This window comes from Hibiscus syriacus, unplaced genomic scaffold, assembly GCF_006381635.1.
Source record: "Hibiscus syriacus cultivar Baekdansim isolate YM2019G1 unplaced genomic scaffold, ASM638163v2 tig00111105_pilon, whole genome shotgun sequence".
NCBI classification, from domain to species: domain Eukaryota; kingdom Viridiplantae; phylum Streptophyta; class Magnoliopsida; order Malvales; family Malvaceae; genus Hibiscus; species Hibiscus syriacus.
In genome coordinates this window covers 1974156-2046244 of record NW_024062987.1, presented here as the reverse complement: position 1 = coordinate 2046244, position 72089 = coordinate 1974156, and the positions used below count along the sequence as shown (strand labels likewise).

General features: G+C 34.6%; 3 protein-coding genes, 1 non-coding gene and 1 pseudogene across 6 annotated transcripts; 3 read left to right on the top strand and 2 right to left on the bottom strand.

Moving 5' to 3' along the window:
* Window positions 1-22320: 22320 nt before the first annotated feature.
* Window positions 22321-26377, top strand: LOC120154197. 3 transcript variants are annotated; one of them, XM_039166017.1, is made up of 2 exons: window positions 22321-22704; window positions 23912-26377. In XM_039166017.1, the coding sequence occupies exon 2, from the start codon at window positions 23979-23981 to the stop codon at window positions 26196-26198; it is 2220 nt and encodes a 739-aa protein (XP_039021948.1). In that variant the 5' UTR covers window positions 22321-22704; window positions 23912-23978; the 3' UTR covers window positions 26199-26377. The 3 variants fall into 3 exon arrangements, with proteins under 3 accessions (XP_039021948.1, XP_039021946.1, XP_039021947.1); XM_039166015.1 differs by having other exon boundaries at window positions 23898-26377; XM_039166016.1 differs by lacking the exon at window positions 22321-22704 and adding an exon at window positions 22956-23009 and having other exon boundaries at window positions 23900-26377.
* Window positions 26378-27135: 758 nt separating this feature from the next.
* On the top strand, window positions 27136-28011 carry LOC120153895 (annotated as a pseudogene).
* A 417-nt stretch (window positions 28012-28428) lies between these two features.
* LOC120154114 (rubisco accumulation factor 1.1, chloroplastic-like) lies at window positions 28429-32968 on the bottom strand. Its single transcript, XM_039165938.1, has 3 exons — window positions 32864-32968; window positions 32734-32804; window positions 28429-29814 (listed from the first exon to the last, which is right to left on the bottom strand). The coding sequence occupies exons 1-3, from the start codon at window positions 32966-32968 to the stop codon at window positions 28620-28622; spliced, it is 1371 nt and encodes a 456-aa protein (XP_039021869.1). The 3' UTR covers window positions 28429-28619.
* A 13304-nt stretch (window positions 32969-46272) lies between these two features.
* On the top strand, window positions 46273-50471 carry LOC120153961 (ricin B-like lectin R40G2). The gene is made up of 11 exons (XM_039165820.1): window positions 46273-46405; window positions 46507-46629; window positions 46732-47004; window positions 47129-47251; window positions 47953-48270; window positions 48397-48519; window positions 48623-48913; window positions 49460-49561; window positions 49666-49788; window positions 49890-50109; window positions 50219-50471. Coding segments are annotated over exons 1-11 (1806 nt in total). The 5' UTR covers window positions 46273-46297; the 3' UTR covers window positions 50221-50471.
* A 20398-nt stretch (window positions 50472-70869) lies between these two features.
* Window positions 70870-71067, bottom strand: LOC120154245. The gene has a single exon (XR_005518871.1). It is a non-coding gene; the product is annotated as a U2 spliceosomal RNA (small nuclear RNA).
* Window positions 71068-72089: the final 1022 nt, after the last annotated feature.

The window sequence follows — 72089 nt, the reverse complement described above, 5'->3', positions numbered from 1 at the left end:
CTGATTCAAAAAATTCGAATCTGTCTGACCGGATGGAAAGGCAGCGTTTTGTCGTTTGCTGGAAGAATTATGTTGGTAAAAGCGGTATTAATGGCTATTCCCTCATATACCATGCAAACTACCTGTCTCCCAAAGAATATTTGTGAGTCCATTGAGTGTTTGATTCGAAATTTCATTTGGGGTGGGACATAAGAGAAGAGAGTTATGCACCTTGTGAATGGGGAGGAGATTTACAAACCGGTTGATATTGGTGGCCTTGGTTTGAATTGGATTCACACTTAAAACGAAGCTTTTTTTTTTGATGAAAATGTCGTATAATCTTGTTCATGACCATGGACGCTCAAAGTACAAAATTCAAGATTTGATTCCGGAGACTATTCAACGAGTGGGCTATTCAAGGCTTTGGAAGAGGATGTCGGTAGTGTGTTCGGACATTAAACAAAACATTGTATCGAATTTACGGAACGGGGAGATGATCGACTTTTGGTATGATGATTGGCTTAGCAATTTGGGGCCTTTGATTAATTATTACATTCTGCATGACGAGCAGCCGGCTAAGGGGTGCAATATAAGCGCGAAGGTTACTGAGAACGGAGAATGGGATTGGGACTTGTTACGGTCTTGTGTCCCTGATGTTGTTCGCCTGTCCCTCCTTGCTGTCCAACCACCATTAACCAATAGAGGGCATGATACGGTGGGTAGGAAGTATGGGAGATGGAGAGAATCCACGGTGTCTTCGGCGTATAAAGGAAGAGTGCAATACGATTCAGTTGCTCCGTCGATCCCTTAGACCATAGTTGGGAAATATCGGGGGTTGCCTCGGATTAAAATGATCCTTTGGAAGCTGTGTAAAGGGAGGTTACTTACTAATGAAGAGAGGGTTTGAAGGCACATTTCAGGGGATCCTAGTTGCAAAATTTGTGGAGCACTAGTCGAGAGCACATCTCATGTTTTCCGGGAGTGTCCTTTGGCGTTATCGGTGTTGACAGCATTGATCACCCAATTTACTCCATGAGTTTTTGAATGTTGACAATGCAGACGTGGATGGTTAAAAATCTTCTTCAATTGGGGTTGTTTCCGTAAAGGGAGGAGGAGTGGGATATTCGCTTCGGATCAGTTCTGTTGTGCATTTGGAATAGGCGGAACAAATTACTTTTTGATGAGAGCTTTGTGGAGAGTGAAGACATAATTCAGCGGAGTGAGTGGTTGTCCACCGAGATGATTAGCAGCTTGCTCAGAAAGCGATTGCATTCCTCACAATCCACCATGGTTGATAGGAACGTGGGATGGACTGTACCACCGTATGGTTGGGTGAAGTTGAACGTTGATGGGGCTCGTAATATCTCGTCGGGGCTTTCTACCTGTGAAGGGCTTCTTCGAAACCAGATTGCGTCATAGATCATGGGTTTCTCTAAACGAATTGGCCGTTGTTCGGTGCTTGAAGCAGAATTATGGGGGGGTCTTCTTAGGCTTGAATCTGGCATGGGATGGTAATTATAGATGTGTTGTGGTGGAATCCGACAGTAAGGAAGCCATCACACTTTTGACGGACCAGAATCTGAGGGAGGGTAGATCCTCATAACTTTGCTATGCTGCATCGAGACTGGAATTTGAAGTTTTGTTTCGTGTGCCACGGGAATGTTATCGGGTAGCTGACAGACTGGCGCAATTGGCGTGGAGCATGGACGGTGAACTCCAGCATTTTCAGACGACGCCTGCTGTGATTTTGGAGCTCGTTTGAGCCGAGGAACGAACTGCTTTGAACGCATAAGTGCTCTGCGCTTCTTTGTATTAAAAAAAATTATAAAGACAATTTTAAAAATTAAAATATACATAAACTTTAACATAGTTAAACCAATGTTTTTGATTATTAGCTAAACCAACATAATAAATGAAACAGGATAGGTATGTTTTTTTTAATTAATTTGAAGTATCTATTGTCCACATTCTCGACATTCTTAATATTTGAACTCAAGAACTAAAAAATAACAACAATTCTTTCAAAAACAATTAGATTCGTTCAGGATATGTTTCTTTTCTAGAAACGGGGATTAGAGACTTATTAAAAAAGGTTTTATTTTCCCATTAAACAGAGCATCTTTTTATCGCAGAACTGCACCACGTGCTGGCTTCTCATTGGTTCATAGTACTTACATTTTCCGATATCCTTTAATTCTTCATTTGTATTCGAATATCCGACACCTGAAATTTGGTCTCAATTGCTTTTGCTGCAGCAAGCACTACAGTGGTCACAGTTGCTGAGATCTTCAAGAACAACGGACTACGGCAGTAAACGAGTTGAGTCGAGTTCGACTTAACTCGAAAACTCACGAGTTTAAAACTTTCAAGTTAGACTTAAACTCGAAATCATGAACTGAAGTCCGTAAAAACTTGTAATGAAAAAAATCTTAAACTTTACTCGATTGAAGCTTCAAACTCAAAAACTTAAATACATAAAAACCTTATAATACAATATTTATAAAAAAATGAACACATAAATGTTAATATTATTAATATTTATTTAAAAAAGATAAAATCTTAATATATTATATTTTCGAGTTGCTCAAGAGTTTTTCGAGACGAGTATTGAGTAGCTCGTTTCGGCTCGTTAAGAACAAGAGTTGAGCTTGAGCTCGAGCTGAATCCATTCGAGTCGAGTATTTATCGAGTTTTAACCGAATCAATATTGAATAACTCACGATCTATCTCGTCTCATTTACCATCCAAACAACATACTGGCAATTGAGTAGAGTGAGATCAATCTCCATCCCCTAACCCTAAATTGCTTTATAATCCTTGAACAACACATGCATGAATGTTTTGGTTCTCATTGTTCATGAAAAAATGGCACAAGTTTCCACGGCTACAATTGGCGTGAAAGACCAAAACAAAGGGTCTGTCGTCCGAAAGACCGAGGTGAGTTATTACCGTGATCGACATAAGATTTTTTTTATTAAATGAAGGCAACTTAAGAGTTTATATTTAAAAATGAGAAAATAACCTCAGTGATCAAAAATTCCATATAATATACGATTTTAATCAACTTTTTTCGGATTTGCCAAAATGACTAACAAAATCGCAATGCGATTGCTAATTCGCAACGCGATCTCCATCATCGCAAATCAGTTTCCAGATTCGCAACGCGATTATGACTATCGCAATGCGATTTTCCAATTTCGCATTGCGATTTTCCCAATTCGCAATGCGAATTTGGAAAATCGCAACGCGGTACTGACTATCGCAACGCGATAATACAAAATCGCAACGCGATACTGACTTTCGCAACTCGATACTTAATTTCGCAACTCAATACTGACTTTCGCAACGAGATAATACATAATCGCAATGCGATTTTCAAAGCGCCATTAGTATCGCAAAGCGTATTTTATTTTCAAATTCCAAACACGAATATTAATATATTGGAACACTGAACCGTCCACAGTATATCCCGTAATCGCAACTCATAACCTAAAACCTAAAATCACAACTCAATTCCATCTCCATATCTCACTCTCTCACCCATCTCCGACGAAATCCGTCCCCATCTCCGGTAAAATCCGTCTATCTCCATCTCTCAGAGCCACCCTCACAATCAGAAATGGAAAATCAACCAAATCAACCACCGAGGGTTAGTTTTTTTAATTATTTTCTTTTTGAAATTTTTGCATTATTATTAGGTTTTTCATATTGAAATTAATGATAAGTTTACTGGTAATTTCAATAATAGATTAACCATTTCACTTAGATTGCTTATTAAATCAACCGAGAATCGCAACGCGAAATGAAAATCGCAACGACAAAATCGCAACGCGATTTTATTCTCTCGTTGCGATTTTCATTTTCGTGTTGCGATTTTCATTTTCAGAAACTATTCTTCTTCTGCAAATTGAAACTTGAATGAATTGCATTACTTCAACCAAAAAACAAAGACAAATAAGAAATTCACAGTGTTGCAAATTTAAGTTTGAAGAATAAACTACTACTCTTTATGTTTATTATTGTTTTTGGTATATCTTCACAGTGTAGTTTTTGGTATATCTAACTTAGTATGTTTATTGTTTTTGTAGAACTTTTATTCGGCTCAATTGACCTTAAGAAATAAAGTCAGCCTGGCCGACCAAAAAATCACGATCGTATACCGTCTAAGGGTGAAGAGAAGAAGAGATCGACATGTAGTCGGTGTAAGGAAAGTGGTCATACAAGGTTGACATGTGGATCACCCGTGCCATCACAATCATCTTTTCCTCTACCAAAATATGGATCATCATCAAAATCCAAAGCTCATATGGTGTCAAGAAAAAGGCAATCAAAATCGCAATCATCTTTAAAATCCCATTCACAATTGGCTTCACCTTTTGGGACTGTTAACTTAGGTGATTTTTAAATGCAAACGTTGTATTATGTAGATTTTATGTGTGAACTTTTAACATTTTCAGTTAGGCATGTATTAGTAACTTGAGTTTGAAAATTACTATGATATGTTCAATTGTTATCACTTAATAGGCAATCATCTTAATGTCTATCGCAACGTCGAAATTACTATCGCAATGCGAAATAAAAATCGCAACGAGAGAATCGCAAAGCGAAATGAAAATCGCAACGCGAATTTCGCAATGCAAAATGAAAATCGCAACGAGGGAATCGCAATGCGAAATGAAAATCGCAACGCGAATTTAGTTTCGCGTTGCGATTTTAGTTTCGCGTTGCGATTTTGTCGTTGCGATTTTCATTTCGCCTTGCGATAGTACTTTTTGCCTTCAACATATTGCAGATTGAAATCAACAAAATCAACCATTACATTTCAATCAATTAAACAAGCACAAATAAGAATTATGTTAACATCAATTAAACAAATCAACTTTTACAAATCACCTTTTACAAATCAATTAAACAATCAAAAAATAAGCAATAATTCTTATTTCCTCATCTCCATCTCTCACTCTCTACGGCGAAATCCGTCCCCATCTCCGAAGATTTCCGTCCCCATCTCCGGCAAAATCCCTCACAACCATTCACGATCAAAAATCCCTCACAATCATTCAGAAATGGAAAATCAACCTCCGAGAGTTAGTTTTTTTAATTATTTTTATTTTGAAATTTTTGTATTATTTTAGGTTTTTCATATTGAAATTGATGATAAGTTTACTGGTAATTTCAATAATAGATTAACCATTTCACTTAGATTTCTTATTAAATTCATTCGATTGCTACCAATACTGCTAAACTGTTTAGTCTTTAACCATTTGAAGTTAGTATTTGTCTTTGTTTTGTCTTTTGGTTGAAGTAATGCAATCCATTAAAGTTTCAATTTGCAGAAGAAGAATAGTTTCTAAACTTAAAATCGCAACATGAAAATGAAAATCGCAACACGAAAATGACTATCGCAACGCGAAACCAAAATCGCATTGCGATTTTCATTTCGCGTTGCGATTCTCTCGTTGCGATAGTCATTTCCGCGTTGCGATTTTCATTTCAACCAAAAGACAAAACAGTGTTGCAAATTTTAGTTTCAAGAATAAACTACTACTCTTTATGTTTATTGTTTTTGGTATATCTTCACAGTGTAGTTTTTGGTATATCTAACTTGGTATGTTTATTGTTTTTGTAGAAATTTTTTTCGGCTTCATTGACATTAAGGAATAAAGTTAGCCTAGCCACTACAATTGCTTCGAAGCTTTCACCTGCACAAAGAAAATTGTTTGAGGAAACCTGCTTCGGGCCATGGCTGAGAGTACAGCATCCGGGTGGAGATGCTAATTTGACCCATTTGTGGCTTCAGACCATGACTAGCGATCTACCCGACAGTATACAACGTGGTGAGGAAGAGATATGGTTTCATTTTCCACCGGTGTATACTTGTTTTGGGCGGAATGAGTTCTGCTTAATCATTGGTCAACAATTCGTACACGATGATGTAGGCCGGTACACTCGTCATATCACCCGCCCATCATGGTTATCCCGGGTTTTTCCTGATGAGTCAATAGAGAAGCCGAACTTACACGTCGACGACCTGAAGAAATTGTTTAATAAGAAAGATGGTTTTACTCGGATGAATGACGTCGATGTTGTCCGAGTATGCCTTCTAGTACTTTTGTATGCCGGCTTTTTAGGCAGAGAGGCCAGACAACCTATTCCTCATGAGCTAATATTATTGGTAGAGGACCTAAATGCATGGAATCTGTTTCCGTGGGGTTCGTATATATGGAAAGCTACTTGGACTAAGTTGTCGTCTGCCTTTGATGACCGCAAAAGTTTGTGTGGCGATGGGTCGAAATACACTTTGTAAGGCTTTGTTTGGGCCTTTAAGGTAAGAATTTCTATATAATGTTTTCAAAATTATAATTAATTATTTAACAATTACTAATGTTTGTTATTATATTGTTTGTAGATTTGGATATTCGAGGTTTTCCCCAGCATGCAGACATATGCATTAAAAACTTCAAATGATATTCCTAGGGCTATTTCCTGGAAGAGGAAACGTCTACTGGATTGGGAAGACTTAATACCATATGCGACAATAAATAATGTAAGTTAACACAAATACTATCATATATAAACAAGTTATTAATAGTAGACGTTTAACTTTGTTTGAGTTTTTATACTTTTAGGAGGCCAACACTCCATTACAGAGACTGACACCCACGGAGGCTGAGCTTGCCACTGATTGGTGGCAAGCTAGTTAGCGTTTTTTTGATAGCACGAATGATGAGCAGCCTCCACTTCCTCCACTTCGAGAGCCATCACTTGATCGACCCGACTATACACCTCTACAATGAGAGCCATCACCTATCCCGTCACATCATCGAGCCTCTTCTCCACCATCACCTCATGATAGGCGACCGGCAAAGATGCCACGACTTCTATCTCCCTGTTCTCCACCTCCACGGGATGAGTCAAGGGAGTTACGTGATGAGGTCAATGCCTTGCGTGAGGAGATCGGTACTCTACGCGATAATGATGGTGCATGGCGTGTGGAGGTGTCTACTTTACGTGGTGAGGTTGCCACTCTACGTGAGATGGTAGTATCGTTGCAGAATGAGGTTCATACTCTATGCAACGAGGTAAGTTTAAGATTTTCCATATTTAACTTGATGATAAATTTACTCGTAATTTCACTTAGATTAACCATTTCACTTAGATTGCTTAGTAAATTTATTCGGTTGCTGCCAATACTGCTAAACTGTTTATTCTTTAACACTGTGAAGTTAGTATTTGTCTTTTGTTTTGTCTTTTGGTTAAAGTAAATTTATTCGGTTGCTGCCAATTCTGCTAAACTGTGTATTCTTTAACACTGTGAAGTTAGTATTTGTCTTTGTTTTATCTTTTGGTTGAAAGTAAATTTGTTCGGTTGCTGCCAATTCTGCTAAACTGTGTATTCTTTAACACTGTAAAGTTAGTATTTGCATTACTTCAACCAATAGACAAAGACAAATACTAACTTGACAGTGTTGCAAGTTTGAAACATATTTGTCTTTGTTATCTGATGCATTTTGTGAACTATGATAGAATAATGACTTGGGTGAATACAATGCAAGTTTGAAACATATTTATCTTTGTTTTCACTGTTTAAATATCATGTCTGTTTATTTACTGATTTTTGTATTTAATTATTTAGCGGCCCGATAAGGTGGATGCTTTACGTCGGGTTTTTCTTGCACGACAGAGTTTACGCATCAGACGGCGTGCACGTGCTATTAAGTCTCCGTACACCCCAATAGTACGAAGACACCGCAAGAAGAAGCTCGACTCGTCTGTCATCCCTCAAGAGTCCACTCCTATCGTTGAAGAGGCCCCTATCATTCCTCGAGAGTCCCCTCCCATCGTTCAAGATGCCACTGTCATCGTTGAAGAGGTCCCTCCCACCATTCAAGAGCCCGATTCACATGGCTTCATATGTAAGATTCTTGAGAAACCCTCTGACGTGCCGGACATGATGGATGATAGTTGGCTCTCGTATGAGTTACCGGCCTGTACCATTCCGGTATCTGAAGTGGAGAGGAGACAACTACCGGACACAATTCTGGATAACACCCTTTGGGCTAAGACCACAGTTGATTTTTATCTACATGAGCGGAGCCAGGGGTGTTTCACTGACATATGCAAGCTCAACGATGATATCTATTTGTTGCTTGATCGGTCTTGGTGGGGCATATTATTAGGGGCCGAAGACAATGGCTATTTCGATGGAGTGGTAAGTCTTATATTTTTCTTATATTTCAATTTGATTTTTTTTTAATTTATGTAAGTCACTAATATATGTCTTTTTTTGTAAAACAACATATCGATGAGTGGGTGTCACGTCTTTTAATAATTAGGAAACTTAAGAAAAATAAAAGAAATACACGATATACAATTATGCCGACGTCTTTTAACGCCGTTCACTTGAAGAATCAACGAGATGAATCATTTGTGTTGGGCAATGGACAAGCTAAACTTTATCCTGCATGGTGGGAGGTCGATAAGGTTAGTATTTATTTTAGATTGAGTTTAAAGGTATTCATAAATAAGTGCGCAAATGAATGAATTATTACTTATGATTGCAGGTGTTTATCCCTGTTTTAGAACGTAAACATTGGCTTCTCGTCGAGTTTCAGCTCACATCCCTTAAGGCAATAGTATATGACAACATGATAAATTACATATCATTGGCTGATTTAAGAGATATTATTAAGGGATGGAGCTCTCATTTGGCTAAATTCTTAGATGCGATAAATTATTGGACTCGTTCTGGAAACAAGAAGCCAAATAAGCTCAATATTACAGTTAGCAGAGACGAGACCACACCACAACAAACGGAAGGAGCCAGAGGGGATTGTGGTCCTCTTGTATGCTTGGCGTTGGAGCGTTTGATCACAGGAAGTATAAAGTATCTACCTCCCACCGATAGAGATAGAGTTGTAGTAGGCTTGTGGTTTCGGCATTATATGGCTAGATCGATATATACGAGACGCTGCCTACCTGCATCCGCGTTATAAAAATGTCCATAAACAATTGGTAAGTTTATAGGCTTTTGGTTTGAAAATGTTTGGTTAAGTACCAGGAATTCAATAATTTGTTGTTTGTAGGTTTTAGATGTGTAGAAAGTGTTGTTTGAGCAAATGTTTGGTTTCTGCATATTAATTTCAGAAGTGAGCTGCGTGAAAATGATGTATGGCTACAAAAGTTGATTCAATAGTAGATGAGGAAATAAGAATTATTGCTTATTTTTTGATTGTTTAATTGATTTGTAAAAGATGATTTGTAAAAGTTGATTTGTTTAATTGATGTGAACATAATTCTTATTTGTGCTTGTTTAATTGATTGAAATGTAATGGTTGATTTTGTTGATTTCAATCTGCATTATGTTGAAGGCAACAATGACTATCGTAATGCGAAATGAAAATCGCAACGAGAGAATCGCAATGCGAAATAAAAATCGCAACGACAAAATCGCAATGCGAAACTATTTCGCTTTGCGATTCCCTCGTTGCGATTTTCATTTCGCATTGCGATTCTCTCGTTGCGATTTTCATTTCGCATTGCGATAGTCATTTCCGCGTTGCGATATTCATATTCGCGTTGCGATTTTCACGTTGCGATTTTTATTTCGCATTGCGATTCTCTCGTTGCGATAGTAATTTCCGCATTGCGATAGACATTAAGATGATTGCGAACGTCATTTCCGTGTTGCTATAGTCAAATGAATGCCTAATAAGTGATAACAACTGAACAGATCATAGCAATTTTCAAACTCAAGTTACTAATACATGCCTAACTGAAAATGTTAAAAGTTCACACATAAAATCCACACAATACAACGTTTGCATTTAAAAATCACCTAAGTTAACAGTCCCAAAAGGTGAAGCCGATTGTGATTGGGATTTTAAAGATTATTGTGATTTTGATTGCCTTTTGCTTGACACCATATGAGCTTTGGATTTTGATGAGCATCCATATTTTGGTAGAGGAAAAGATGATTGTGATGGCACTGGTGATCCACATGTCAACCTTGTATGACCACTTTCCTTGCACCGACTACATGTCGATCTCTTCTTCTCTTCACCCTTAGACGGTATACGATCGTGACTTTTTGGTCGGCCGGGTAGCCTTCTGTCCATGGCTGGTGTCAAAACTATTTGTAAGTCATCTGGTATGTCCCACTCAGAAGGATGTGGAATAGGGTAGACAATCTCGCCATAAGTATGTCGATATACTTCTGTAGTGTAGCAATCCATAGCGTATGTGCTTGAATCATCTTGGTTTAGATGAAGAGAAACTTTTATAACATGGCCACACGGATAACCAGATGTTTGCCATTTCATACAACTACACGTCTTTGCATTTAGATCGACAAGCCCATTTAAGTTATTATCCAGTACTTCAAACAAAGTGTTTAAACATGGTTCAACTCTCCATGACGTTGACTTCACAACACGTTTCGTTATCTTTTTTTCTGTCCATGGTGTAACACAATGTTCCAATGTTCCTGTAAATTTAAATAAATAATACTTAGTAAAATATATGATAAGTTACGAATTTAAAGAAATAATACATGCATGGTTTCTTTTCTTGTAGTACCACTGTTGAATAGAGGCTCGAAAAAACTCCATTAACATAGTAATGGGTAATTTCCGAGAATGACGACTTAGAGCGTTGATTGATTCTGCACTATTAGACGTCATGAAACCATATCTTCCTCCAAGGTGATGTACTCTTGACCATCTTTCAAACCCGACATCTTCTAGTGTTTGAGCACACTAAGGCAAAACACGTCTTAAACAGTTTATATGCTTATTAAAATCCACTTCCCGATAAGCTTTTACAGCCTTCCAGTATGTCCATTTGTGATTTTTTATACCTGCAGACCTTGATTTTAGATTTCTATACAAATGAACACCACAAAGTCCATGAAAAGCATCTGGGAAACACATTCTAACAGCGTTGTCAATTGAGTTTGCCCTATCGGATATGATTTTCAGATTGCTAATAGGACCTATGCAATCCCTAAGATACCCCATAAACCATGTCCATGAATCAGAGGTTTCAGATTTGCCAACCCCGTAAGCTATTGGCAGTATCCCATTGTTAGCATCCATGGCTACTGCTAATAAGTTTACTCCAAGGTATATACCTTTTAAATGTGCTCCGTCAACTATAATAACTGGGCGCATGCAATTAATAAACGAACGAATCTACAAAATCATATACACAAGAAATATAATCATTTAAATGTGAAATGCATGTAACTAACAAAAACGAGTCAACAAAATTATATTGATTTACTAACCGCATCACCAATGGCGATAGACAGCAACTCAAAGCGCCCATCTCTATCTGTTTTGATATGAGTTACCGACCCAGGATTTTTCAGCTTTAAATTGTGACAATAAGCCGGCAGTTGGGCAAACGATGCTTCTGGCGACCCCCTCAACAATTTCAAGGCATAACATTTGGCTCTCCAAGCTTGAGAATATGAGATACTAATCTTGAACCGAGCATTCATGCCAGTCATAATTTCATGTCCCCGATATATCATACCATTCAAAAACATTAACTCAGCCAGAAAACCACCCAACACCTTTTTGTTTGCATGTCTATGGTGAGGAAAAACGTGGGTTCTTGAACATGTATGTTTGTCAATAAAAGTCCTAACTTGAAACATTTCGCAATCTTTTATCCTCTTTGCAATCATACGCCACATACAGTTTTTGTCAATCATACACCTTGTTTCGAAACGATCTTTGCTTGATTTGTTAACTTTTAGTTGATAGCCATCTTCCACACATTTCGTATACAAAGCTATCTTCAAGTCTTCCTTTGTATCAAAACAATCATCTTTCTTGATACGAATAATTTTTGTGTAACAATCAACTGTTATCTTTACCAACTCTTCTTTCGGTATCTGAAGTAATTATGGCATATTCCAGTTATACTCCCGTGACATTTTCTTCGGGGACTTTTCTTTGGGGATTTCTTCTTATTCTTTTTCTTCTTCAGTGTTATATGAATTACAGAATGGATGTTCAACATGTTCATTTACAGTCGTAACTTCCTCCTCATTATCATCAACAACATCTTCCTCGGCAACGGCAGTTTCATCATCAAAATTCGGGTATTGACCAATATCAAAATCATTACACGCAGGGTCTGTAACACCCCCAACCCGTATCCGACCCGGATACGAGTCCGAAGTGTCACATTGACTTTTCAAACATTTATTCGTATAAAATAGTGAGTAATTTAAAAACTTTGATAACATTTAACTTATTCAAAACGTTTACAAAATATATCAGAGTTCATACAATTTATATCTTTAGACTACATGCCAACTACACTCTATAAACAGTACATATATTTTCTGATCTGACGTTTGGTAAGGAGAACTGACCTGTCTTGCTCCGCATTACTCTTTACTCTTCTCGAAACCTACGTGTGAAACAATCACATGCTAAGTCGAAGACTTAGTGAGGCATAAAGAAAACACATCTAATTGAATTCATACCCACTAATCATGCATGACTGTTTTATGTTATCAAATTATACAACTCATTTTACATATACATCAACATATATTCGTGCATATTATGTAACAGATACCATTTGATACCATTACCCCTATCACAGATATATCATATCATGCACACATCATATCACAAATCATATACATATATCACATACATTGTTCTCATATCACCAATATCCATACCTGTAAGCATATTACTTTAACATTCATGAATTTGTATTAATGAGTTTATTGGCCCATGATATCATATTGAGAACCTAAGGTATCTGAGTATTGTGAGGTTGTGCACTATGTTGTCACCACAGCTCGTATAAATACACCGAAGTGCCGCGTAGAATTGCACCGAAGTGCCGCGTAGAATTGCACCGTAGTGCCATATAATGATGTCCATAAGGACCACATAGAATTCCTTAAGAATCATATACATATGCTAGGGATCATATATGTGTCTCACCAGACTTCACACATGTTCCAAAGAATATATATATATCCCGAAGGACCGCGTAGAATATTGTCCCGAAGGATCGCGTAGACCCTCTACTCTTGGCATGCCAACTATACCCCCTAGCTCTCAAGACACATAACATGGGCATTTTCTTTTATACTTATCATTTCACATAAACTTGTAATTCACTTCCCATATCACGTATCACATAGCTTCTTTTCATATTATCACATAGTCATATAGTTCACTTACACGTAGATCATTTCCATATCATTCTCATGTCACATATATCATGTTTTCATATAATTTCTATCATTTCTCACCCAATCACATTTATTCATGTAAACATACTTATCATATCTTGTTCACATAAGATCATATATGCTTAATATAACACATAGAACACTTTCTCCTAGCTTATATCAATTTTCAGAGTTCTTTCATATTACCTGATGACATATATCATATAGATATATAATAACGGATATCATATTATCTACCTTATGCTCTATTTCTTTGTATTCCCATAGATTATAAATTATGTTGTATTTCTAAACATATATCATTTAATAGTATTTTTATTTAGGTACTAATTTAATCTCTTTACTTAATTCAATTTCATATATTCATTATAATCTTTTCATATAGCTCCATTATACTAATTCTCATAATAAATCATACCACTAAGTACTTGTCCAACTCATGTTTCCATTATGCATATACTGTTACCCGTGTTTACCTAGTTCATATCACTTCTTATAAACTCACTTTCATCATATTTTCCTATTATTACATATTTTATCTCATAACCATGTATCCACATAGTCTTATATTTCATTATCATATTACATATACTTGTTCTCCTATGACCCTTAATAAACATATATTTCTATTTTCCTACATCTCTCGACTTATCTTCTATATTCCTATAATTTCATAACTTATTTTATATCATTCTCCCTTTTTATTCACATAAACCATCTATTTATTTAGTTCAATTTCTCATGACTTCCACAATACTCTTTAATAAAACTTTGTAGCTCTTCACTATAATACATAAACCATAGTTTCCTTTAATTTATCGATCTTCCCTATATTACTTATGTATCATTATTTATGCCCTCGAATTCATACTATTCTCTTAGAGTCTCCTAACATTTCTCGTATAATCACTTATACCATATCATATGACTTATACTTGATTATCTTATTCTCTCATGTTCATTTCATTTCTTATGACTCTATCATATAACTTATTTCATGTTCTTCCATTATTACATATTAAAGTCTTACATAAATCATATAGCATATACAAATCATATCATTATCTTTAGTCATGCATACATACAATCAATGTAATACATATAATCACATATAGTTATAACCAACACATAATCATGTTTATGACTTCATGCATATTACTCTAGAAATAGACTCATCGCAAGTCTTATTTCCATTAAATGCTACATGTCACTAGTATGCACTCACCTGGCCTCACTAGTCAATTTCAATCTCTTATCTTTCCCTTGATCGATCTTACTTGCCAAATGTTCCGGAATTGCTTTACGCGCAGAATCTACATAAATGTACATTTTGAGGCAATCATTAGATACCTACACCTTGTAATTGGATACTAGCAACTTAAACGAACTTATTAAACCAATATCCACATTTTTCTTTAGGGGGAATCGGTTCCCTACTAAGGGGGTATCGATTCCCTCATGACATTCTGGAAATTTTTGTTCGTTTGAAGGGGTATCGGTTCCCCTTGAATGGGTACCGATTCCCCTTGCCCAGAAATCATATTTCAGCCCGAAAATTACTTCATTTTCTCTCAAACACTTCATATATCATCCCCCTTTTCATTCTTAACTCTAGGACACATACTTAAACCAATCTATATTCATTTATTCCATCTTAAACCTCAAAATCCTATATTCCATATGAGATTCAAAAATCATACCAAATTTTCAATGTGTTCTAATTCCAATTCTAACACTTCATACTTCTTAATTAGATTGATAACATGTCAAATTCATCCATAAAACCTCAACAACCATACCATATCAAAATTTCATCTTAAAACTCATATTGCAAATTCCTTCATAATTCCTTTATCTTATTGTTTAAATCCCATATAAGCTTTCCTTAAGCTTATTTAATACCCAAAGAATCAAAACTAATTTATAAATTCAAGAATTAAGAAGCTGAAATTAACTCACCCTTATGAAGTAAACCAACGGGAAGAAGAATGAAGAAGAATGAAGCTTTCCAGATACTTCCTCACCCATAAGCTTCTCTCTTTAAATAAGAGATAAATATCTTTTACATAAAAAGACCATAATACCCTTTCAATTCTTCCATAATTACCATTTAATCCACTATCAAAATATTACACTTTAAATCCCTAAACTTTTCAATTTTTTCCTAAATTGATCACCAAATTCTGAAACTTTTCAATTTAGTCACTAACCCGGTATTGCGGATGTTACAACTCTCCCCTCCTTATAAGAAAATTCGTCCTCGAATTTTCACTGCACATCTTAATAGGAACATATCTTCTAATGTTCTTATGTTGCTTCCCTGACTTATTATTTCTTGTTATCATCAGAAACTTACTTTTCAATCCTTTAGTTTTCCAACTATCTTTTTCGTTTATACATCATCTCTATATCATAAATCCATCTATTTCTTCATAACCCTTTAATTACCTTATAACTATACCAAACTTGTATTTCGTCATCATTTGACCCAAAACACAACTTTAAATCTTCTTCAATGTGATTAAACATATACTTTAAGGAGTCAAACAATATTTTCACATCACCTTGCACACTTGTCTTATTTCTATATCAAAATTGTCCTCTGTACTTCCATATTTATCGTATTTGATCCTTTAAATCAATCCCTTTCATTTCTTTATTCCTTCTTCCTTATACATAAATCATATATTTCCTTTCATATTCACATACTCTTGTATTATCACTTATACTCATCTTTATGTACAAATCTTCATTGCATCCTCATTACTCTAATAACCCATTTCTTATACATAACTTCATTCTTTATCATTTCTTATACTTGTATTTTCCTTCCTGAAGGTTCCATGCAAATACTTATCTCTGTTTCTACCTCATAGCTATCTGCTCAGAATATACAACTATATTCAAATTCACATCATAATCAATTAACTCCACTTTATCTTTCCTCCAATCTTATAACTCTAGCACCTTTACTCTGACAGCTAGACAATAACTTTTGTTCAATCTAGGGCACAAGCCCTATTATACCAATCATATACATCCTTTCCAATCTAAATTATCTCAACATTCGCTTACTCAACTTATCAATTTCACCTCTATTCTCATACATCCTGAAATTTCTTTTACTCAAACTCAACATTCTGACTTCTTGTGTCCTATAATCTGATCATCGATATACATATTCTCAAACTCTTCTTATCAATCCTCAGCTTTACTTAAATATACAAATTCTTACTTCCTTTTCCTTTACTATACCACATTACTATGATCCAAATATGCAACTGTATCCATATCCATTGCAGATTTGGTTATCATATCCTGACAATATCTTATAATCTTATAATTCCAGTACATTTTTATCACATACTCTAGTTAGTCAATGCTAACTCTTTCCATCTCTACTGCAAACCCTTATCATAAACATACTCTTGTTTATGCGCTATACTATCACTTCGTTTCAAACTCATAAGCTCTGACTTTATACATCTTATACACTTGTCACTGATGCACTTATCCTTGAGTTCTTCTATACGTACTCACCACGTCATTAGATCTTTTTAACATTCTTATGGTGACACCTGTTCACCATATTCTATCTTATCCACTTAATAGCAAAACTACTCTATATCGTTTTTCCGATTCCAAACGATGAAAACTTTCAATCATTATTCAGATATGATTTCAGCTTTCTAAAATCAACTTTTTATCTTACTAGGCATTTCCTGAGGTGTCCGCTCTTCATCCTGCCTGGCCAGGGCAGGTGAATAGCTATCACAATCAGGAATATCACCTTTCACTTATTTCGAAATTATCACGATCGAATTTCTACTATATTAAACTATTCTTATTCTATTAGCAAGACAACATATTCCTTACACTATCAGATCAGAAATTTTTCAATCTAGGTTGGCATGTACACCTTTTATGACACTTTGGACTTCGGTTTATGCTGAGAATCGGCTAAACCTTAGCTCTGATACCATTAAATGTAACACCCCAACCCGTATCCGACCCGGATACGAGTCCGAAGTGTCACATTGACTTTTCAAACATTTATTCGTATAAAATAGTGAGTAATTTAAAAACTTTGATAACATTTAACTTATTCAAAACGTTTACAAAATATATCAGAGTTCATACAATTTATATCTTTAGACTACATGCCAACTACACTCTATAAACAGTACATATATTTTCTGATCTAACATTTGGTAAGGAGAACTGACCTGTCTTACTCCGCATTACTCTTTACTCTTCTCGAAACCTACGTGTGAAACAATCACACGCTAAGTCGAAGACTTAGTGAGGCATAAAGAAAACACATCTAATGGAATTCATACCCACTAATCATGCATGACTGTTTTATGCTATCAAATTATACAACTCATTTACATATACATCAACATATATTCGTGCATATTATGTAACAGATACCATTTGATACCATTACCCCTATCACAGATATATCATATCATGCACACATCATATCACAAATCATATACATATATCACATACATTGTTCTCATATCACCAATATCCATACCTGTAAGCATATTACTTTAACATTCATGAATTTGTATTAATGAGTTTATTGGCCCATGATATCATATTGAGAACCTAAGGTATCTGAGTATTGTGAGGTTGTGCACTATGTTGTCACCACAGCTCGTATAAATGCACCGAAGTGCCGTGTAGAATTACACCGAAGTGCCGCGTAGAATTGCACCGTAGTGCCATATAATGATGTCCATAAGGACCAAATAGAATTCCTTAAGAATCATATACATATGCTAGGGATCATATATGTGTCTCACCAGACTTCACACATGTTCCAAAGAATATATATATATCCCGAAGGACCGCGTAGACCCTCTACTCTTGGCATGCCAACTATACCCCTAGCTCTCAAGACACATAACATGGGCATTTTCTTTTATACTTATCATTTCACATAAACTTGTAATTCACTTCCCATATCACGTATCACATAGCTTCTTTTCATATTATCACATAGTCACATAGTTCACTTACACGTAGATCATTTCCATATCATTCTCATGTCACATATATCATGTTTTCATATAATTTCTATCATTGCTCACCCAATCACATTTATTCATGTAAACATACTTATCATATCTTGTTCACATAAGATCATATATGCTTCATATAACACATATAACACTTTCTCCTAGCTTATATCAATTTTCAGAGTTCTTTCATATTACCTGATGACATATATCATATAGATATATAATAACGGATATCATATTATCTACCTTATGCTCTATTTCTTTGTATTCCCATAGATTATAAATTATGCTGTATTTCTAAACATATATCATTTAATAGTATTTTTATTTAGGTACTAATTTAATCTCTTTACTTAATTCAATTTCATATATTCATTATAATCTTTTCATATAGCTCCATTATACTAATTCTCATAATAAATCATACCACTAAGTACTTTTCCAACTTATGTTTCCATTATGCATATACTGTTACCCATGTTTACCTAGTTCATATCACTTTTTATAAACTCACTTTCATCATATTTTCCTATTATTACATATTTTATCTCATAACCATGTATCCACATAGTCTTATATTTCATTATCATATTACATATACTTGTTCTCCTATGACCCTTAATAAACATATATTTCTATTTCCCTACATCTCTCGACTTATCTTCTATATTCCTATAATTTCATAACTTATTTTATATCATTCTCCCTTTTTATTCACATAAACCATCTATTTATTTATTTCAATTTCTCATGACTTCCACAATACTCTTTAATAAAACTTTGTAGCTCTTCACTATAATACATAAACCATAGTTTCCTTTAATTTATCGATCTTCCCTATATTACTTATGTATCCTTATTTATGCCCTCGAATTCATACTATTCTCTTAGAGTCTCCTAACATTTCTCGTATAATCACTTATACCATATCATATGACTTATACTTGATTATCTTATTCTCTCATGTTCATTTCATTTCTTATGACTCTATCATATAACTTATTTCATGTTCTTCCATTATTACATATTAAAGTCTTACATAAATCATATAGCATATACAAATCATATCATTATCTTTAGTCATGCATACATACAATCAATGTAATACATATAATCACATATAGTTATAACCAACACATAATCATGTCTATGACTTCATGCATATTACTCTAGAAATAGACTCATCGCAAGTCTTATTTCCATTAAACGCTACATGTCACTAGTATGCACTCACCTGGCCTCACTAGTCAATTTCAATCTCTTATCTTTCCCTTGATCGATCTTACTTGCCAAATGTTCCGGAATTGCTTTACGCGCAGAATCTACATAGATGTACATTTTGAGGCAATCATTAGATACCTACACCTTGTAATTGGATACTAGCAACTTAAACGAACTTATTAAACCAATATCCACATTTTCCTTTAGGGGGAATCGGTTCCCTACTAAGGGGGTATCGATTCCCTCATGACATTCTGGAAATTTTTGTTCGTTTGAAGGGGTATCGGTTCCCCTTGAATGGGTACCGATTCCCCTTGCCCATAAATCATATTTCAGCCTGAAAATTACTTCATTTTCTCTCAAGCACTTCATATATCATCCCCCTTTTCATTATTAACTCTAGTACACATACTTAAACCAATCTATATTCATTTATTCCATCTTAAACCTCAAAATCCTATATTCCATATGAGATTCAAAAATCATACCAAATTTTCAATGTGTTCTAATTCCAATTCTAACACTTCATACTTCTTAATTAGATTGATGACAAGTCAAATTCATCCATAAAACCTCAACAACCATACCATATCAAAATTTCATCTTAAAACTCATATTGCAAATTCCTTCATAATTCCTTTATCTTATTGTTTAAATCCCATATAAGCTTTCCTTAAGCTTATTTAATACCCAAAGAATCAAAACTAATTTATAAATTCAAGAATTAAGAAGCTGAAATTAACTCACCCTTATGAAGTAAACCAACGGGAAGAAGAAAGAAGAAGAATGAAGCTTTCCAGATACTTCCTCACCCATAAGCTTATCTCTTTAAATAAGAGATAAATATCTTTTACATAAAAAGACCATAATACCCTTTCAATTCTTCCATAATTACCATTTAATCCACTATCAAAATATTACACTTTAAATCCCTAAACTTTTCAATTTTTTCATAAATTGATCACCAAATTCTAAAACTTTTCAATTTAGTCACTAACCCAGTATTGCGGATGTTACAGGGTCTGTTTCTTTTTCTGAAAAATCATCAAAATCCGAGTATTGACCAAGATCAAAGTCCGGGTAGTGACCAAGATCAAATTTCGAATACTGACTAGTACTCACAATTTTTTCTGTTAGCTCATCATCGTCTAACTGGTCAATACGAAAACCGGAATTTGGTGCTGAAAGTTGATTGGGATTTGGATTAGGGAAAGGTTGTGGGTTTTAAGATTGTGTTTGGTATTAGAAATGTGGTGAAACAATATTTGCTTGGTGATGAAATTGTGGTGGAACCATTACATTTTGAGCACCATAAACTGGGTTGAAAAACTTAGTTGATTACTACCCGCTACTGACCCAACTTCACTACTTATAGGTTTAACAACATACAATGTAACATCATCACTTGAAACACTAATGTAAGCAATGAATCGTTCAACATCTTCATTATCGGTTAACAAATAAACTTTACTATTTCTCTGATAAGATAGCCTAAATCTACTTAGGGGCTCTAAATTCAATTTATTTGCAACACGTAACATTAGAGTTTCATAAGTTAACTTTTTTAATGACAGTTTTAGTTGAAGATTCATGGGTAAAGGCATATATTGTAAAACACCATGAACATTCTCCCATGACCCTCCAAAACACAAATCTATCCAAACATGATCAACAGTAGATGATTTCATTATTGTAAATTAATTTACTAAACAAACGAGCTGCGAAACTAAAACCTGTTGCCGGATGGGGAAGGATGTCGTTGGATATAGAAACGGATGTCGCCGGAGAGAGTGATAGATGGAGATGTAATGAGTTGCGATTTAGGGATTTAGGTTATGAGTTGTTGCTGCTGCGTAGTTATATACCCAAAACATTTGTGTTGCGAAATTAAAACCTGTTGCGAATTCAGAAATCGAGTTGCGAATTTGAAATTTAGTATTGCGATAGTCAGAATCTCGTTGTGATTTATAGATTCGCATTGCGATTTACGTATTCGCATTGCGATTTACGGATACACGTTGCGATTTTATGTATTGTCGTTGCGATTTACGGATACGCATTGCGATTTACGTATTCTCGTTGCGATTTACAGATAAGTGTTGCGATTTACGTATTCTCGTTGCGATTTACGGATACGCGTTGTGATTTTACGTATTGTTGTTGCGATTTACGGATACGCGTTGCGATTTTACGGATACTCGTTGCGATAGTCAGAATCGCGTTGCGATTTATATGTTCGCGTTGCGATTTTCATATTCGCGTTGCGATTCTGGGAACTGATTTGCGATTCTGGAGATCGCGTTGCGATTTTTATTTCGCATTGCGATTTTGTTGGTCATTTTGGCAAATCCAAAAAAAGTTGGTTAAAATCGAATATTATAAGACATTTTTTGTCACTGAGGCGATTCTCTCTCTCTCTATATATATATATTTCATGTGTGATATACATATATTATGCAGAATTGAGATATTCAACTCAAACTTCAAATTCAATCAACTAATTACTAAAGTATTTGAGTTACTCAAATCCCATTTTATAATTCAAACTTTATCTAAAAAAATTTCGAGTTGAAGATTTTATGAAATTACAAATTAAATCAAGTCAAATTGAATTTTGAATAGAATAAAAAGTCAATTTACTCTAATGGAATCAAATTTTACTTATCCCTAACGTGCAGCGTTGTAATGGCCCTTTGAACTCTTTAGTGATTGCCCTTCGATGAAAAAAGAGTTGATTCCGAAAAAGCCCAAACAAAAGAAAAAAGGGCAACCCAAAGTTGAAGATATTTTGACAAAAATACCCTTGATCGTTGTTTAAACAAACCTAAAAATCCAAACACTCAAACCTCGCATTGACGCTCAGTTCTGTGCCCCTGTAAATTTCCCAATCTCCCCTTTGCCCTTCCCTTCCTTCGTCCCTTTTTTTTCCTAATTCCCAATTTTCTCCCGGAAAATTGAAAACCCCTTTCTTACCCTTTTAACAATTATTACCCGCCAAAAACAATCAAATCCCCAACGTTCTAAAATTTTCTTCCTCATTTCTCTGCATAACTCCAATCCAATTGTGTTTCCCACCAAAAACCCTAGTTTCTTCCTCCCTTCTGGGTGGTTTCTCGCTTCAACGTTTTGTTCCTTGTGTTCTGTTGCAATATCCACCTCGTTTTTACGCTTCTTGAAGCTTATTGTCCGTGTTATTTTATGGGGTTCATTTTAGTTTTCAGCTAGGGTTTCCAGTTCCAGGTATTTCGACCTTCGTTTTCTCGGATTTCCTTTTTTTTATTGTTGTAAATTGTAATTGATGGGTGTTCTTTGTTTTTGCTAATTTAGTGACTCCCCCTTAAATTTTAGTGTGGATGAAGTGCTTTAGAGTTATTAAGACTTTCAAGCAAGCTGCTTAAAGCTCTTGTTTTGTTTTAGGAATTTTTATGTTTGATTGGTGGATATTCTTTTTTTTAAATTGTTATTTTATTCAGTTAGTTTAGTTTCAGAGTGTTAAATTTTATATCTTTGCTGAGTTCCCTAGTAGTCACTGCTTAAAGATTTTCTCATTGCTCCCCCCCCCAAAAAAAAAAAAAACCCCTAACAAACAAGCAAAAAAATATTTTATGAAGAATGTATAAAATGGAACTTGTTTTTGTTCACATAGAAAGTTAGTGAGAAGGAAAGTAAAATGTTAGCTATTTGTGTGGATGTGTAAGATGTTGAACTTTTTGGTCAAGATATACTTGACACCAAGCTTAATTGCTTTGTTTGGAACATTAGGGAAGCCTAATTGGAAAGCAAAATATTAGCTATTATGTCTGTGGCACTTTTTCAGGCTTTGTAATCCTTGGGGTATTTTTAACCATCTCATTCAATAATACTTGAGGAACTCTTTTCCCCATTCCGCTTTTTGTCGCTAAATCTTTTCAGTTTTACGACAATTATGAAGGGTTTTTTTTTTATCAAGACCTCCAATTCTTATAAATAAAATGGTGTTGAGTTTATGTGTTTGTTATTCCCTTTTACTTGGCATTTGGATTTCCTTTTCATTCGTTATGTATATTGATTTGTTTCCTATGTTGGTTAATATAGTATTAGTAGTAGTCGAAACTCAAGACTAAATGTTTTCTTGGGCAATATGGATGTTGCCGATCTGATTTCACTTCTTTCCATTCAAGTGAAAGGTTGCTGCTTTCAGTGGATTATTCCATATGTTGTGCCCATGTTTCCTTTTCATGATTAAGATGATAGTGTTGATAAAACAAAAATGATCTTTTGTCAAAAAAAAAAACGACCTTTTGGGCTGCATTTGAAATATTGCAAAATAGGTTGGATACACTGCTTCATGTCTTTCTCTCCGTATGTTAATAACTTGTTAATTTGTCATGATTTCCCGTTCATATAGTCATTCCTTTTTCTTCTCATTGTGTTTCGGGTATTTCATTTGGCAGGTATGTGTTATCAGTTTGTAGATTCGGGTTGTGTTTTGGGTCTGAGTTAATTTGTGGTTCCTAGACTGGTTGTTTTATTCAATGGCAAACAATGATCTGATACTCGGACAAAGTCACAGTTTAGCATTGGGGCAGAATCAGACACTGGTGTTAGGCCATAATCATAATTTGGGTCTCACCCAGAACCATGAATTGGATTTAGGAACAGGCCATGATCATCATTTAGGCTTGGGACAGTCTCATGATCATGACCTAGGTTTAGGTCACTCTCATGACCATGAATTGGATTTAGGACAGAGCCATGATCAAGAAGGGGATGTGGGTCACAGTTACAGGCATGGTAACAATTTAACTACAGATCGAAAACCTGACCACGATGACCATGAGTTGACTTTATCAGAGAATAATGTTTTGGTTGTTTCTGAAAACCAAGAGCTTGATGGTAATCTGGAATTGGCTGTGGTTGATAACCAAGAGATGGGAATTGATCCTGCCCGAGATTTGCAGCAATCCCAGGTTTTAGTCAGTCTCCCTCCTGTCCTCCAGTTTCGGAATTCTAATCCGAGTTATGAATTGGCAGTTGGGCAGGAGTTCCCTGATGTTAAAAGCTGCCGCAGGGCATTGAGGGATACAGCTATTGCTCTTCACTTTGAAATACAGACCATAAAATCTGACAAGACTCGCTTCACAGCCAAATGTGCGAGTGAGGGATGTCCGTGGCGTATACATGCAGCAAAGCTCCCTGGTGTTCCAACATTCACAATCAGAACCATCCATGGGACCCATACATGTGGAGGACTCTATCATCTCGGCCATCAACAAGCCTCTGTGCAGTGGGTGGCACACTCTGTTGAGCAGCGATTAAGGGAGAATCCTAACTACAAGCCAAAAGAGATATTGGAAGAGATTCATAGGGTTCATGGAATAACCTTATCTTACAAGCAAGCCTGGCGAGGCAAGGAGCGTATTATGGCTGCTATGCGTGGATCTTTTGAGGAAGGGTATCGCTTACTCCCTCAGTATTGTGAACAGATAAAGCAGACAAATCCGGGGAGTATTGCAACTGTTTATGGAAACCCAACAGATAGCTGTTTCCAGCGTCTCTTCATATCATTTCAGGCTTCTATTTATGGTTTTCTGAATGCTTGTCGACCACTTCTCGGGCTAGATAGAACATTTTTGAAAAGTAAATATCTTGGAACTTTGCTTCTTGCTACTGGTTTTGACGGTGACGGTGCTTTGTTTCCTCTGGCATTTGGCGTCGTCGATGAGGAGACTGATGAAAACTGGATGTGGTTTCTCTCCGAACTTCATACTCTGCTTGAAATTTATACGGAAAACATGCCAAGGCTTACGATTTTGTCTGATAGACAGAAGGGCATTGTGGATGGTGTTGAAGCAAATTTTCCTACTGCTTTTCATGGATTTTGCATGCGTCATTTGAGTGAAAGTTTTCGGAAGGAGTTTAATAATACTATGCTTGTCAACCTTCTATGGGATGCTGCTCATGCCCTGACTGTTATTGAATTTGAAGCAAAGATTCTTGAGATTGAAGAGATATCACAAGATGCTGCGTATTGGATCCGACGAATCCCACCTCGATTGTGGGCAACAGCTTATTTTGAAGGGACACGGTTTGGGCATCTAACAGCAAACATAGTTGAATCCCTGAATTCTTGGCTTTTAGAAGCTTCAGGTCTTCCAATAATTCAGATGATGGAATGCATTAGGAGACAGCTTATGACTTGGTTCAATGAACGCCGAGAGACAAGCATGCAGTGGACATCAATACTTGTGCCTTCTGCTGAAAGATGCGTTGCGGAGGCCCTTGAATGTGCACGTACATATCAAGTGCTTCGTGCTAATGAAGCCGAATTCGAAGTTATATCTCAGGAAGGAACAAATATAGTGGACATTCGAAACCGCTGCTGCCTTTGTCGTGGCTGGCAGTTGTATGGCTTGCCCTGTGCACACGCTGTGGCTGCACTTCTTTCTTGCAGGCAGAATGTTCATCGATTCACTGAGAGCTGTTTCACCGTTGCAACATACCGGAAGGCATATTCTCAAACTATTCATCCCATTCCAGATAGAAGTCTATGGAAAGAGTCGTCCCACTGCGATCCGAATGCCAACAAAGCCCTTGATGTTATCATCCACCCACCCAAATCACTTAAGCCACCCGGTCGACCACGAAAGAAGCGAGTTCGAGCTGAAGATCGTGGCCGTGCGAAGCGGGTTGTGCACTGCAGCCGCTGTAATCAGACGGGCCATTTTAGAACAACATGTGCGGCGCCCATTTAGGTTGTGATTTTGAGGAAGTTGAGTTTACTGCATTAGAACTTGGGTATGTCCCATCTCTACTCTTGGTTTCCCATCAATCTTTTTTGTTAGTTTATCGTTCATTAGATTTGCAAGTCGATGTTTTGTTGTATTTGTGTCATGTATGTGAATTATGCCTAGTATCAGCTATCCACTTGTCCCATATGAATGCTTCCTTCAATAATTATAGAGTATTTACCTCATGATTCTAGATCAAGTGAATCATACCCGTGCTGTTTTCTGGAAACAAAATTAACATATAATATAATTTATAATAAAGCTGTTTAAATAAACAACGTGACGGCTTGTCGATACTGTTTTTAACATTTTAATGCATGCATGATGCATCAGCATGATTATTCACTACCTGGAAAATGTAGAGAGCATACACAAATGTTAGGGAAAAAATATTCAGATGAAAAAAAAAACTAAATTTAGATAAAATAATTATATTTGTAAAAACTCGTTAATTTTAATCAAAATTTTAATATGACCATTCTATTTTTTAAGATTCAGATCGTACGAATGAATTATTATATAAAATAAAAATTCATATAAACTAGATCTATTTACGAGTTTAATTATATTTTTATTTAAATTTTATAATTATATTATTATCATAATTAATTTAGATATTGGTAAAGATGATGTTAGAAAAAAATGTAATTACTGATTTTCTGTAAAAAGAAATTACGATACAAATATTATGAGATTGTAATTGAGAACCAAATAAGGAAGACGAGTAAGAACCCAATTCGTAAAACACAAGTGGGCTGTCAAAAAAACATAGTGCCCAATATGTAAACCCTAAAACCCAATATCTCAGCTAAAACCCTAAAAATCTAATCTACCCATCCATTTCTATATAAGTTCACCTAAAACCCCAATCGCTGCCATCTCCATTACCCAGCGTCTACGAGCTCCAACGCTCATCATCTCTCCCAAAGGTATATCATTTCATTTCTTCATTACTTGCTTGATCTTTTTATGTTTACATTAGCACACATCGAAGGCTCGCAGGTGATTGTTTTACTGGAAATCTGTGAGCTCAGTAGTTGTGCAATATCATGAGTATCATCCTCTTCAAAAGTCTCTACTTTTGATAAATACCCATTATTTATCTTGAGGTTTAAAAGGTTGATGATTACACTTTCTTGGACCCATTTTTTTCGAGATGCAGAGATTCACGTTCTTTTGTATAAAATGTGAATTTGAAGAGAGTACTGAACATTTTGAATATTGTTACAGTTGTGTTACCTAGTTTAACAGAATGTCAAACCCCAAAGTTTTCTTTGATATTTTGATTCGAAAAGCAAAAGCTGGACGAATGGTAATGGGGCTATTTGCTGACGTTGTACCAAAAACTGTTGAAAATTTCCGAGCTCTCTGTACCGGGGGAGAAAGGTATTGGAATGTCTGGGAAGCCGTTGCACTATAAAGGATCGGCATTTCACCTAATCATCCCGAGCTTAATGTGTCAAGGTGGAGATTTCAGGAGGGGAATGGCACCGGTGGGGAGTCGATCTATGGCATGAAATTTGCAGATGAGAACTTCAAGCTTAAACACTCCGGACCTGGTTGTTTGTCAATGGCAAATGCTGGTGCAAACACCAACGGTTCTCAGTTCTTTATATGCGCCGAGAAGACCCCGTGGCTCGATGGAAAACATGTCGCCTTTGGTAAAGTTGTGGATGGTTACAATGTTGTCAAGGAAAATGAAAAAATAGGGTCATATAGTGGCAAGACTTAACAACCTGATGTGATCGAAAACTGTGGTCAACTAAAAGAGAATTGATGCAGAAGCCTGTACTGTGTTTTTTAATTACCAAGTACTGCTCTAGAATGTTTACATAAATAGTTAATGGATAATACAATTTGTAATTTGTTGGAAGTTGAAAAATTGTAAACCTTTTTGATGATCCAGCCCCGAGTGAAAGACTGAAATACCGGAGAGAAACGTCGATCCAACACCGAAATAAGTTCCACAGATTCACAGTGTCTACCAGATTATAAGTGATTAAGTGCCATATAAGGGAACACTGCATTGCTTGAAATGTTTCCTACTAACTTAATATTTAGGAGGATGAAAATGATGGAATGCACATTGAATTCTAGGCACCTTTACGATACGGTTAGCGGAATATTAGATCGCATATCAAACACGGTTAACGAACGGGATGATTCAATATTTGTAGTTGAATGAATTTATGCATTACATGATATGAAACAAACAATGCAACAAAGTATTACACTCACGTTCATTCGCTAAAAACGAAGCCATCATTTGGCACCGTATAGAATGTTGCAGAAATCTAGCTACGGGGGCATTGATGGCCTGCAGTAATATCTCTATTTGCTATCAGGATTAAAACAAAACCACCCACTTTCAAGTTTCGATTCTTTTCATTCCCAATCTTCATCGCTCAATTGATCACTAGTACCATATTTAGGTGGCCTAACCACCAATATCACAGTTCCTATACACTCCTTCACACCCATTTCCTTCAATTCCGATTCTCTATCCACTTTCAACGCACCATCAACCATCGCCAAGTAAAACGCACCGTCCAATTCGACCTCTTTTCTACTCCGATCTGTAACCACTATAATAGCCTCTTCCATATACCACCTATTCGCCTTCCACGGTATAACACTTGCATCATTGAATACGACCGCAATGCCGCCTTCCTTTAACCTGGCTAGCGGTTCCCAACCGGGCAAAACCACCCACCTCTTCCACTCTTTCTCAGCCTCCACCACACCGAAATCCCCTCCACTCCTACATTCAAAAGGCGCTTCCAAAATCAGCTCGACACCCTCCTCCGCCTTACAAACAGGCAAAAACACCACACTAGAAGCCTCGGCAACTTCACCGGAATGCATCGTAACGACTGGAACCCGAACCGGAGCTCCCAAATCATCTCCCTTCTCTTCTGTTTCATCTTTCCCACCCTCCAACTCTCTTAAAACCTCATTTCTAGCACTCTCGGACACAGCCAATTCCAATGCTTGGTTCAAAGCAGCAGTTCTTTCTTCAGAAGGATTCCTATGTTCCCTACTTTGCCTATAATACATAAACGACAAACAATCCCCAGGAAGCCCATAATCAAACCTACTCCAACCTTTATCCATTTGCCTTCTCGGGAAATCCTTAATAGCTCTAGCCAAATCCTGTGCACCTTTAGCATCAAGCCGATTTTCGACTATATATCGAACGGCTTCAGCTCTTTGAGAAGCACTCAAAAGCCTAATCTCATAAAGCAATTCAGCACCACCGGTATCGAAAAAAGACATAAGCTCTTCATCAGTATTGGATTGAACAAGCGAGTCTCTTACCTGGGAACCAACTATCAGTCTGTTCTGCTCAACCCCAGAAACCCCAGTGATTTCTTCTATAGAAGGAGGCGTAAAGCCTTCCCGGTAAAGAGAAGGGATAAGTGGAGCATACTCGAACCAAAGGCCAAGCCGGTTTGCCAACACCTCCAAGCGACCCGGGATGTCGAGTGACCGGAATTTAGGAGGGAGCGGAGACGGAGGTGGCCGGAAAGGCTGGTAAAGCTGTTGCTGTTGAGGTGGGGGATTGGCGGGATAAGGGTGGCTGAGATGGGTTTAAAGGGAGGTTTCGAAGGTGAAAAGGGGAGATGGGAAGATAAAAGAGATGGGGTTTGGATTAAAAATGGAGAAAAGAAGGGAATCTTGGGATTGATGAATGGCTTGAGAGAGGTTGAAGAGAGGATGGTTAAGAGAAAAGTAAAAGATAAAGAATATTTGCAGAGAGGAGTGGCGAAAATGGAGGTCAGCTATGGAGTCCTGCAAGTTTGCCTTATCTGATCTCACTACTTCAAAATATCTATGGGAGGAATTAGATTATGGGTTTAGGCCTGTTCAAGCTTCACATAGCCCATTTGCTCATTTGACTTGGTTGTAGATATTTTCATGGATCAGGTTAAGCCTACCTCCTGATGGGTGGTAATATAATGGAATTAGTAATTTTACTAATAATTTTAATGTAATATTTTAGATTATTGTAATCATTATAAGGGTTGTTATCCTATAATCTTATAATAATCTTCCAAACCTCGTACCCGAAGTAAAAGTATAACTTAATTATTTTGTTCTCTTTAATCTTTTTTTCGATCATAAAATAATGAAACCATCAATTGTACATTCCAATTAGGGAGATGAATTATCTTTTTATTGGAATAGTATCTAGTTAATATTTTCAACTGATAATTATTCACTCTAATCACTCCTTAAATACAAGTAATTCATTCCAGTAAATTTAGCCCCACTATTTGCATTCGTTCCACACCAATGCAAATAGTGAGCGTTAAAATTAGAGCGGGTTACCCATACTTAGAGAGTGGTTAAAGTGAATCATTGTTATTTGACAATTTTAACCCTCTACTTCTCCTATAAAAGGATAACAATTCCCCTAATTGGGACATAAAATTGATAATTTCATGATTTTTTTTTCTCGGATACCCAAAGAAAAAGGGGGGGGGGGGGAATTACTAAAGCAAAAAAAATCTTAGGAAAAAAAACAAAGGCTATAAGGATATGTAGATGATTAAAAGAGTAATGATTTAGATGAGCGATTAGAAATGAACTGTGACCGACTTTATATAGGTGTGAGGTATGAGCAAAATTATCTAAAAAGAGATAAAAGTCCCAATAAAATCTATTTTAATTTAACCACAACTTCACATTTAAAATTTAAAACATTAAATTATTTTGATTTCACCACAATCATATATTCAAAATTTTAAGATTTAAAAAAAATTAAAAATTTTAGACATATTAACTATATATATATATGCATAATACGCTAAATCTTTAAAAATAAAAAATGCTTAATACCAAAATAAGTGCCAAAACTATACATATTTTCCTAAATAGGTGCCTAAACTATTTTTTGACTCATCCCGGTGTCTAACGTTATAAATGTTACCCATTTAGGTGCTCTGACCAGCAACAGTGTTAATTCCCCCGTTAAGTGACACGTGTCACAACCTGATAATTTTGAAAATTTTATTTAAAATTAAAAAGTTAAAATTATTTATTTTTAAAAAAAGAGAACACAAATTTTGAAATAAACGTAAAACTTTGAAAACCTTCATTTCAACCGCTAAACCCACGTCAGCCGCCGCTTTTTGCTGTCGACGAAGCTCCACTTGACCTCTCCTCCCCCCGATGACCAAACCCCCATGAAATCGTGACCGGTCTACGGCCGATTGACGATGAATCAACTTTTTATACCCGCGAAACCTATGATAAAAATCGCGATCCCAACGATCAATCGATGAAAACTACGACGAAGCATAAATAGGAGGATGTAGGGACTATTTCGGTGGTCGTGGTTGAAAAAGACGACAGCGATGGATTAAGGTTAGGATTTGGGATTTTGGGGTTGTTTTATAATATAAGAAAAGTTAGTGTTTTTTTATAAATATCATAATATTTTTAATATATTTAAAAAAATAAATTTCAAAATCACCATATTATAACATTTTTCATTTAAAGGGGAAATTAACGTCGTTAAAGGTCCGAATACCTAAATGGATAATGTTTGTAACATTAAATTCCTGGATGAGTCAAAAAATAGTTTAAACACCTATTTAAGAAAAGTGATATAGTTTAAACAATTATTTTAGTATTAAGAAAAAGAACCATTTGCATTACTTACAATAGTCTTTTAAACATTGCAGCAATAACAATATCAATGTTTAAATAATTATGAGTTGAAATATGCTAAGCAATGGCAGAATTCAGATTAAATTTCAAATTTTTAATGTTTTTAATTAGATCGTCTCATAATTTTTAAAAATGAGTCATTACGTCTTACAAAAATTTAAAATTTTAGCTAAACCTTATTTTTTTTATATAAATATGTAAATTAAACCTTTAAAATTTTTGAAGACTCCTCAAACTCTATCACAAAGTTCCGTTGCTATTTATGCTAAGGGTGCTTCTACCATTTTAATATTTAAAATTTAATATTTGTACTTTAATTTTAAGACATTGAGTCATTGTACAGTATTTGATTTGAAAATATTGGTCCCTTCCTTGGCATTTTTTGAATTTACTGCTATCGACTTATCTAATAGTTAGAAAAGAAAAAAATAATTTTTTAATCCTCTTAATTTACAATTTTTATCATTAATTGAACAGTAAAAATTTCCTATCAATAATTTATAACTTTTTGGGCCAAATTTTAAAAAATTGTAAATGTGGATAACTAAAAATATATTTTTTACTTTTCTCTAAATATTATGTGAGTAATTAACAATATAACTGAACATAAGTTAAATTGACAAACCATGGATTTAAAATCAAACATAGTACATGAATTTAATATCATAAAATTAAGGTATGAAGATTAAAATTTAAAATAATATAGAAATCTATAACATATTTAACAGTGAAGAGAGATGCAGTAAAAAGATGAAGAAAGCATATAGATCATAAAGAACACACATCTACGGGGTCAACCCAACGTCTATCCGTCGCTGCTAACTCTTCTTTATCCCAGAAACTGTTAGAGGAATAAAGTAATGCATCCTCGCCAGGTAATGGGCCACCTGATTTCTGGTGTGAGGGATCAAGGAAACATCACATGCATTTAGTCCTCGAGCTCGACCTTTTACCTCCCGAATCATACTGCTTATTTCCAAAATGTTTGGCGCATTAGACAAGAGCTTCTTGATAACAGTCTTGGAGTCTCTCTCGAAAATGACCTGTAAAAACCCCATATCTAACGCGAACTGGACAACATGCAGAGCTGACTCGGCTTCCGCTGCAAAGGCCGATCGAGGTAAGCCGACTTAACTTCCTTCGACAAACTCCCATTATAAGACCTTCAGTGTCACGAATGACCACCCCTGACCATCCTGAATTCTATCCTTACGAGAAACTTGCATCAAAATTAATTTTGTCAAACCCGCGAGGTGGAAGATTCCAACGACCGACGAGGGGCCACTGATACAAGCTATGTTGCAATCATACGCGCAGGAAACGACAATTTCTAAAATTATAGGTACGGAAACGACAAGGATAATGCATACAAAAATTTTTAAAATTATAAATAGACATAAAAAATCATAAATAAAGTCAATACTTCATATAAAATTAGTGTAACACCCTAATTTAACCCTAATTAATATCCTAACATTTGATAATTTTTTTCAAATCCCTAAATTAATTTTACTGTCCAATTTAAAAATACTGCAAAACTTGTTTCTAAATTCAAAAGCTCTAGAAAAAAGTATAAAATTTATAGAAAGTTTTTTTCTTTTATTGTTTCCGAAAAAATGGAATGCTCCCTTACATTTTTCTTGTTGGAGTTTTTATATAACCCAGTTTCATCGATAAGCTAAAATAAAAGAAAATTACAGGGTATGGAGATGGTAGAGAATTGGGATCTGATGGAATTGGTGGGATCAGTGCAACAGTGAGTGGTAAGGTATGACTTCTCATATTTTAAATTAATTTGTTTTGGAATAAAATTGGTGATTACAATCTTCATTAAAATCAATCAAACTTATACACAATCCAACAATCCTTGTTTTCGTGTATGTAACTTGGTCTGTATGGGATTTGGAATTTGGGTATTAATTACTACTTAGGACATTATACTGTTTTTCCAATTAAGTTACACTCTGTAATTTTGTTTTGGCTTCAAAAATAAGACAGTCTGCTTTGCTTTCATAAGTGGGTGCCTGCCTACCCTTCAAATTCATCTTTTAGGGGACAGTTTGAAATGGCTGTCACGTTGCAGAGAAAATATGAGATTTATCCATCTCGAGGTAACTTCTAAATAAATAATATTTCCTTTTTTACTCATAGCAAAGAGACGAATGAATTTTATTAGTTAGAACCATAGACGACTTTGTGAACCGGGTCCATCTAATAAATTTTCCACGTTGCATGATGAAATATAATTTCATTTTAATATCAAAATAATTACTTTTTTAATAATACGATGTTATTACAAGATAATATATATGTAAAAAAAACTCTCATCCATCTAAAAATGAACCGATGAAACACTCCTAAAACTCTTGTTACCAAAGCAACGTATTATCTTAATACTAAAAAATCATAGTCGAGTGTTCAAAATGGGTCCGGAGAAGTGAAAATAATACCTGAAACTAGAGTTTTAATTTAATCGTAAGATGTTATAAATCGAGTGTTCAAAAAGGGACAGGAGAAGTGAAATTGGTACCTGAAACTTTATTTACCTCAGAAAAACATTAACTTCAAAAGTCTTCTTCTCACAAACTGCTGTGGTCGCCTTTCTTCTCCAATTTCTTTCTATTGATTCGTCTTTTCTAAATATGAACCTAAATTAATACATGCATTGTATTTATTTTATCGTACGTCACCATGCTGTAATGTCATCCCCGATCATTCAACAGAACAAATTGATTTTTCTCTCGTCCTCTTTCTTTGTATTGGTTTAAACTCGTAAGATTATATATATATTTTTTCGCTCAGCAAATGTTTATAATCAAAATTGAAAAGGAAAATGGCCCTACAAACTGTTGAAACCAATACCAATTACATATTGTAACGGTAAACAAAATGTACAACACCAAACACGTCAAAAAGACTCTTCTTAGATAATTAGAATGTTAAGATGTCACATCGAGAATAGCTGAAACAGAGGATGAAGGAAAGGAATTGTATGTCCAACTCAGTTGGTAGAACACAAGGCTCTTAATTTTGGGGTCGTGGGATCGAGTCTCACGGTGGATAATTCATAATTCGGAGGTCTCCCACGAAAGCTGCTCTCAACCTGGTGTTGGGGGCAGCCTACTATCATACCTCCCCTTACCTCATTACATATGAGAATAAGGATCAACTTAGAGGATGAAGGAAATATGATGAAACGAGAGACGACATTCTCTTCCCATTTTTATTGATTAGACCGTAATATCTCTAGACAGAGACCAGCCAATTTATACAAGAGGAAAACTGATAGTTGGTTAGGACACAACCTAACAGCTTAAACCGTTCGAAACCAGCCTCAGTAGAAATCCCATGTGGTGCAGTACATGAGAACCTATCTGCACTCACATACTCTAATACAAATCTACTTATTGAAAGAAAATATATCCTTTGGATATAGGGGAGAGGTGCATGTTAATGAAACGGTGGAGTGCAATAGAATTCAAATAGAGAGTTGTAATCGAGTGAGAGGTGTAGATTACGTGAAATCTAGTTATTAAGGTCGGAATCGCCCGAAAAGAATTCTAGGCCATATTGAGGTTGAAAAACTAGAAGGCCTTCAAAAATGTTCAGTAGAAAAGATGACCAACGTGTGTAGTACAATATACGTTCAGGACAAATTACATGCATGTGGATTCAGTGATTTAGCGGTGAGAAGAATTTGTGGAAAGTACTTTCTCATTGAAAGCCAAGATAAAGAATTTCTTAACATCACGAAAGATCAAACCCTGGTCGCACCTCAAGGATGTTTTTGAGGATATATTTCCATAGTCGGGAATTCCAGTCCATTGTTGGAATCAAATTTCTTTTCGGAGAATTGAAGAAGGGAGGGGCGTCTTGATAGCCTTAGATGAAAATGCTTCTAAGCCTAAAAGCTTTAATAAACTCTCGATGCTTATATCCACTCCCCAGGTTGAACATATAATGGAGAAGATCCGTTTTGATCACTGGCGGATGTACATGTAGGTTGGGCAAGTGCCTACCCTTCTTATATGAAATTCGAATTTTTTCATCTAATTATTCATTTTATTGATTGTGCCTACCTTGAAATTGTATCGTATTCATCTACATACAAAAATTTTATATTATAAATATATATGTGCTCATACTAAAAAAAGTTTCTAAATCCACCGCTGATTTTGATGTTGGAAGTGAAAGCTTTGAAGTAAGAGCGTGGGAGACGAGCATTTCAGAAGATCAAAAATCTCCAACAGCTAGAATGGTTGCTTGGATATTATTTGTGTAGATAGTTATGCTCTATTTTTTGACGTTTGTTCGCAATTAAAATGGCCTTGGAAGTGGTTCTAGAATCTATAAAAAATTCCACGCTAGTGGAGATGGAATCGGTCTCTCAAGTAGTGTTATCACGGCTGATTAATTCAGTTTGAGACCATGGTGTTTCTGAACTTTCTTTAAAGATTTAGATTGTCTGCTTAAAAAATTGGTAAATGTTTGTTCCAGCTTGGTGCCCCGAATCACAACATGTTGTCAAATCATCTTGCAAAGGAAGGGTGAAGCAAAGATGTTTTGTTCAGAGCGTGGTGGTGATTTTGAGAGATTTTTTTTTAGTGTCGAGGGAATCGAGAATAAAAAGGGGTTCATTATTTCATATATGGCGAAACATATGCAGTCTGCTGTCCATGTTTTTGTTCACAGTAATCTTAGGATGGGTGTTGGTAACTCCTTTGATCTGCGTCTGTTCGTCTGTTACTCTCTGACATTCATGCTTAGCGGCTATAGCAAGATCATCACAGACACTTTCAATGTTTCTATGGCGAATTGTGCGATTTGGAGGAGCCATCCAAGTGATTGGTTCTAAGGGTTCGCTAGGCAGTTACAAATCTGGTATAATTTGTGTGTTGGTTAGAAGTTTCCGTTGATATCTTTAGTCGTTATATTGTTTAGGTCGTATAGAACTGGGCGTTTTGTTAGTTTTCTCATTGTCTGTCGGGGTATAAGTCAATGCTTTATTTTTGTATTCTAACTTCATGGAAGCATTGATTTGCAATATTTTGGCTCCGGGAAAAATAAAAGATAAAGTATTACGATGATTTTTTTTGCTCGGCAAAATTTGTTTTATCAAGGATTTGAAGAAGGAAACCCAAGACCTAAGTTGTGTGCATCATGAAAAATCTCCCTACACCTAATTAGAGAAAAAGAGTACATACAACTAGGTAACAGTTACACCTCGACAACTGAATAATTATTATGATGTTACACATAAAACTTACTAAGAGACCCATTATTCTATGTCTTGAGAATGCCTTTCCTCTCATGTCTTTCAGCTTGTAGGCCTCAAACCCATTAAGACCCATCTTCCCTCTCTGTAATGTTGATAGGCTGGCTTTCATGTTCCTTATAACCAAGCCTCATAGTTTAAACTGTGTTTTGTACCTTTGAATTATAGTACCCATCTACTTGTCGATTCTTTGTTGCCAATTCTGATGGAGCTTTTAAAAGATATGAACTTCAAATATTAGCAGAATTCTTCAAATTTTCTCCGTAATCGTAACATCTTCGAATTTTGGAACTATTTTTTAGTTCGATGACCGAAAAAATATTTTATATTTATTTTACTAAATTTGAATGTCGAGATTCATACCCCATCAATTTCGATTCGTTAGATTGAACGATAGTTCGCCTTGAGAAATTATCGATAAATGAATAAGTGAATTGCTGATTTGAGGATCAAAGTGCATATAGAGTGAAAGTTGGAACCTTGTACGATTATTATCTCTAAACTTATGTTTAGTGGATTTTGATGAAAATGTAGCATATGTGCCAATCTATAAAGGTGTATATATAATTAGCAAGTATTATGTCATACGTACCAAAAGAAATAGGTATTATGTCATAACTTACAGTTCTAATAATTGTTATATTATATATTATATTAAATAAGTGAAAAACACTAAGATCTCCAGCCTTAGAGGCCAAACTGAATTAGGAGGAGAGAGCATTTCATCTCTAACTTGTTCATCTTCTTTATTTTTCATAGTGCTCCAATTTATGAACATTGTATTTTAGAAAAAGAAAATTTAAATTCTACGAAAATCTTTCAGGCATATGATATCCAAATATATATGAGATCGAAACATAGATTCGAAAAAGCTTATAGCTTAATATACAATTTGGTGCAGTTAATCTGAAATTCTAGTCTTAGTAAAGACCTCAATCCTAAGTTTAAATTTATATTCATGTATGATGATGGATTACTAGATATTGACTTGAATTTTTTTATATGTATTGATTTGATGTCTCAAATTCAAGAGGAAATTAGGTCTTTCGACAAATTTAATATGTATGATGAGTTTAAATTAGGTGATATATATAAGATCCAATTATATAGTGTAAACCTTTTTAAGATTTGGGATCTTTCGAGTTGATAAACGGGTGAGATTAACAATAAAAAATGTGAAGATATTCACCGAAAAAAATAGAATAAATCTTAACTATTTATTTCATTTCATCCAACTATCCCAAATCTATGTAAAATTTTAAAAAAAAAGTTATATATTGTGTAAGGGTATTATAACTAACTAACTATATGTATATTATATCACTATTGTATGAGTAGGTATATTCCTTGAAATGTGTTTCAGTGATCAATGTGATCTTTGAGATTCAATCGTAATATTTGAATTATTTTTTAGAGAATATTGGTCTGAATAGTTGGATCTACATGGTGTGTGTATGATGAGTGTTTTGATTTGCAGATAGTTTGTTGATAATCGTTCCTCATTGATTATTTTATGCTACTGATTTCGGCTGGTTTGATTTATTTTTGTGCAAGAGCTTATTTTCCATAAACAACATTAAAATGGACGATTTTGCAGTTTTTTTTTATTTTCTGAAATCATGGTATGACCTGAGACATGAAACGGTCTGATGTGACAGTTTCTAAAAGGTCCAGTCAGCAGCAGCTTCTAAAAGGTCTGGTGAGCATTAATATAGAAGGAGGACGAGTGAAATTGATTAGGAGTTTAAGTTTGAACTTGAAATTTGGGATTTATCTTTTTATTATTTATCTTTTGGGATATTTTATTATTTTGAATATTTCTTTCACCTTAGGAAGTTTATCACTTGTAAAATTTTCTAAGCTATAAATACCCCTTAGGGTGAAGCTTGAGGATTTAATTTTACTTTTGATTTATAAAATTCTTTCAGTTTTTATTAAAAGTTCTTTTTCTATTTATGCAAGAACTTAGCGATGACTCAATTGTATTTGTGAGAATTGAAAAGCACTTGACATCTTCGGATAATATTCTCAATTCTCTAAAATCTTGATTTGGCAATCGGCCTTATCTTTAAAAAAAGAAATTATTCTTTCATTTCAAAAAAGTTGACATTGGTTTGAATGTTGTTTGGATTAACAGTTTGGGAGGAAGAATAAGTTGGTCGAAATTCAACTTCCTAAGAACAAACTTAGCGGTGGTCTGCTAAGGTGAATCGAGATCGGATTTTATTCTCGTTGAGACATCATAATCTGAGCAGGGCTTTTCCAGCGCTTAAAGCTACATTGTTACTAACAGTGATAGCCATGGTTAGTTCAAGTAAGTACTGAATTCCGGAGATAGACTTGGGAATATTGTTTACAGGAGAGAAAAATAAGTTACAATAGTTGAACCTTGTAGATTGTAATCGGCATGTATCCGGAGTAAAATCTCTCTTTGATGATCAATTGGAATTGAGGCAAAGCGAAATTTGAGGCTATTTTCATCTATTTGATTTCTCTTTAAAATTTGCATGATTTTATTTTTCACTTTTTTCATATTGTTATTTATTTTTATTTCATAAACCCTTTTCTTTTATTTTTCGTTTCATCGTATCAAAACAATTACGACGCTTGTCAGTGTACACTGTCAATAAATTAAAAAAATTATAAAAAAACATTATCTTATAATCACATCTAACTATTTAAAAAAATTGGATCGAATCTAAAAGTTATAAGCCATAAAAGTACATAATGGAAAATCATCCATAACAACAACTATAGTAAGAACTTAAACTATAGTACCCCAATAAAAATCAGATCATAAAAATAGTAAACAGTAACATCAGAGATCTAAAGCCAGATATATTATATATCAGAAAGTAAATATAATAGATTGATTTTTTTATTTAAAACTCATAGTTACCCTCTAACCAATCACTCCATATGCAGTTCCTCAAAACTGTATCCATAAAGACTTATTCTAAGTCTATTGGGCATAGGAGCTAACATAAGGGAGCACTTTAGGGTCTACTTAAAGGTCACTTTAGGTCTGTAAGGAATTACCAACTTAATCAGAGTTGAACCTCAAAACTCTATAATCTTACCCAATAAAATAGTTCAGATAGCAAATAGTAGTTCCAGGATTCATAAATCAGACATATTTATATTTTTCAATCAAAACGGTAACCAGATAACATATATCAGGCAAACATAGTTCATAAACAGTAATTCAAGAAATCATGATATCAATCATATAAAATATTCAAAAATTAGTTAAGATATCAAAACAGTTAAAACAATCATATAGTGCACAAGGAACACTCTAGAGGATACAAATATTTTTCGAAGGCATTATATAATTATTAGGAAGGGAAATACAAACTTTTGTAAGTTGATCGAATTTCAGTTCCTACAAAAAGGCTTCGATTGCTCAAGTGATCTAATGAGTGTAACATTGTATTCCATAGATCTTCTAGTCTAACTGGACTAGGGTGGTATATGTACAATTCAAATGAGTATTAACCAGTTTACTGCTTTTTACCTCATTCAATTTGATTCCATCCATAATAAAAGATGCATAAATGACCAATTATATGCATCCATGCATTATCCAATACCAACATGTTCCATAAAGCATGTAAAAAAGTTGTAAAATATTACATCGATTTTTTATCCACATCGGTCGATCAATTAAACTTCATTTGATCGCTCTTGCACTTGAATTCGACGTTCCATAATATCTCGGAGACAAGGTAAAATGAATTGCATCAAAAACGGATCTTAAACATGAAAATCAGATATAATCGAGAGATCAAATACTGAAAAATAACTTATTGGATTCGAATTTGGTGAAACGAATCCCAAAAATGAACTCAAGGAATCAAAAATAGGTGGTCCCGGGAAAATCAACTCTCGGTCAACGTTGAACCAACTTGACTCCAAATGGCTCAACTCGACTTGGACCCAAACGGCTCAACTCGGCTCGGACCCAAATGACTCGGCTCGATTCGGGTCGGTTCAGACCAGTCCAACCGGTTAGCTGACTCCGCAGCTTGTAGACGACGCCCACGTGCAAGGGGGCGACGCGTGTTATGGCTCTGGTGGTCGGACGACGACCAAAAACTCTAGATCTGGAGATATATTTCATTATTGTATAAGTAGGTATATTTCTTTAAATGTGTTTTAGTGATAAATGTGATCTTTGGGATTCAATCGTAATATTTGAATTATTATTTTAGGAATTATTAGTTTGAGCAATTGGATTCGCATGGTGACATTGTCAATAAATTTTTAAAAAATTAAACAAACATTATCGTACAATCACTTCGACTATTAAAAAAATTGGATCGAATCTAAAAGTTATAAGCCATAAAAGTACATCATGGAAAATCATCCATAACAACAACCAGTAATTCTAATGAATGGCTCACAAATCCTTTTCATGTTCTTTGCCATAAACAAATTCGAATCCCACGTTAGAGACTTGATAAGAACTAAACTATAATAAAGCATGTCAGAGTTTTGGTAAGAATGTAAACTAATCAATTCCAGGCAGGCAAATTAAATAAAAACTTTGAAATTTTTTCAAATAATGTAGCTATAAGCACATCGAATCCCACACTTGAGATTTGGTAAGATCTTAAAATATAGCAAATTGTGTTAAGAGGTTTAGTAAGAAGTTAAACTATAGTAAATTATGCTAGAGGTTTGGTGAGAACTTAAAACCAACAAATTTGAAGGGACGTAGATGAAATTAAATTTTTCGAACAATATGTACCCATAAACACCTCCTAGTCCCACCTACTGTAGAGGTTTCATAAAACAAGGTGTTTATAACCGGCTATTCGAATTTTTTGATATTCCAAATAAGTAATAAAATATTGATTCGTATCTTAGTCTATTATATTTTGGTACTTGTAAGTATGATATGTATTAAATTTTCGTATCTATATTTTTAAGTCACGGATTGAGTGTTTCATCGAGTTAAATTGAATTAAAGTGTTTTGAGTTATTCGAGTTTACGAGCCATATTTTATAATTTAAATTTTATTTTGTATTTTTTCTAGTCGAGTCTATAAAATTTGAGTCAAGTCGAATTGTTCAAGTTATGGTTAAATTTAATTGTAAATATTTATAATATTATGATACTATTTGAATTTAATTTAAATATATCTTTCTCTCTCTTAGATTAGTTTTCAAATTTTTATATGTGATATACATATATCATATAGAGTTGAAGAACTCTACTTAAATTTGAAAACTAATTTAATTACTAAAAATTTTGAATTATTAGAATTTTATTCTATAACTCGACTTAGTTTTAATTTTTTTTGAGTCGAGTCAAATTTATAAAATTACGAGTCAAATCTATTTAAGTAATTTTTTTCAAATCAAATCAAATAGAAAAAAATTGTTTTTTCAAATTTTATTCACCGTCAATGTAATAAATTGCCAATTTGTATGAACCTTTAAGCCTTGAACAAATTTCCCTTTTTTGCGTTATTTTTTTATTTGTGAAAAATAAATAAATCCACATTTCCACCGTTAACATCTACAATGTAACTTAATTTTCTAAAAGAAATTTGAACTTTAATTTTTCAAAGTCATCTTACGATTGTGAATTTCAAAACAATAAAAAAATTAACATTTTTTATTGTAATCTAAAATATTACGAAAAAGATTTATATTCAAAAAAAATTTAAAAAATTAACATATTAAGTTTCGCACAACTTTAAAATGTTATATTTATTTATAATATTTTAAACCATACATTTATTTAACCTTATATTAAACTGTTGTACTCCTCAAACAAATCCAAGTAGCCGAAAAATGATTTTATTCTTGTTTCTCCCGAGACCTTCTAAAATAATGTGGATTTAAAAACAATAATGAATTGACAGAAACGAAATGTTTTCGAGGAAAGATTTTAGATTTTTTATTATTAAAAGATTTATAAAATGTTTTCTTTAAAAAGTTGGGTAAATATTTTTAGAGTAAATTACATGTTTACTCACTAAATTTTATTTTCTCTTCTATTTCACTCATCGTACTTTCAATTTTTTTAATTTACTCACTGAATTTTAGACATTAAACCTTTTTACTCACTCGACCGTTAAATTTCTAACGGCATTACAACGTTTCTAAATTAAAATTTAAAAATTTAAAAATACAGTAAATGAAATAGAAAAATGATAAAATCCAATCCATAAACATGTGATATGTTTTATTATTAAAATAAACCAAATAAACACCCCGTTCCTGAGTATGTCATTGTTTTGGTAAGAATGTAATAAAGTATGTCAGAGTTTCGGTAAGAATGTAATAAAGTAGGTTAGAGTTTCGGTAAGAATGTAAACTAATGAATTCCAGGTGGACAAATTAAATAAAAACTTTGAAAAAAAATCAAATAATGTAGCTATAAGCACATCGAATCCCACACTAGAGATTTGGTAAGATCTTAAAATAATGTTAGAGATTTAGAGTAAATTATATGCTCAGTCATTGAACTTTAGATATTAAATTTTTTTGTCATTGGACCGTTAAATTTTTAATGGCGTTATGACGTTGTTAAATTAAAATTAAAAAATTAAAAAATACAGTGAGTGAAATAAAAAATATGATAAAATTTAGTGAGTAAATGTATGACATATTTTATTATTAAAATAAGTCACGTAAACACCGAGTATACCAGAATTTTGGTAAAAATGTAATAAAGTATGTTAGAGGTTTGGTAAGAATGTAAACAAATCAATTACAAGTGGACAAATTAAATAAAAACTTCAAAATTTTTTCAAATAATGTAGCTATAAGCACATCGAATCCTACACTAGATATTTGGTAAGCTCTTAAAATATAATAAATTATGTTAAAGGTTTAGAGTAAATTACATGGTTACTCACTAAACTTTATTCTCTCTCCTATTTTACTCACTGTACTTTCAATTTTTTTAATTTGCTCATTAAATTTTAGACATTGAATTTTTTTGATCACTCGACTATTAAATTTCTAACGATGTTATGACGTTGTTAAATTAAAATTTAAAAATACAGTGAGTGAAATAAAAAAATGATAAAATTCAATAAATAAACGTGTGACATATTTTATTATTAAAATAAACCAAGTAAATACCTTACTACCGAGTATGTCAGAGTTTTAGTAAGAATGCAATAAAGTATGTTAGGGTTTTGGTAAGAATGTAAACTGATCAATTTAAGGTTGATAAATTAAATAAAAACTTTGAAAAAATTTCAAATAATGTTATCTATAAGCACATCGAATCCTACGCTAGAGATTCGGTAAGATCTTAAAACATAATAAATTACGTTCGAGGTTTAGTAAGAAATTAAAGTATAGTAAATTATGCTAGAGGATTGGTGAGAACTTAAAACCACTAATATAAACAATAATGATTTTATTCTCCCGAGACATTTTAAAATATTGTGGATTTAAAAACAATAATGAATTGACAAGTGGGGGAAAGGGAATGTTTCGAGGAAACGTGGGCGGGGGGGGGGGGGGGGGGGCTGGTGTTTTAGAATTTTTATTATTGAAAGATTTATAAAATGTTTTCTATTAATACGTGGGTAAATATTTTTAAAGAGAATTAGTTATTTTTAAATTCCCAGCAAAAAGTTAGCACATAACACGTATATTGACCCCTAAGTTTTTTTTTATCAATTATTTTCAGTGAAATAAATTATTTTTAAATTAATGTTAATATTTTTAATTTAAATAAAAGTAGTTGATTTTATTTAAAAAATATACTTAAAATTAAAATAAAGATTTATAATTATAAATTAAAAATTAAACACATAATGTGAACATATCCCTATAAGCATTGATGGAAGAAACTAGTTACTCGTAGGGATGAACACGAGATTCAAATTCGATGGGTTTCGACCCGATTTGAATCAATTGGATAGGAAAAATTGGATTCGGGGTGAGTCAGGTTTTTAGAGGAGATGTTTGGTTTAAGTCGGTTTGAGTTTAGGGTAAAAAATATTCGACCTAAAAAATGATATAATTTATCTTAGGGATAATTGTGAATAATACCACTCTTTATATTGTTTTTTTCAATTAGATCCATATTTTATTGAATAAAATTAATAATTTTTATAAATATATTTATTTCGGATATGGTTTGGCTCGGATTTTATCTCAAAAACTTGGATAGAATTTCGAGAAGTCTGGGTTCGAATGGAGGAAGTCTTTTTTCGGATTAAGTCGGGTTGGTTGAACACCTAACCTATGCCCATCCCTATCCACTCGAGATCATACAAGAATCAAACAAGGTAAATATTAAAAATTCATAAAAAAAATACTTGAACAGAAGATAGATACGAACAGATTTGATTGCATCAATAAACAAAGCACAATAGATGATCAAACTTTTAAAGACGGCTAATAATTGCAAACCAAAGTTGAGGAAAGTGAGAAAATTATCTTCGAACACAAACCGTATGTCCAAACCCAATTCAAACGTATAAAGTAGAGAACATTACCAAGATAACAAATAAATGTCAAATTCAACTATGAAAAAATTAAACAAAGAAACGACCAAACAATAGATAAAGAAGATTGAAAATGCGTCAAAAGAAAAAAAAATTTGTTGTAAAGACAGAAAAAACATATAGTAGAAACATTATTAAAAAAAAATAAAGGAAAAGTATCTATGTAATATATGAAAGTAAAGGAAAAAATAAGAAATATCAAGGGTAGACGATTGATATCAACACTGATTATGTCATCTATTAAATAAAGAAGAAGAAAAAAAGGAGTAAGCGAAGAGAAACAAGTGTGTTCAAAGAATTATGGTTGATATATTTTTTAATAGTGTCATTTTAAAATATTTTTATATAAAAGTTATTAAAATACTTAGAATTTTTTTAAGTGTCAATTGAGCCACGAGTTTAAAACGTATTCAAATTATTCCTGATTAGTTGTCACCAAATGGAAAAAAAAGGGCACTAAATTGACATATTACAAATAAATTATGATAAACTATCTTTTTGGTCCATAGATTTTTTTTAAATTAGTCCTTAGAATTCAACTATAAATAGATTAATTGTTTCATCATTCATACCATCTTAATCATTCTACAATTAGAGAAGTTTGAAAGTTAAAAGAGTTGTTTCAAATGGATGGTACTATGAAAGTTTACTGCAAGGCCAATCTTGGTTATAATCTTACAATTAGAAATGGTAAGGTTGTTCTTGCTCCATCTGATCCCAAAGATGAATTCCAGGTACCATATTAGCAGATCTCACTTTATCTTACTTTTTTTTTTCTAAACCTTTAGAGTGTTAAAATTTTTGGTTTTGGTGTTTATCTTTGTTGTTGTTTTAGCATTGGTATAAAGATGAGAAGTTCAGCTCAAGTGTGAAAGATGATGAGGGCTTTCCCGGTTTTTCTCTGGTTAATAAAGCCACTGGTGAAGCCATTAAACATCCCACTGGAGCACGTAATTTTGTAAGAAACCCGTTGTTTCTTCATAAAACGGCTAAAAAAGTACGTTTTTGAATTTGTCAGCCTTGAAGGTTTGCTTAAAAATTATGAGATTTAAATCCACAGGTCCAACTGGTACCCTACAAACCAGACGTTCTGGACAAGTCTGTATTATGGACTGCGTCGAATGATGTGAGGGATGGCTACAAAGCCATACGTATGGTTACTAACACTCACCTGAATCTCGATGCTTTCATTGGCAATGGTAGCATAATTAATGGTACCAATGTTGGTGTATGGGAATGGAATTGTGGAGATAATCAAATATGGATGATTGCACCAAATACTGGACTTGGTAAAGTTGTTCTTGCTCCATCTGATCCCGATGATGAATTCCAGGTACCATATCTGCAGATCTCAGTTAATCTCGTTTTTCTAAAACATTTGATTGCTAAAATTGAAGATTAAGAAAAAAACACGGATCATATTTTGATTTTGGTGCTAATTTTTGTTGTTGTTTTAGGTGTGGTATAAAGATGAGAAGTTCAGCTCAAGTGTGAAAGATGAAGCGGGTTTTCCAGGATTTTCTCTAATTAATAAAGCTACTGGTGAAGCCATTAAACATGCCATTGGAGCACGTTTTCCTGTAAGAAATTCTGTGTTTATTCATGTTGAAAAATAACGTATTTTTTAAATTATATTATATTATTTGTAAATTATAGGTTTAAATAATAAATTGTAGATTTATATTTATATTTTTATTTAATGAAAATTTTAAAACTATATATAACGTGATCTAAATGATTGAGTAATGAATGAGAAATTATTTCTCAAAGTAAATCACTGGCAAATATTATTGAAAAATGAAAGAAAAAAAAATGATGGCTAAAACATTTCCATCCCACATTGATAATGTATGGAATATAGAAGGAGTTTGTAAGCTAGAAGCCTGGAACCATCTACTTGAGGAGAATGTGTAAGCTAAGACTCTCTCTATGTACTAGGAGAGTTAGTGGTGCACCTGCACAAAATGTAGAACATAAAATACAATATTGTGTTTTATTGTTTCCTAGGAGACAAATAACAAAAAAAAATTCTATTTTAATTTTTTTATTATTATAATGTATAGTTTCATTATTACTATTACATAATATTGTAAGTGTATTATATTATCTTATCTACCACATTGTATTGCATTATTATTAGTAGTATTATTTATTACTATTGTCATGTAAAGACTTCATATGCCCTTAATATCTTGTGATTCATACCACTACTAGTCAGATACGTTTGGAATTTATTAGCCTTAAAACTTTTGATTAAAAATTACGGGATTTTGATACGCAGGTCCGATTGGTACCCTACAAACCAGACGTTCTGGACGAGTCTATATTATGGAGCGCATCGAATGAAGCCAGGGATGGCTACAAAGCCATACGCAATGTTACTAACACAAGCCTGAATCTAGATGCATTCATAGGCAGTGGTAGCATAATTAATGGTACCACTGTTGGTCTATGGAAATGGAATAATGGAGACAACCAAATATGGAAGATTGTACCAAATACTGTGAATATTTACTGCAAGGAAAATCCTGGTTATAATCTTACCATCAGAAATGGTAAGGTTGTTCTTGCTCCATCTGATCCCAATGATGAATTCCAGGTACCGTATCAGCAGATCTCACTTAATTTCGTTTTTTTTCTAAAGCTTTTGAGTGTTAAAACTTAAGATTAAGGAAAAACACGGGTCTTAGTTTGATTTTGATGTGAACCTTCGTTGTTGTTTTAGCACTGGTACAAAGACGAGAAGTTCAGCTCAAGTGTAAAAGATGATGAAGGTTTTCCCGGTTTTTCTTTGATTAATAAAGTCACTGGTGAAGCCATTAAACATGCTAGTGTTGAACGTGATCTTGTAAGAAATTCTTTGTTTATTCATACCACTGCTACGTAAAAATACGCTTCGAATTTATTAGCCTTAAAGCTTTGCTTAAAAATTACGGGATTCCGATACGCAGGTCCAATTGGTTCCCTACAAACCAGACGTTCTGGACAAGTCTATATTATGGACTGCGTCGAATGATGTGAGGGATGGCTACAATGCCATACGTATGGTTACTAACACTCACCTGAATCTCGATGCTTTCATTGGCGATGGTAGCATAATTAATGGTACCGGCATTGGTGTATGGGAATGGCATAGTGGAGACAACCAAATATGGATGATTGTACCAAGTTCAGTGAGAGTTTATTGTAAAGCCAATCCTAATTACAATCTTACAATAAGACCTTGTAAGGTTGTTCTACAGGTACCTTCTCAGCAGATCTCAGTTAATCTCGTTTTTCTAAATCTTTTAAGTGCTAAAACTTAATATTAAGGGATTACAATCCATAAAAGTACAGAAAGGAAAATCCTCCATTACTTAACTATTCACCAAAATTATCCCAGTTAAACAGAATATGGGCAGATAATTGCTCCCAACTACTTCTAAACTGAGTACAAACAAAATATTTAATACTCTAAATTCACCAAAATTAGAGCACAGTAGCTAGTTGTTTTTAACATGTCATTTATCCTAAATGACCTAAAGAAAGATGAAGCAAAACAACCTATAATCACCCAGGTCTTTAGCTATTTTTTTAGACCTTTCTAATATATTTTTTTTAGCATGTACAAGTATACATACTTGGGGAAAAATTCTAAGTTACTACTTACTAACGAATGCGTAACAAATCCCAAGTTAGAAAGTAAAAAGGAGTTGTTTCATAGAGAGAATTCTCCTTGTTAAATGTAGAAAAGTAGTCAAATAATGGATGATTCTTTTCATTCCACTCACTATTTTGTTTCTGAACAGAAACCTATGAAAGTTTACTGTAAGGACAATCATAGTTATAATCTTACCATCAGACAAGGTAAGGTTGTTCTTGCTCCATCTGATCCCAATGATGAATTTCAGGTACCATATCAGCAGATCCCACTTAATCTCCTTTTTTTCAAAAGCTTTTGAGTTTTAAGTGCTAAAACTTTTGGTTTTGGTGTTTATCTTTGTTGTTGTTTTAGGAATGGTATAAAGATGAGAAGTTCAGCTCAAGTGTGAAAGATGATGAGGGTTTTCCCGGTTTTTCTCTGATTAATAAAGCCACTGGTGAAGCCATTAAACATCCCACTGGAGCACATGCTCTTGTAAGAAATTCTTTGTTTATTCATAAAACGGTTAAAAAAGTATGTTTGGAGTTTGTTAGCCTTGAAGGTTTGCTTAAAAATTATGGGATTTTGATTTGCAGGTCCAACTCGTACCATACAAACCATATGTTCTGGACAAGTCTGTGATATGGACTGCATCGAATGAAGTCAGGGATGGCTACAAAGCAATACGTATGGTTACTAATAGTCACCTGAATTTCGATGCTTTCATCGGCGATGGTAGCATAATTAATGGTACCAATATTGGTGTATGGGAATGGAACAATGGAGATAACCAAATATGGAAGATTGTACCAAATTGTAAGTTACCCTAAAACCAGACAAATTAATATCATAGAAAGGTTTGAAAGGTTTATTGTTCTTTTATACTATATATTTGTCCTAATGTCTGGACGTGTGGTAAATGCAGGATGCTTGTATGGTGCATGCTGTCGATTTATCACTTCAAATAACCCCTGCTTTGCGTCATCTTCTTCGGGTGTTTTTTTTTTCATTCCGGTGTGTCGTATTTTCTTCTGTGTTTTCATTCCAGTGTGTCGTATTTCTTCTTCGGATGCTTTCTTTGTGTTTTCATTCCAATGTGACGGAAAAGTATGACCACGGTAACGTATGCAAGATGTTTATGTTTTCTCGGATGTTTTTAAATATGCGTGTAAAATAAAATGTGGTGGGACATGTGTAGGATGTTCCTCCGCTATTCTCGTAGAAAATTCTTCATCTCTATTTTCTTCCGCCAACCTACTGTAGGTACAAATTTTAAAATTATTCTCGTCTTTTAATCGGTAAGATTAAAGCCATTCTTGTTTTAGTTATCTGAAGAATAATATCAATATTGTCTATCCGATATCAATATTCAAACCCAGAAAATGTCTTGTTTTACACAAAATTATAAACCCAACTCAATTCTTAAGCTGCTCTAAGATCCTTAAACATTATTTAAAGCTTATGTAAATCAAAATGAGTAATAATAGGTCATTTCTCATGCTCCATAACATCAAAAACATCACAAGCCATGTTCAACTTGAACTCATACAAGCTAACCTTATACATATAATGACTTACATGTGATATAGATAAATTAGAAGCGTGTTACCTTACTCCTAGGGTGATGGAAAACAGCCACAACTCAACCAAACACAAGTTTCTCTTTGCCTTCGCTATTGGAACTTTTTCTAACCCCTTTCACTAATCATAAGTCAAGTAAATGAATTACTTACTTAGGAACTTAGAAAGAAGTTAAGAAGGATTCCTAAGGTTCAAATCCACCAAAAATGCATGAGTTGGTTTAATAAGGGTTTCTAAAATCCCTCTAAACCCCACTTATAGACACCGTTGCAAACTAAGGAAAAGGTGAGCTTGATAGGAAGCCCTAATGATGTTGATTAAAGATCTTACCTTCACAGGTTCGGGCTAGTGTAGTTGGAAGACAAAGCTAGTGTTGTTGGAAGACAAAGCTAGTGTTGTTGGAAGACAGCTAACTCATTTGAGAAAGTTTCAAGGGAAAGGAAGAGAGTGTTTTGAGGAGAAGAAGAAAAGAAGAGTGAAAATGAGGGAGTGAAATTAGCTTTCGCCTGCACGGTTTGAGCCTTTGAAATAATTAATGGGATATTTTCCTTATTGGTCCCTACAAATTTGACCTCAATTTAAAAATACTTTTTTTATCTCTATTTTGGCTCAACTCAAGCTCATGCCAACTCAAACTTGGTCCAAGGCTTTATATAAGGCTAATAGATTTATCCAAAACCTTCTCGGGTCAATCTAAAATTACTAACCTGAAAATTAGGGCGTTACATACACAATGTAAAACTAAGAAATTTTAGGCAAAAAGGCACCTATGGTCTCTAAACTTTTTTAAAAATCCAATATGGCCCTTCAACTCGGAAAAAGAATCCAAATGTAACCCTTTGACCAACGATCGATTTTCTCATTTCGTTAATTCCTACTATTATAAATTGGGTAAATTACACTATTCATCACTCAACTATTTTCTTCTCTTCTATACTGGTCATTGAACTCTAAAAATTTTCAATTTCAGAAACTTTAGAGACTTCAGGGACTAAGGTTATAGTTAACCCATTTTATAACCCAAAATAATACAGGGATAAAATATTAATTTACCCCTTTTTTCATATGTTTTCTCTCCAAACCTATCTTCTCTGCGGCGCCGTTTCCTCTGTTTCCATACGTTTTCAGACTGCGGTTGATTATCTCGGGCAGCTTCATCACCCAAATCTGGTTAAGTTGATTGGATATTGTTCAGAGGGTGAGAACCGTCTTTTATCTACTCACCGGTAACAGAATTACCCATCACCCAAATCTTAATCCAAATTTATAGCTTTCAAATGCCTAGCAAAATAAAAATGACTTAGTACTACTAAAGATAAACCCTTAACAGAATTACCCAGAACTAGTTTTTTGTCAAACTTCATCCCCTCTGGATCAATACCCATCATGGTATTAAACTTAAGAAACAACCCACAAATAAATTGTCAAGAATCAGGTTTACAGAGTCTCCTCCGAAACAAACAAACTTGAAACTTAAGTGGGAAATGTTGAAACTCCTCCTCACATAGTCACGTCGTTCGATCAATTTATATCGTAACAGAAAGAAATGATTAGCACTGAGACAGCTAAATTGTTAACGAACCCTAATGCATTAAACAATAAACTAAATCGTAACAAAGTAATCAGAAAAACTTGCCAAGTAATAGGAAGCGCTATTTTCCTCGGTGAAACAAGTGCACTATAACCTGGGGGAAAATTATTCAGCATGTCAGTTTCATCGTTATGGGTTTCTGACGAGATAAAAGTAGAGAAGAGGGGAGAAAGGCTGCAGTTCTTTTAGCAATTATCTGTGACTAGATGAAAGACCGAAACACGGAACCTGCGTTAAGTATCGCCCCCGAGCTTTCTTGCAGCGTTCTTCACCTACGATTTGGGTAAATGGACATTTTATCCTTGAATTATTTTAGGGTTACAGAAATAACCATGATTAGTAATTTATCCTTGAAATAAAAGTGACTATTTATGTAGTTTACCCTTAAAATAAAATGGGTTAACTACAGCCTTAATCCCTGAATTCTCTAAAATTTCCAAAATTAAAAACTTTTAGAGCTTAATGACCAAAATAGAAGAGAAGAAAATAGTTGAGTGATAATTGATGTAATTTACCCAATTTATAACAGCAAGAATTAATCGAAACGTTGGTTAAAGGGCTACGCTGAGTTCTTTTTCGAGTTGGATGGCTGCTTTGATCCAAAAAATAAGATGAGAGTCACATTAATTTTTAAAAAAAATTCAAGGACCTCGGGTGTCTTTTTACCTAAATTTTACAATGATTATAGTCATTAAATTTAAATAAACTGATGGCTTAGATTAATTAAAGAGATTATAGTTTTTTTGTCTTAAAGAGAAAGAGAAAGAGAAAGGAGGGGAAGATAGTTTTTACATCAAAAAAGAAGAAATATATATTGTTTTGGTATGAATTTAGGAAATATTTGTTTATGAGTTGTAAATTTTAATTAAATCTAATCGATCTATTTATTTAAATCTAATATTTATAAATTAATGTAAAATTTATTATTTTTTATATAGTGTAAGTGAAACCTATTCCATATATATACATATATACATATACCTAGTGTAAAATACCAACTAACATCTTAAAAGGAATTAAATGGAGTGACTAAATGGAGTCATGAAGTAAAATACCAACTAACATCTTAAAAGGAATTAAAAGGAGTAACGAAGAAAAAGGCCGAGCGAGAGTGTCAGTAGGTCTGTAAACGAACAAAATGTTCGGCAGGAAGTTCGTTTATTTATTGAACAAACAAACATGAAGAAGATTTTGTGTTCATTTAATTAAATGAATGAACACGAACAAAAGATTCATTCGTTTATTTACATTTGTTTATATTTCCCACATGACGAGTTTAAATAATTTTTTTCTAAAAATCATCACTTTAACATAACGAGCTTATCTTTTCCATAATAAATATCGTATGTTTTAAAATAAACTTTTAATTGTCCTATTTACTACTAAATTTACCCGGGGCTTAAAAACTGTCGGTGTCAGTCAAATTGCGAGCCATGGAATTAAAGGGCGGTAGGTTTCAGGTAATAACATTTACATTCCCCACTAACCATTTTTGCTCCACTGCTTGCCTGCAATTTTAAAGGGGATTTAACTTTCTGACATTTCATCTGTTAGAATTACATGTGTGATGATGTGGATATCGCTCCACTAACCTTAAACTCACGTACTTTATATTTTTTTATATATACTTTGAGCTATAACAATAAGTGTGAAAGTTATTATAATATATAAAAAAAACATAGAATAGAAAAGAAATTTAGGAAATATGTTCGAATGAAAAGAACAAGTTATTTATGATATTTAATGATGATTTACATGATTTTTTATAAAATCATGAGATGATGATTTTCAAAAGAAAAAGTGGCTTGACTAACCCGATTGGAAGTTTAATGTTTTTATTTAAATTACATTTTATTTATTATATTTTATGAAATTTATGGTTTTATATCACTTTAGTTATATTTCTCTCTCACTAAGTTTTACTTAGCATGTGATGATTTTCATGCGCATGTTAGAATAAAATAGAGGTCATAAAGTGAGGAACTTGTCAGCATTTTATGCAAAATCAAACCTACCACATCCTAACTTTAACTTATTAGTGGCATGTACGTTATATTTGTTGGGTTGCTTTATCAGATTTATTTTAAAAAGGGTTTGTAATAGTAATTAAGGTTATTTTCTTTAGTTTTGTCTAATTTTAGTATTAATCTTATTTATGAGTGAATAGTATAAATGTTATGTTTTAAATTATTTAAAATCAAACAATATTAGACAGTTGTATTTGGATATGAAACAACACTGAAGTGTCTAATTACCGACTGAAATAAATTAGTTTTCAATGATGAAATAGTATTTTATAAATTTTAAATATTGAATTAATACCTGGATTGGGACTGAGTTTCTCCTTTTCATACATATTTATGATTATCCTTTAGAAATTATAGCTATAAAGCTAATCCAGAAAGCACCTTCACTTTCAAAACCTGGAAAGTGGAAACCATGTATAAGGAAATTTTAAATTGACATCGCTTCGCCCATCAATTTGAAGCGTCATCAAATTAGGTGCCACCGAGAAGAGAAAATAGAAATACATTAAACTGACGTGTGACAAATTATTCATGATCAGTAAAATGTTTTATTTTGATCCATAGTTTATTTTCAAATTGATCCTTAAAATTCAGCTATAAATAGTTTAATCATCCGTACCATTTTCTACCATTATATCTAATATATTTAAATAATGGTAAATGACGGGAATCGTCAATCAAAAAATCATATTGAATTCTTTTCTAAATTCAAGGGACACATTGAGTGCGAAAAAGAATTCGAGGATCACATTGACTTTTTTAAAAAAAGTACAATGGCTTATTACCCTTTTACCTAAATAATATTATTTACAATGCAAACCAACTTTGATTTTAAAAGTCAACCATCTTTTTGGTGTTTAGGTTATTTTCAAATTGGTCAGTGAAACTCAACTATAAATAGTTAATCGTTTTATCATTCAGACCATCTCAAATCATTCAGGAGTGTTGGTTTCTCTTTTCATAGAGAGAGTTATCCTTGTTAAATCTAGAAAAGTAGTCAAATGGCTGCTCCTGTTCATGAACATAAGCCTACAATGAAAATTTACTGTAGGGCCAATCCTGGTTATAATCTTACCATCAAATATGGTAAGGTTGTTCTTGCTCCATCTGATCCCTATGATGAATCTCAGGTACCATATCAGTAGATCCCGCTTAATCTAAACCTTTTGAGTGCTAATACTTAGGATTAAGCAAAAACACGGGTTTTAGTTTGATTTTGATATAAATCTTTGTTGTTGTTTCAGCTCTGGCATAAAGATGAGACGTACAGTGCAGTCGTGAAAGACCAATGGGGTTTTCCCAGTTTTTCTCTGGTTAATAAAGCCACTGGTGAAGCCATTAAACATGCAATTGGAGCAACTTATCCTGTAAGAAATTTTTTGTTTATTCATACCACTGCAGTGAAAAATACGTTTCGAATTTATTACCTTTAAGCGTTGCTTAAAATTTACGGGATTTTGATCCACAGGTCCAACTGGCACCCTTCAATCCGGACGTTCTGGACGAATCTATAATGTGGAGCGCGTCGACTAATGTCAGGGATGGCTACAAAGCCATACGTATGGTTTCTAACACTTCCCTGAATCTCGATGCTTTTGTTGGCAATGGTAGCATAAATAATGGTACCATTGTTGGTGTGGGAGAATGGCATGATGGAGACAACCAAATATGGATGATTGAACCAAATATTATGAAAATATTCTGTAAGGCCGATCCTACTTATAATCTTACCATAAGGTAAGGTTATTATGAAAAATAACTATATTTTTAAATTCATGGGACTCGTCGTCCACATGGCGAGTTCTATTTGGATTTGAAAAACTAGTCGTTAAGTAAACATTGGGCAACGGACGAATTTTTTAAATCCAACTTGAACTCGTCATATAACATGATGAGTTTCATGAAATTTAATATATATATATATATATTTATCTTCATGATATAATCATTTAAAAATACTAAAAATTAAAAATTTAATAATTTAATTTATTTTGTAAATATTTTATTGCAAACTAATAACTAAATACAATCACAAATAATAATAAAATTTACTTACATTTTCTTAGTTCTTTACAATGTCAATGAGTTGTTGAATGATAATTGTAGACAACCGTTTTGTCCGGATTATTACTATTATTATGTAACACTATTATTATTTCCTATTATTATTTATGTTTTATTTCTATTAATTTTTAAAAAATACAAAAGCAAAAAAATGATAAAAAAATAATAAAAAATTGCCCATACTTTGCCCCTCTGCTGCACGTCCCTGCTGCTGGTCGGCACCAAACAAGCTCAGCAACTGAACCGTCGAGCACTCTACACCAATGACTCCACCAACATTGACCGCGAGTGTTATCTCCACCGGATTTCGCGCCCCTCAGCCAAGAATACCACCTATAAAAAAAGCGAAACGAGGAAAATAATTAGAAACAACAAAAGAGAAAGCGAAAAATCTTTCTCACAAACGGGAAGGGTTTTATAAAATCCCCTCCCCAACAGTTGTAATGGAGAGAAAAAAACAAAAATAGGACCAGGGGGCATCTGATGGGGGACCTCAGCAAAAAAAGAAAAAAATTGAAAAAAATCAGTCTCCAATGATTGGAAGGCAACTAATTTTTTTTGAAGGAAACTAAGAAATGACCCTAAAACTCTAAGATTCGTGGTCTCCTCCAACAGCTTCTTAAACCGTTGTTTGGCCTCATCCGTGGCAGTCCTATCTACGTCACAGTCACCTAACTGTAGCACCCTCATTCGTCCAAAAAAGCTCTTTCCAACCTTAGCTTTCACCATAAAACCACCTTCACTACAACAATAATAGCTGAGTCACTTCCCCACAACAACACCCAAATAACCCTCATCGAACGATTCCTTCATGGTAGCCTTCTTCACACTATCGTCACAACCCAAAACAAATCCAAAAACTCAAAAATCTAACCTAAATCTACCAGCTTCAAACCCAAACGAAGAACCAAGTCTCTAAACCCGCAAAAATAAAATTTCAGAACGAAAAACACAAGATCCGGAAGAAAGAAAAGGCTAAGAACCTTACTTGGGGTAATAGAGGTGGTGACTCCGATGATCGGTTTGTAAATTCCAACGGTGATGAGCTAGGTGATGACAGGGGTAACAACAAAACTCGACCCTGTAACGGTCCAATGGTGACAGTGTGAGATTGGTGGCCTGAAATATATCTAGAGACCTCACTATATTCAAGTGTTTGGGGTCAATTTCTTTTAAACCCGAACCAGAAAAGAGAAATAGAAGGGAGAGAAACCAAGAAACAACACCGACGATCATAGAAGCCCTAGGACGATTACAAAAACCAAGAAACGCTACTTACGAGAAGTACGAGAAAGACAACAAAATGGTGCGAGGACATTTGCTCAGTCACATGTCAAATAAATTATTTGATATGTTCCTTAGAGAAAGGAGTGCCAAGGCAATAGGGATACTCTCGATAAAAAGTATGGTGCAGACGATGCTGGCATCAAGAAGTGCGTTGTCGGCGAATGGCTCAAATTCCAGATGATTGATGACAAGCCGATAATGGATCAAGTCCATGACTATGAGAACCTAGTCGCTGACATCATCGCCGAAGGGATGCAAATGTGCGAGGTGCTGCAAGCCAATGTTCTTATTGAGAAGCTGTCCAAGTCCTGGTCTGACTACCACAACTCTCTTAAGCATAAGAATAGAGAAATTTCGCTTGAAGAGTTCGTGGGCCATATGAAGATTGAAAAAGCCAACCGTTTAAAAGATAAGCTTACTAATTCTATGAGTAATTTATCTTTTAAAGCTAACTTGGTTGAGTCTAAATTTAAGAAGATCATGAAACGTGGGAATCAAGACAAGAAGATGAAACCTCAGAAGGCTACCAACTTCAAGAAGTCAGGAAATGACAAACCTGAATGAAAGACGCTCAAGTGTTATGTCTGTGGTTTACCCGACCACAAAACTTACCAATGCCAACACCGCTCAGACTGCCAAAATGAAAACAAGCCACAGATGAACGTTGTAGAAGAAGATGATGAGATCATTGTTGCGGTGGTCTCAGAAGTCAATCTGGTGGAAAACAGTTCGGAATGGGTTGTTGACACTGGCGCTTCAAAGCATTTCTACGCAAGGAATGAGTTTTTCACCGAATTCGAGGATGGGAACGTAGGTGAACGTGTGTACATGGAGAACTCTAGCAGCTCTGAAGTGCTAGGCAAAGGAAAAGTTTTACTCAAGCTGACCTCTAGTAAAACTTTGGCTTTAAATAATGTTTTGTATGTACCTGTCTTGCGTAGAAATTTGATAAGTGGTGGGCTTCTGAATAAGGCAGGCATTAAGTTAGTTTTTGAGGCAGATAAACTTGTACTTTCCCAAAATGGTGATTATGTTGGGAAAGGGTTTTTAAGCAATGATTTATTTTTCATAGAAACTCAATTTAATGAAAATAAAACTACCACTTCTACTTATATTGTTGAATCCATTGATATGTGGCATGCTAGATTAGGACACGTGGATATTCATTCTTTAAAGAAATTAATAAATATGAATGTTCTGCCTAAACTAGACACAACTAGCTTTAACAAATGTGAGATTTGTGTAGAAGCTAAGCATACTAGACCTTACTTTAAGACTGTTTCTAATAGAAAGACTGAGTTGTTAGAACTTATTCATACTGATCTAGCAGATTTTAGAAACACTGAAAGTAAAGGAGGAAAACACTACTACATAACTTTTGTAGATGATTATTCAAGGTATACAAAAGTTTATCTCCTAAGGACTAAAGATGAAGCTGAAAACTTCTTTCTTATTTATAAGGCAGAAGTTGAAAATTAGTTAGATAGGAGAATCAAACGGGTTAGATCTGATAGAGGTGGTGAATATGGATCTAATTTCTTAAAAGATATTTGTGAAAATAATGGCATAATTCATGAAACTTTAGCCCCCTATTTTCCTCAACAGAATGGTATAGCCGAAAGGAAAAATAGAACTTTAAAAGAGATGATGAATTATTTACTAATAATTTCAGGGTTATCTGATAACATGTGGGGGGAAGCCATTCTATCATCAACATATATCTTGAATCGAGTTCCTCATAAGAAATTAGATTCTACCCCATATGAATTGTGGAAAAGATACACTCCTAATTTACAATACCTGAAAGTGTGGGGTATCTGGCTAAAGTGGGTTTGCCAAACTTTAAGAAGTCCACCATCAGACCTAAAACTGTTGATGCAGTGTTTATAGGGTATGATACGAATAGTGCTGCATACATATTCATGCTTTTACAAGATTATTCTATTTGTGAGTCAAGGGATGTTGTTTTCATTGAAAATACTTTTCCTTTAAAGGAACTGAGAATAAATATTGAAACACAAATAGAATATATTCCATCAACTTCTTCTAGTAATCCTGCTAGGTCTTCTAAACAAATTGATTTTGAGCCTAGAAGAAGTAAAAGGCAAAGAGTTGAAACCTCTTTTGGACCAGACTTTATTACTTCCTTTATTTCTGAGATAAATGATTTAGACTTCATTTCAGATCCTATAACTCAAAATTTTCTATTAGATGAGGATCCTAAAACTTTTGAAGAAGCTATAAGATCTATCGATGCTAGTTTTTGGAAAAGCGCTGTTAATGATGAACTAGAATCGATAATGTCTAATCATACTTGAGAATTAGTTGACTTGCCTAAGGGATTCAAACCAATCTCCAACAAATGGGTCTTCCGAAAAAAACTAAGGCCAGATGGTTCGATTCAGCGGTACAAGGCAAGGTTAGTCGTCAAGGCTTCACTCAAAGGTTTGGTTTAGACTACTTTGATAAATACTCTCCCATTACAAAAATCTCAACGATTCGTGCATTATTTGCACTAGCCTCTATTCATAAGTTGCAGGTACATCAAATGGATGTTAAGACTGCTTTCTTGAATGGAGATCTAGATGAGGAAATTTACATGGAGCAACCACTAGGTTTTGAAGCACCTGGTATGGAAGACAAAGTCTGTAGACTCAAAAAGTCACTCTATGGACTTAAGCAGGCTCTTAAACAGTGGTATGAGAAATTTCATAAAACTATTCTTAGTTTTGGTTTTGTTATGAATGGTTCAGATGCTTGTGTGTATTCGAAGATGTTTGAAACTGAATGTGTTATCATAAGTCTTTATGTTGATGACATGTTGATTTTTAGTTCTAACATTGAGTCCATTAACAAAGTTAAAAATTTCTTGTCCACTAAGTTTGAGATTACAGATTTAGGAGAAGTAGATGTAATCTTAGGAGTCAAAGTTACCAAAACTGAAAAGGAATTTTCTTTATGTCAAGCACATTATATAGAGAAAGTGCTAAAGAAATTTGACAGTTTTGATGTCGTCCCTGTTCGAACTCCTTATGATCTTAGCATACATCTAGTTAAGAATAAAGGAAGTAGCGTTTCCCAAATTGTACATACTAAATTAATTGGGAGCTTAATGTTCTTAATGAACTATAATCGGCCTGATATTACTTATCCTGTGAGTAGACTGAGTAGATATACTCATAATCCGAGTGATGAGCACTGGATTGCTCTTAAACGCTTACTGAAGTATCTTAAGGGTACTTTGGATTGGAAACTTGAGTTTGTTGGCTTTCCTGCGGTACTAGAAGGATATTGTAATGCCAACTGGATTTCTGATAATGATGAGGTAAGCTCTACGAGCGGGTATGTTTTTACTTTGGGTGGAGTAGCAATCTCGTGGAAATCATCAAAGTAGACTTGTATTGCTCTTTCTACCATGGAGTCAGAGTTTATAGCTCTTGACCTAGCTAGGTAAGAAGCCGAGTGGCTCAGAAGCTTGTTAGCAGATATTCTATTGTGGGGAAGACCGACTCCTCCAGTTTCATTGTTATGTGATTCACAAGCTGTGATATGTGTGGATAAGAACCAAGCTTACAATGGTAAGAAAAGACACATTCTCATAAGACATGAATCAATTAGACACTTAATAAAGAATAGAGTGCTCTCTTTAGAGTATGTGAAGTCGGATAAGAACCTAGCAGATCCGCTTACCAAAGGGTTAAGTCGGAAGCTGGTCCTAGATTCGTCAATGGGGATGGGTCTCAAGCCCATTGGTTGAGGAATTCATGGTGGATACCCAACTTAGTTAACTAAGTTTCATGTGGTCAAACGAAACCATGGAAAGACTCATAGTGCATATTCCTACTTCATATCCCTATGACGAATAATGTGCATGCCCAGGATGAGCTTAAGTGCTCTTAATAAATTCATAGCCCAGGCTTTGGGTGGTCTTAGTGAAAAAAACTTGATGAATTTATCGATTTTGGCTGAATATCTATTCTTAATAAGTTCATAATCCAATTTGAGTGGGTATTCCTAAGTGAGAAGGATTTAATGAACTTACCAACAGAAAGTTTGAGTTTATTAAACTCTTAATAAATTCAAATCCAAGTATTTGGATGGTTCTAGTGAGAAGGACTTATTGAATTTACCGATAAATGAGGTTGAATATTGATTCTTAATGACTTCTTAGCCTAGAGTTTGGGTGGTTCATTTATAATGAACTTGAAGAAAGTCATCATACTCTTTGTGAGGTTGAGCTTTTATAAAAGCTCTTAATTATTTCATATCCCTGTTAAGGGTGGTTTATATCGAGATAAACTTGATGAAATAACCTATGTAAGTGAGAAGGGTTAGCCGCCTTCTATGAAAAAATGTTGGGCCATTTTTCTAGCACACTTACTAGAATCTTGAGGTAAGATGGCCAAATATATACTTTTGTATATATATATATATATCTTACACATCGAGGACTCAGGTGGATGAAGGGGTTAGTTGTGTGTTATGAGTTTACCCCCATCTTAGAAAGTTCCAGACTATTTTCACTTATCTAAGAGAATGATTGCTCATTATCACTATGTACTAGTTCCAGATACGTTCACTAGTGCTTAAGCAACTAATCTCGCTATTGCTCTTCTGGAAAGTTTGTTTTCGAGTTTCAGAAGAATTCTTTCGCATTAGTGGAAGAATGTTGATAATGCTCAATCCCACATAGTATTGGAAATACTATTGGGAATGGGTATTTATGGTTTGGATTTCCCACTTCCTTGTTGAGTGAAAGAGAACAAGGGGGGACTCTCGTGCACCGTCATCGCCGCCGTCCATCTCGGCTTGTAGTCGTGGTCGTATTCGGTGAAAAACTCATTCCTTGCGTAGAAATGCTTTGAAGAATTTCTCTTTGAAAGAAACAAATGGAAAAATGTGAAAGATTTCAACTGATATTTATAGGTTGCTGAGGACTGTTTAAATTTAAATGATAATAACTGGTTTATGAGAGTTATAAGAAATTAAACAGCTTTTTATAAATTAAATCAAAAACATTAAGATGTATCTGGACTGATTTCCAGCTTTGTACAAAGGGGACAAGTTGTTAATATCAGGAGTTACAGGAGTTATTTGATTTAATTCCAGGGGTTACATGATATAATTTCGGGAGTTATAACAACTGAATAATGATGCAATGAACCTGGACTATTTCTGAGTCGGGTTCATCTAGACTTTTCAGCTGTTACAAAGAAGAGATTTAATCCTAAAATTTTATGGACGGTTTTAACCCTATTTCTAGCCTATAAATAGAGAGCTATATTCAGCTTCTCAACTCACTCTCAATATTTCAGAATTCACTCTCCAAGTGTTTTCTAAAGTTCTCTCTGTGTGCTTTCTGATCAGAAGTGCAATACCATCAGCAGTCCACTCCAATTTCGGGCGTACGAAATTCGGAGCGACCATGTTAACCTCAGGGGACGGTCCGTCTACTGCAGTGATTACACACATCGGGGCGAATTTGTTTCTAAGGTAGTGGTTATACCACGACACGGTTTACCAATTTGTTCTTTTTCAATTACTGTTTATCTTTCCTGTCAGTGCTCACGGTGTGATTTTACAGTCTATTTTACCAACATCGAGTGTAGGCGACCATGGCTTGAAAGCCATGCGCTTGGCTAATAACTATAGCTTGAATCTCGCTACTTTAGCTGGAAATAATAGCATTTATAATGGCATCACTATTAGTGCACGGGAATGGTTTGTTGGAGACCGCCAACTATGGATGATTTTACCAAATTGTAAGTTTCCCTAAAATCAGACAAATTAAAATCATAAAAAGGTTTCATAACCATTGTTGTCTTACGTATGAAGCTTTGTTGTTTATGTTTTCCTTATGTTGTTACGTTGTTCTTTTATCCTAATTTCTGGACTTGTGATAAATGCAGAATGATTGTAACATGGTGCCTGCTGTTGATTTATCGCTTCAAATAATCCCTGCTTTGCGTTGTCTTCTTCAAGTGTTTTCATTTAAGAATGATGGTTTTCTCAGGCGAGCGAGAAGTGCAGGTTTCTAACTTTTTCATGATCTTCATAAACAATGTTAGTAAAAGGATTAGTGTTTTAACCCTCAAGGAAGCGTTTCAAGAGTATGCTGTAGTGACTACTGTTTTTATTGCGTATAAAAGTAGGAAAAAAATATACTCGAGTTCTACGTTTGCATTTGTAAGGTTCAAGAAGAAGTCAGAAGCGAACATAACAGTGTTTAGAGTGAATGGTAGGGTGTTGGATGGTTTTAAGATAAGAGTGTTCCATGAAAAGGAGTATGCTATTAATAATAAGAGGGGGGCTGCTATTAAGAGAGATGTAAAAATATGGAAGCCAACATTAAGGGATTGTAGATCTTTCAAGGAAGTTGTGGGAGGAGTAAAGGGTGGTGACGGAGATTTTTATGAGTTGGAAGGGCGAAAACAGGTTTTGGAAGGAGGATATTATGAGGGGGTTAATTCATGTAAACGTCGGAGATGATAGAGTACCAAATCTGTGCAATAGAGACGAGACAAATAACAACTGTATAATTGTTCCCAAGCAAGCCTTATTGTGGAGAGAGCGTAGTCTAGTTGGTAAAATCAAGAACAGTTTTAATGAAGACATTGTTCAAATAACTTTTAGAGCTAAAGGTTTTGATGTGAAGGTGAGCCCTTGGTATGATTTACTTGTGATTGTTCAATTCCAAAATGGACAAGATTGTCAAGCTTGATGGTTATGTAGAGATGAATGGTTACATTCATCGTTGGACGAGTTAGAATTACTAGAAGGTTTTGAGAACAAAGTCAAGGTTAAGATTTGGGTTTCGTTGAAGGATGTTCCATTATCAATATGGAGTGTGAAGTTTTTTACAGATATTGGTAGCCGGTGGGGGAAAGTTCTAATGATTGACGATGAAACTAAAAATCAGGATCATTTCAATGTTGCCAAGCTTCTGTTGAAAGTGCAATATGAGTCAATGATCCCAGAAAAAGTTTTCATTTTTTTCAAAGTAAACGTTTATACAATAAAAATTAGTACTGAGCTGCAGGAGGAAAACAGAACCTTCATAGATGGGACATTGGCGGGTGGTAGTATGTGGTGTACATCGTTTGTGGGAGATGATGAGGATATGGTTTTCGAGGATGAAAATGTTGCAGGTCCAGTTTTAGTAAAAGGGTGTAATATGATGGAACAAGTCGATTCAGTAAGTCAGAGGAGTTTTCAAGTCAAATGTGTGTTGGAACATGGAGTAAAACATATAGAAGCTTTGGCGGTGCACAGTGCTGGTTCTGAAGACAGACTTCATGAGGTGTCTGTAGTATCTAATATTGGGCCTGGGTATAAAGCCGTGGATGATAATCTTGGGTTAATGAGTATCAATAGAGGTTTGGATACGTATTGGGAGAAAGAGTCCATTTCACACAGTTCAAGGCTCCAGGAAGTGCAAATTGAAGAAATTTTCTCTCTCAAATTAGCTGATGTAGCAAATTTGGACGGTTATCTCGAAGGTGATATTGGGAATACTAGTTCATATAAGCTTATTAGCCACGCCGTTCCCAGAGTTAATTCTCGCAAACCCAGAATGAAGGGGTCGTTGCGTCCGAGGAAAAAAGCTTCGTCAAGAATCTCTGTTGTTGCAAGGAAAAAATTTACTGGTATTGGTTCACTTGAAGAGCAGAAGGGCAGTAGGTGTTTGAATATATCTGGGTGTTCTGGTGGAAAGTCAAATTATGGGACAGAAGCGGATGTGTGTCTCTCGGTGGGCGAGGTTTTTGGGCGTAAAGTTCTCTGGGTCGAGGGACGATGCGATCAAGGGTCTGGAAGCGATTGAGAGAAGGGGTCAGTCTTAAATTAATGCTTTAAGTTTGGTTTTTACAGATTGGTGTGTGTATCATTGTTATGGAATAAAGTTTGTCAGTGTTATCTTGGAATGTTATAGGATTGGGGAAATTCGAAAAATTAAGAGATGTAGCTCGGGTGTTGGAAGCGAATAAGGTAGGAGTCGTGATGTTACAAGAGGCCAAAGTCTCAGAGGTTAGTGGGCATTAGAAAGAAGATTGAAAGGGAAACACTATAAGGAATTGGCGTTTTCGCCTGCTGAAGGAGCTTCGGGTGGCCTTATTTCTTTATGGGACTGTAATGTCTTCCGAGTTATTGATCAAATTTTTTTAAGAAGAATTTTAGCCATTAAAGGAAATATGGTTATTAATAATAGGGAGATAGGTGTTATTAACGTGTATGGACCGAACGTGCAGGGAGATAGGAGAAGTTTTTTGAGCAACTGAATTATGTTATTGCTGTCTTGAATATCCCTGTTATAGTTGGGGGTGATTTTAACATTGTTAGATCAGAGGCTGAAAGAGTTGGTTCTTTTGAACAATCGGCTGCTACATGTTTGTTTGTGGATTTTATTTTTGTTTGGGTGTTAATTGATCTTCCTGTTGCGGGCAGCCAATTTACTTGGTTCAGAGGTGGGGTTCAGGTGGCGGCGAGTAGGCTCGACAGGTTTTTAGTTTCAACTGATATTGATAGTATGTTTCCTCTACTCACACAATATTCTCTCCCCAGGGGTTTATCCGATCACATGCCGATCATTTTAAAAGAAAATAGGGTTAAGAAGTTTTTCAGGCCTTTCAAGTGATTCAAGCATTAGGAGGATGATGTTATCCTTGTAGAAAAAATTAAAAAGATTATGGGCAGTGAATAAAGGTTTTGGTTTGTTAAAAATTCTTGATCAGATTAAGAAAACGACCAAGGTCAGGGAAAGAGAAGTCAGGCAGATCAATCCCGACTCTGTGGAAGAGATTCACAAGAAGTTAGATAGTCTTGAAAATAGAGTTATTTCGGATTCAAGAAGCAGTTCATATATGTCCAATATTATCTCTTTGAAGGCGCGTTTGTGGGTTGTTTTAAGGAAGGAAGAGCGTGAATGGTTGAAGAAATCAAGGCTCCGGTGGTTTAAAGAATGCGACAAAAATACGAAGTTTTTTCACCTCTCTGCGGTCTCTAGAGGTCGAACCAACTGGATTTCGAAAATCAAGGTCTCAAATTCGGTTTTTAAGAATCAGATTGGAATTCAACGTGTTTTTGTTAATTATTTTCAGGATGGATATAATGAGGACACAACCATTCCTCTGAAGAGTTTCGACGCTCAGTTGAAGAGATTAAATCATGCTTCTCATCATTTTTTGGAGTTTCTTTTTTCGGAAGAGGAGGTTTGGCTAGCAATCAAATCGTCAGACGAGTCGAGAGCTCCAGGGCTGGACGGATTTAATTTAGATTTCTTTAAGAGGTTTTGACATGACATTAAAGGGGAAATTATGTCCCTTATGGAAGATTTTTACTGGGGCATAATTGACGATTTTTCTTTCAACAAGTGTTTTATCGCCCTTATTCCGAAGAAAGTTGAGGCTATTTATCCCGAAGATTACATACCTATATCTTTGGTGGGTAGCTTGTACAAGATTATCGCACGTGTCTTGACCAAGAGGATGGCGTCCATTATCTCGGAAGTTATTGGTTAAAATCAGTTTGCTTTTATTACCGACAAACAAATAGCGGACTGTTCTTTAATAGCGAATGAAGTCATTGATGGGTTGTATAAAAGTAAAAAAATAGTTGTTTTGATCAAGGCAGATTTCAGTAAAGCTTACGATACTGTAGACTGAAGGTTTTTACTATTGATCCTTAAGAAGATGGGTTTCGGCAAGAGATTGAGGAAGTGGATTAAAATGTGCATCTTGTCACCTTTGATTGCAGTGTGAGTTAATGGATGTCCATCAAATTATTTTTCTATCAAGATGGGGCTTCGTCAAGGCTGTCCGCTTTCGCCATTTTTATTTAATATTGTTGGTGAGGCGCTTTGTGGCTTGTTTATAAAGGCAACCAAGATCAAGTTGTGTAGTGGGGTGGAAATTGGAGCCGGTGGGGCTGTTTTATCCCATATTCAATTTACTGGCGACCTTCTCATTTTCTCTGAAGCAAAAGAGTCGTCGATCTTAAATTTCAATCGTGTGCTAAAAATTTTTGAAATGGCAGTCGGGCTGAAGTTAAATATGAAAAAGACCATGCTTTTTGGGATCAATATGGACGAGAGCATTATGAAGAGCTGGGCATATAAGATATCGTGTGTTTCGGCAAAGCTTCTTTCGACCTATTTAGGGCTTCGGCTTGGTCAGAAGAAAAATTCTAAGTCCATTTGGTAGCCCATATTGGATAAAGTTAGGAATCGCCTCCAAAGTTGGAAAGGTAAACTCCTCTCCTTCGATGGTAGACTTACTCTTATCAAATCTGTTTTGGTGAATTTGCCGGTGTATTATATATCGATTTTTCCATTCCTATCACTATTGCATAATCAATAAACAAATGCATATCTAATTTTCTGTGGAATGCTATGTCGGAAAGGTGTATTCATTGGGTTAAGTGGGATAACGTTTGTGGGCCAAAGTCGTATGAGGGTTTGGGCATTGTCGACGTCAAAATTAGGAATCGTGCTTTATTGAATAAATGGATCTGGAGATTTAGTGAGGAAATTAATAGCTTATGGAGGAAAATTATAGTTTCAAAGTATAATTATGATAGTGCTTCGATTATTCCAAAAGTAGTTTCCAATAGGAGCTCATCTTGGGTGTGGCGAGGCATTATCAATCCCGTTATGTCAAATGAGGTGGATTTTTTTCCGATTTAAAGTGTGTTATGGGTGACAGTTCTAAGATTAAATTATGGACGGATAGATGGACTTATTTGAACTCACTTAAAGATTCATTTTCGAGAATTTATGCTATTGAAACTAGAAAATTTGGAATGATTTCCGATTTTGGGAGGTGGCATCACGGAGTTTGGGAATGGTCTATTCAGCTGAGACGACCTCTTTTTGATTGGGAAAAGTCCATATGGTCTAATTTTTTTATATGTTCTGAGTAAAGCTATTAGTTCTTTTCCGAGAAAGGATCAGCTAAAGTGGAGTGGTGCGTCTCATGGCAGGTATTCACCGAAAGATTTTTCGGTTAAGATGGAATGTTGTGGCAAACCGGAAGATCCTATATGGAGATTGGTTTGATTCAAGTTTGCCCCACCTAAAGTGGCAGCTTTTGTGTGGAAAGTAGTCCATCATAGGATACCGGTTACTACAGAGTTGCAAAAAAGAGGAGTTAGGAGTATAGAACAGCTCGAATGTGTGTTTTGTAAATGCGAACCGGAATCTATTAATCATGCTTTATGTCATTGTGTAGTCGTATGGCAAGTATGGCTGCGATGGTGCAAGGTGTGGTCAGTGAACATGGTGATCCCAAAGAATGTAAAACAGCTGCTACATGTATGGTTCACGTAAAGAATTAGGAAGCGTCATCGATCGGTATGGCTTCTGGGTTTTTTTGGACTGATTTGGGTAATATGGTTATGTATAAATCAAGCTAGGTTCAAGGGTGTCTCGTTTTCAGTGGATCAGATCTTTACTAAAGTTATATTTCAGGTAGGGGTCTGGTCAAATATTTATTGGCCTACCTTGATTCCATGTGAGCAGGATTTTGTTCGTAGTCCCGAGTCTATCGCTCTTGGTCGAAGGCTTCTGATGTTATGTTGTGTTTATTTGTCCAGTACTGCAATGTTCGTTTTCTGCTAGTTTTGTTTGTTTCAGCAGGTTACCGCAACTATTTGTTTTGTAACTTTATAATTGTTAGTATTTATTTGCTCACAGGCTGTAGTGTGGTTGTTGGATTTCTGTTGGTTCAGGGTATAAGAATTAGATGCGGTACGTCATTGGGGTTATAGCGTTCTGTCCTTCCTGATTGTATTCTCGTATCACCTCAAGGTACACTCTTTTTCCTCCGATAGGTTTAAGGAGGCTTTTTAATGAGGTACTTGGGGTGATGTACTTTGTAATTAATTAATACAATGTACCCTTTTTCAAAAAAAAAAGTGTTTTCATTTCATTATGTATTATTTGTGTTGTTTTCTTTGGATGTATTTTCATTCCAGTGTGTCGGGTTATATTTGCTTCTTGTGTTGTTTGGCCTATTTATGTAGTACTCTTTTCCTCCATTTTATCTTAGGGTGGATTTTAACGAGACTCATAAGCACGCCTTTGACTCTTGCTTTTTTATTAAAATGTTCTTTGCATTGAAAAAAAAGAAAAAAAATCCAGTGCGTCGGGTTTACGTTATCTTCTTCGAATGTTTCTTTGTGTTTTCGTTCCAGTGAAGTATGACCACGGTGAAGCATACAGGATGTTTTTGTTTACCACGGTGACGCATACAGGATGTTTTTGTTTTTTCATATAATAAGCTATTGGAAAACTACCCTGGTAGTCATAATTGATGTTATTCAGTTTAATTGGTTCAATCAGGAATACGCCTGACTTGGGCAATGATTGTACCTATGTGCTATGTTTTGTATTGTAATCCAGCCCAATTAAATCTCAAATGTAATAATTTCGAACTCAATTTGTAATTTATTGTTAGAAACCCTTAAATTGGGTTGAATTTCATTTTCAGGCAGCTTTCCTCTTGTTAATAAAGCCACGTTCCTTTACTTTCTCGTGTGACACGTTATCTGTTGTTCTGCATTTGACTAGGTTTGTAACATGATACAGAGGTATTCGACTAGCTCTGGTCTGGTGCTTATCACGATATTCAAGCTGTGCTTATCACGATATTCAGACTGTGCTTATCACTGCTAAAAGGCCCTCTTATTTTTATAAGACAGAAGGCATGCATTTCCCTGCTCCGGTGTGCTGATGACTTCACCAGCCCTCTCTCTCTTGACTCTTGCTGTGGCAAGAATTTGTTTATGCATCATTATTTTTTTTCATTTTATACTGAAAGCGAAAAACATTTTGTATTTATCAAACTTGATGCTTTTGCCGAAGTAGGGTTACTTTCTGCAGGTCCAACTGGTACCCTACAAACCAGATCTTGCCGAGTCAATACAATTGAGTGGGAGAAAAAGCACACCATGGATACTGAGCTATAAGAACGATTAATAAAATTGGCCTAAACGTTGACATTTCAATTCGAAAACTTCAAGACTGGAATTGGAGTTGGATGAGCCAGGCCCAAGCACCAATACAACACTTGGGCGACTCGCGAGAGCCCCAGCAGCAAGCTACTGTGATGGACACTCCCCCTCAAATAATAAATTTAATAAGATATGTGGACCAATAACTTACGCATCAGATATTAAACCGATAAGAACATATACTACACTTGATCTTAGCCTAAAGGCCGAGAAAAGGAAGGAGAACAATGTTTAGGCATTGATATCATTTAGATTATTACTTAAGCACCGTAATATCTTTAATTAATTATTATAAAAATAAATATTAACAGAAAATACAATAATTTAAAATAATAAAATGAATCTCAAATGTAATAAAATATTTGTTCTATTATTTTGATATGAATAGACCCATAAACACATGGAGTTTAAATACAAGAAAAGAAAATGTCATTAATAATTGCCCAAAAAGGAAAAAGAAAAAGGTGATGTTCGTGTCCCAATTTTCTAAAGATGCAAAAGCTTTGCCATCCAAAATTTATTCCCCATCCAAAAGCTTGTATTGATTCTCTATGTTGTTCATATATCCCACTTTTGTATTTTAGATTTTATTTTATTTATAAAAATGGTTATCACTCCATAAGTCATGATCTATACCAATTATAAAACAGTTGATATCATAAATCAAAATACATTCATTTAATCGGTGAAATAATAATATTTAATATTTTAAAGCCGTTCATTCAAATATTTCAAAATCATGACGAGTTTAACATATTTAATTTTAATATTTTTAATATTTTATTTAAGTTCAAAATATTATATGAGATTGTGTTTTACAATATTACAACAAAGCCAAAAAAATTGTCAATTGCTTTGATAATAAAAACTTTTTTTGGGGTTAGAAACTTCCCTAAATATAACGGAGGAAAAGAGTATACCTGATAATAATATTACAACAAGGCAAGCAAAAGCAATCACAGCTTCGACACAACAAAGCCGAAAAAAAACAAGCAACAGCCTACGTTCAACTTTCCTTCTCATTTAACAAAACAATGACTTCATGAGGAGGATAATGTAAGATCCGAGTCTCAGTTATGTCCGGGCTCACATCTTTCGCTAACAAGTCGGCTACTTTGTTCCCTGATCTCAAGACATGATTGAAACGGACTTCCCACTCTCGATCCAGCAAGCATTTTATATGATCCACAATCATCAGAGAAATACTCGTTTGCTTAATGCCCTGCAGAGTATTGCTCACA

Excerpts from the sequence above, each read along its gene's own strand:
- LOC120154197 (XM_039166017.1), top strand. The coding sequence starts at position 23,979 with ATGGCAAACAATGATCTGATACTCGGACAAAGTCACAGTTTAGCATTG.
- LOC120154114 (XM_039165938.1), bottom strand. The coding sequence starts at position 32,968 with ATGGGGTTTTTACAGGTCATTTTCGAGAGAGACTCCAAGACTGTTATC. Across the intron at positions 32,805-32,863 it reads TAAGCAGTATGATTCGGGAG|AAATCAGGTGGCCCATTACC; the intron begins GTAAAAGGTCGA and ends CCCTCACACCAG. Across the intron at positions 29,815-32,733 it reads AGTTTCTGGGATAAAGAAGA|CCACCCTTATCCCGCCAATC; the intron begins GTTAGCAGCGAC and ends AACCCATCTCAG.
- LOC120153961 (XM_039165820.1), top strand. The coding sequence starts at position 46,298 with ATGGATGGTACTATGAAAGTTTACTGCAAGGCCAATCTTGGTTATAAT. Across the intron at positions 46,406-46,506 it reads ATCCCAAAGATGAATTCCAG|CATTGGTATAAAGATGAGAA; the intron begins GTACCATATTAG and ends TTGTTGTTTTAG. Across the intron at positions 48,271-48,396 it reads ATCCCAATGATGAATTCCAG|CACTGGTACAAAGACGAGAA; the intron begins GTACCGTATCAG and ends TTGTTGTTTTAG.